The sequence below is a fragment of the Pinus tabuliformis genome, chromosome J, assembly GCF_031772625.1.
Source record: "Pinus tabuliformis cultivar Carrire ecotype Pingquan chromosome J, CPIR1, whole genome shotgun sequence".
In the NCBI taxonomy this organism is placed as follows: domain Eukaryota; kingdom Viridiplantae; phylum Streptophyta; class Pinopsida; order Pinales; family Pinaceae; genus Pinus; species Pinus tabuliformis.
This window is the reverse complement of record NC_142295.1, coordinates 1,472,524,125-1,472,596,213: the sequence shown is the minus strand read 5'-3', so window position 1 is coordinate 1,472,596,213 and position 72,089 is coordinate 1,472,524,125. Positions and strand designations below refer to the sequence as shown.

At 38.1% G+C, this 72,089-nt stretch overlaps 1 long non-coding RNA gene and 1 other non-coding gene across 2 annotated transcripts; both read left to right on the top strand.

Annotated features, from left to right (window-relative positions):
* Positions 1-56,123: 56,123 nt before the first annotated feature.
* Positions 56,124-56,884, top strand: LOC149232934 (uncharacterized). The gene is made up of 2 exons (XR_016247586.1): positions 56,124-56,246; positions 56,402-56,884. It is a non-coding gene; the product is annotated as an uncharacterized LOC149232934 (long non-coding RNA).
* On the top strand, positions 56,353-56,474 carry LOC149232935 (small nucleolar RNA snoR111). The gene has a single exon (XR_016248509.1). It is a non-coding gene; the product is annotated as a small nucleolar RNA snoR111 (small nucleolar RNA).
* Positions 56,885-72,089: the final 15,205 nt, after the last annotated feature.

The following is a 72,089-nucleotide window of genomic DNA, read 5'->3' as shown; positions in this document are numbered from 1 at the left end:
GTTGTTGCCAAGGATTCCAATTTGGTGGGGGTTGAAAATTCATAGAGTTGTTAAACCCTTCATTTGGTTGCCCCTGCCAAGGTCTCCTTGCGACAAAACAGAGAGATTCGAGTGTATTTGGATCTTCTTGAAAGACAGCTTTGAGCCCAGGGATTGAAGGACAATCCTTGGTCTCATGATTCTCTGAACAAATTACACATGTCTCTACAACTTTTGCATCCAAGGGACATTCCCTTAGAGCATGTTTCTTTCTACACTTTGGGTAAAAGATGGCCAAAGCCTCAGCTTCTGCTTTCTGCTTATTGTGAATCTTAAGGGTGTCTAGTTGTTCACTAAGACTCCCTAAGATGTCAGTTTTAAATTCATCAAGCATATTGCCAATCTCAGCCCTACTTACTGATCCAGTTGCAGATTTGTTTGCTCTGATGAGAGAAGGATCTCTAGGCCCTTTTTGAGTTTTAGATTTCCCCCTTGAGAGATGGACACATAGTTCTGCTATATCATTGAGTGAAAGTTGAGATATATCTCCCTTCCCCATCATGTTCAAAATATCTATCCATTCATCTCTAATGGCTTTCAATAGAAGGGCTTTTAAGGTCTCCTCATCTAAGTTGTTCATTTTTTCTCTTTTCAAGTTGTATTGAAATCTTTCAAGCAAATCTTCCAAATTTTCATCTTCTTTTTGCATCATTTTGAATACCTCATCCATGTGATTGGTGGGCATACAATAGTACAGGTACCTATCCAAAAATGTTTGTTTCATATCATTCCAAGACCTAATGGATTGAGTGAGTAATCCCATGAACCGCTTCAAGGCTGCTCCTTTCAATGTTGAAGGGAACAGTTTGAGTTTTTGAGAGTCTTCCAGATAATCATAAGTTCGACAAACGACTTCAAACTCAAATAGAAATGTTTCAGGGTCCTCATTCCTCATCCCATGGAAGTTTGGGAGGACAGATGGTGAGATGTTTTTCATGGTGGCCCGGGAGTCCTCATCGACTATAGGAAATCCGAATGAGTTATCTCCATCCCTATTTCCCCCAATGTTACCTCGATCTCCTCCATTGTTTCCTCCTCCTCCTCCTCCTCTACCTCTACCTCTACCAAATCCAGGTGCTCCTTCTTCTGTCATGGTAGTCTCCCTGGAGACTTCAGAGTTTTCTGGTTCCTCTACTAAGGGTGAACGAGAAGGAATTTCTCCCTCTTCTTCATATGATTCTACTTCTTCAATTACAATTTGTCCTCCTATGGAAGGAAGAAAAGGGTCCCTTTCTGATTCAGATTCGATAGATAGTGTGGGAGAGTCAACTATTGCCTTTTGAATTCCAGGAATCCTAGGGCTTGGAGTGTAAGTTGGAGAAGATGGAGGTGTCTCTTGTCTATTCCTTGAAGTAGATGGACTTGTAAAAATCGAACTCTTGGCTCTAGCTAAAAACCTTCCCCTAGAATCTCTTGCTCTATGCATGTCATTTTTTATTTTCCTTCAAGTCGGGGTAATAATTCTCTTTCTGATCTTCCAGGTCACTCTAGGTGCAAGAAGAGAGCATACTCAAGAAACTATTAAACCAATAACTTTCTCTTTTCTGATCCTCCAGATCACATTAAGTGCAAGAGGAGAGCATACTTTGAGAGGTTATTAATTTTCCTTCCTTGAAATTTTCTTGTTTTTTTTTTTTAAGAATTGGCTACCTAATTTCACTTCCCCGGCAACGGCGCCAAAATGTTTGGTCAATTTAGTGATGTCTAAATTGCAACTTTTAAATGTCAACCCGGGGCTCGTAAGCTGATGAAGTGAGGTGTACTATATGTACTTAGATAAACTTTTCTAAGTCTTTTGTCGTTTTTATCTTTTTAGTTTGTTTTTGATTGTATCTTTCCTAATGTGATGTGATGGAGATGTAATAAAGCGAGTGAATGTGGGTGATTGTGATGATTTCTAAGTGATTTCTTGAAACTTAAAGAGTATTCTAAAAGAAAACTTGAACAATAACTGAAATAAAATCAAAGCTTAAAATCAAATAAAGGACTAATGGCATCGGCCCAGTATCTCTGCTGCTGATGAAAATGAAAATGAAATCTATATTAACTCAATTAAAAGCAAGAACAACTACTTTACTCTACTTGATACTATTTTAACTCTTCATTTAAATCTAATCAATGTGAAATTTAAGTGAGACAAATCACACTATTTTAACCTTTTCTTAATCATGTGAGAACAAATATGAATAGGTCAGTAATGTGAGTCTTAAAGCAAAATAAACCAAGCTGCACTAAGTGATATTTTGGCTCCAATAAAGTTAGTTGATTATAGAAAAAGAACCATCAATAAATGAACAACTTGATAACTACTGAGCAGAAAGTAAAGTGCAAGTTAAAGAAATGATACTAATGAAAATCAAATTGCAGAAAAATAAAGGTCAGCAGCCTAGACAAGATGATCACACATGCCACTAGTTATGAAAAGAAAAGAAAGAAAATTGTCTCAGGCACGCCTAAGAAACCTGCATAACACACTGATCAGTCATGAACATAAAAGTGCAGAAATGTAAATCAGCAGAAATCAAAGTTTATGTATAGCTAATATACATGTTGAAAAGAAATAAAAATGCAGCAATTAAAAGACATCTGTACAGCTATTATACATGAAACAAGAAAAAGAAATGCTGGAAATTAAAAGTTACTGTACAGGGCTTCAGCAAACAGGGGCCCTCTGCCTACTTCAGCCGATTCAATGAGCAAATATACGCTTAGATGTAAAACAGTCTTCTCATGTATTAAACATCAAAATGTCAAGTACAGTGGGGAGTTCAAACAAAATGATTACAACAGCGACTAACTATTCAGCGTTCAAAGACGCTTTATTTATAACATAGGAAAGCAAACTAACTTAACGAAAACTAAGCTATTCAAGCAACTGTGTAAAAACACGTAATCTTGTTGCGTCCTCGAATTTAGGCAACGGTCGTTGTGGGCATTCAATCTGTTGTTGGATTCATGTTTCCCACTATCTTCGTGGCTGAGGAAGATGCCACCTGTTCTTCACGTGCTCCAAAACAGAACACGCAGAGTCGTGCCACCGCCAATGACTTCTGTTGACTGTATTTGCCTCCTCGTTGACCACGGGTTTTTATGACCGGTTTGGGTGAGCTGGAAGGACACACACCATGTCCTTGGTTCCACGAACTTGCCCATGTGGCTCTTCTTCCTGGAGGACACCTTGAACATATCATTTAATAAAACAGCTGCGGAATGCGGGGTTGGCTGCAGAAACCGGGATCAGCTGCGGAAACCCTGTGTGAGCTGCGGAAACGCAGCACTTTGAACCAAAATTCTAAACCAACAACAGTCATTAGCATAATTAGCAAACCATGTAAAAAGTCCTAAAATACAATGATTTGAGCAATTTGATGGATGAAATGAGTGGGAAAAGGAGGAAATGAATGGGAAAAGAAGGTTGAGAGGGTGTGTAAGGAGATACAGGTTCAAGGCTCTACAAAGAAGTGGAAACATTATATGATGGGAAGGGAGATAGTAATCCACACAAATCACCAGCCACTATAGTACTTGCAAGCCCAAAGTAAGCTACAACAGACAAGGCATTACAAGTGGATGGGGTTTCTACAACAGTTTCATTTAGCGATTAAGTACAAGAAGGGAAACACAAACAATTTGTTCGACATGCTTTCAAGGCTACCCACATCAAATATCACAATGTTGGGAACTCTGATGCACATGGATTCATTCACCCATAATGCATACAGAGAGGCATATTTAGAGGATGAGGACTTCGAGGAGGTGTTTTAATAGTTGCAAAGTCAGAGTCATATGCATGATGGCAACAACACTGTTGACTATCATCTCCAAGATGGGTTACTCTACAGGTTGGATAGGTTGTGTTTTCATAAGGTGAGATATTGTGGAAAATTAGAAAGGCTCACACCTCCAAAGTTGCGAGGCAATTTGGTGTAGGGAAGACCATGGCCAACTTGCAGAGGTATGTGTATTGGACCAAGATACAAGAGCAGGTAGCTAGGTTCATAAGGGGATGCATGTTTTTTTGTACTAGCAAGCCTAGCAACAAGAAATGGGGTCTACATCGTCCCTTACTTATATCCATTCGTCCTCTGGAAATAATTTCCATGGATTTTATGGGAGGTTTACTAACAACCAGGAATGGACATGACTACCTATTCGTGGTATTTGACAGACTCAACGAAATGTGTGTTATGATGCCCTATAAAAGGACCATCAATGGGCAAGAAGAAACAAACTTGCTCTTTGGATAGGTATGGGTGCACTTTGGGATACTAAGGAGCATCATTTTAGACAGGGACACAAGATTTCTCTCTGAATTTTGGACTACATTGTGGGAGAAAATGGACACAAATTTGAATAGATCTAACATTCCATACACAAACATATGGACAGACAAAAGTAGTCAATAGCGCTTTGGTGCACCTTTTGAGGCGATACAACCACAAGCATCTCGAGACATGGTGTTGAGCTTCAAAATTACTCTTTCCATAGCAACCCTTTTCACTCTTTTTCCCTGTTTCTCCATGAGAAAGATGCATTCTCATCACCAATGACTGGTATATACTATCTTAAGGAGGGATTTAGTGATTTACATATTATGCTTTTATGTTTTGTTGTTTGAATAAGTTTTTGTATATTAGCTACGGAACACAACCTATTCTACAGCTAATCGGTTGTTCCGTAGCTACCTTCATGCTTTAACAGGTTCCAGGTGTCAAAAGGAGAAACTAACTACATGGGTAGCTTGGAAATCATTGTGACATGGACCCTGTCCTATTCACCTAGTCTAGGTTGACAAGGAAGTTGGTATAAGACTACAGTGAATGGAGAAGTCAAATGCAGAGACTGAAGGTAACAGGACTTTATTTCGTGGATAACTAACACGTTTCACAGTGATGGGAAGCATTATCTGAAACAACTACCTGAACCTACGGACTCCAACAGCCACCTGTGCAACTGAATCCAACAGCCACCATCTTGGATTTATGTCTCCAGCAGCCAAGGAAGAAATTCCACATACCTGTCTTCTACGTGTTTTGGCTGTAGCATATTTTTCTCCACAAACAGTTGTATGGTTTTCTTATAAATACCTGTGTAAAGAACCGAGGAAGTTAGTAGTGATAGTGATAGTTTTATTGTGAAATCAAATTCTGAACTCTGTAATTTCTGGGCATTTTGTGTCCCTGTTTTTAATATGAAGACCGCATGTTTTATGAGAATTTGAAGGAGTTTCCTTGAAGTTGATTGAGCAAGCATAGCCTAATCAGTTGCAGAGGGACCCTGCACTGAAAAAGGTTTCATTTCATTTTATTTATTTTCTTCCTACTAACTGTAAATTCATCATTTCCTTTCACAATGTTTATAACCATTTTCTTGCTAACAATGTCTATAATGCAGTTTCCATAATTTTCTTGTTAACAGTGTTCATAATTTAGAGTAGCTCCCATTTGCCTAATCTCTTTTTATCAGTAGTTATAAGATGAAGTTCAGTAATGTAATCTAGTTTTCTTCATTCATTGTTTTACTAGTCTTTAAATTCTCAATTAAATTGATCAGTGCCATTTACTGTCTTTGCCATTTTTATTTTTAAGTTTACTAATTCATGGTGTGAATGAATGTCTCTAAAAAACCCTTCAAGTTGATCATTCATCCTAAACTAAGTGGTTGAGCATTTCATTTATGCAATGAGTCTTTGCTGCATCTCTGTATTTTCTTTTTGTTAGATTAATGAAGTACAAAATTTCTCAAATGTCATCCCAAGGAGACTTTGTCCCAAAATTGAGAGGCAAAGTAACTAAGTATTTCATTCAGTTTTATTTCTGTAATTAGTTAGGCATCGGTTACAAATTTCACTTTCAGTTCTTAAATCATGATTTGGAAATAATGGTAAAACAGGAATAGAAACTCTGCTTTCATTTCTTACTTAAGCTTTGCTTCCAAATCTGTTTCAGCTCTGTTTTTATCTCTTTCTTGAAAGCTCTGTTTCATTTTTAGATTTTGAGTAATCCTTACATAAGTTAGACTCAAGTTTTCGATAATTACATTATAAATCATTAGGTATTAAAAGACCAAACCCCCCCCCCCCAAAACAACATAAAACATAAAAACAACGAAGTAAGAAGGGTTATCTAGCACAAACAATGCACTACACTTCATCAATTTATGACACCCAGATTGATAATTTATGTAGAGCAATTTAGGACACTAAATTGACCAAACATTTTGGCGCCATTGCCGAGGAAGTGTAACTAGGTAGCCTTATCCCTTACATTCAAAAAAAAAAATTGACATGCATAGAGAAAGAGACTCTAGGGGTAGATTTATAGCTAGGGGCAGAAGTTCAATTCCTACAACACCACCTACTCCACCAAGAACAAGAAAAGATACACCTCCATCCCAAACTCATACTCCCAGCCATAGAATTCCTGAAATTCCAAGGGTAGAAAGCCAATCAATAGAATCGCCTACTTCATCTACCAGGGCAGTCTTAGGAGAGAAAAATTTTGAATCTCCAACAACAGGAATAGCCTTTTTCACCTCCATAGGAGAGCACATTGTAGTTGAGGAATTAGGAACACCTGGTGAGGAAGAAGAAGTAGAACCTCTCTCCCATATTCCATTAATAGAAGAACCAGAGGAGGAGGAAGTAACCTTGCAGGTTGAGCTCTATACTGACTCTGAAGAAACTATAATGGCAGAAGAAGAACGAGATGGAGAATTCTCACTGTTTGGAGGAGGGGGTAGAGGGAGAGGTAGAGGAAATAATGGAGGAGGTAAGGGAAATAATGGAGAAGATAGAGGAAATAATGGAGGAGGCAGAGGAAATAGGGAAATAGATAATTCTTTTGGATTCCCTATAGTGGATGAGGAAACAAATGCCACAATGAAAGACATCTCACCTTCTGTCCTCCCAAACTTCCATGGGTTGAAAAGTGAGGATCCTGAAACATTCTTATTTGAGTTTGAAGTCTTGTGCGGAACCTATGACTATCTAGAAGACTCTCAAAAACTCAAATTGTTTCCTTCAACACTAAAAGGAGCTGCTTTGAAATGGTTCATGGGGTTAGTTACTCAATCCATTAAAACATGGAATGACATGAAAAAACATTTTTGGATAGGTACTTGGATTATTGCATGCCTACCAATCACAAAGATGAAGTGTTCAAAATCATGCAAAGAGAAGATGAAAACTTAGAAGATTTGATTGAGAGGTTCAACTATAATTTGAAAAGAGCAAAGATGAATGATTTAGATGAAGAAACCTTGAAAGCTCTTTTATTAAAATCCATTACAGACGAGTGGATAGATATCCTTAACATGATGGGGAAGGGAGATATTTTTCAACTCCCATTGAATGATAGAGGAGAATTGTGTGTTCATCTCTCAAGAGGGAAATCTAAAACAGGGAAAGGGTCAAGAGATCCTTCTATTGTTAGAGCAAACAAATCTGCAACGAGATCTGTAAGCAGGGAAGAAATTGGTAATATTCTTGATGAATTTAAAACTGAAATTCTAGGGAGCCTTAGTGAGCAATTAGACACCCTTAAAATACAAAACAAGAAGAAAACAGAGGCTAATGCTTTAGCGATTTTTTGTCCAAAATGCAAAAGAAAAAAAAAACATGCTCTAACGGAATGCCCTTTAGATGCAAAAATTGTAGAAACTTGTATGATTTGCTCAGAAAGTCATGAGACCAAGGGTTGTCCTTCAATCCCAGGTCTTAAGGATGTCTTTCAAGAGGAAACAGTCCCAAATTCTGCAGAACCTATTTGTTTTGTTGCTAATAGACCTTGGCAGGGGCCACAAAATCAGGGATTTAACAATCAAATGTATCTTCAACCCCCACCAAACTGGAATCCTTGGCAGCAACCTTGGCCTCAACCTCAACCTCAACCTCAACCTCAATCCCAACAGTGGACACAAGGAATACAAAATCCTTATGGGAGATTTTCTCAATATTACCAATATCCTCCATCATATCAGAATTATCCTCCCCCGCACATTTCACAACAAAATTTGTAGCCACGACTTCAAAATCAAAACCCTCAGCTTTCATTACCATTTCCGCTACAACCTCCACAACAAAACCAAAATCCTCAACTCTTGCTGCCATTTCCGTAGAAACCAAATCAGCTAACTGCCCAACCATTTCCAAACCCCAACAATAAAAACCCTCAGAATGCTTACATGGTAGAAGTACAACAATTTCCAACTTACATGATTACACCCCTAGATCTTAATGATGTTCAACTAAGATCTGGAAGGATATTAGAAAAGGAAAGACCTTCTGTAGTTCACGAACAGGACAATTCTAAGGGAGATTCTCTAAAGGTCAATAAAAATTTTGAGGGAACATCTCCCCAAAACCAAAACATCGAAAAAAAAAAAAAAACAAAAAGAATCAGTGAACACCACTCCTATCATTGAGCAACAAGCATCTACTTCTACACCTCCTTTTCCTGAAAGACTACAAATTGATAGAGGGGTAGAAAAACAGATCTTGTTGCCCAACTATGATTTCCTAGATGAATTGAAGAATGTCTGTCTCAAAATTCCTTTGCTACAAGCCATTAGAGAAATTCCATTTCTAGCTAAAACAATAAAGGAGTTGAGCATAAAAAAATCAGGAAGAAAAGCAAAACAAACAAAAAGAATTCACCTGGTAGGAAAAATAACAGACATAATGATGGGAAAATTTTCCATACAAAAATAAGTGGATCCAGGAAGTCCAATTGTGAAAACACATATCAATGGAGTTGAAATTCCAAATACATTGATTGACTTAGGGGAAGCAATAAACATCATGATCAAACAAACTATGGAGCAGCTCAAGCTTCCTAATCTTCTTTACACACCTACCTTACTACAACTAGCAGATAGATTAGTAACTAAACCAGATGGTGTGCTAGAAGATATTTCATTATCCTTAAATTCTTGGGAATATCTTGTTGGTTTCATGATCTTAACTCCCAAGAATAATCTAGGAGGACATCCACTCATATTAGGAAGACCTTGGCTGGCCACAACTGATGCTTTTATTAGCTATAGATATGGTGACATGCATATTTCTGATGGTAATTCAACAAAGAAATTTACTCTATATCCTCCAGCAAAAGCAATCACAGAAATAGATGATAAAGAATGGATTTATGATGAAGATGATATGCAGCCTCTCTTTACTATTTCAGGAATTAGTGAAGATAGTCAAATTTTAAACACATTGGAAAATTTTGAATCATCTTCAGAATATGACCATGAGCAATTTCAAGAAAAATTTAATGTTGAATATTTTTCATCTAGGCAAATGTCTCTCTATTCTATGGAAGAGTTTGGTAGCTTTACAATTGAAATATTTCCAAGTAGGACATTGAACATAAACAAAAATTTGGAGAAACTACAACAAGAAGAGCTAATCAAAACATTACAAAAACATGTTGTTGCATTTGCATGGGAATACATCGACATGAAAGGCATTGATCCTAAGACTTGTATCCATCACATCTACATTGAGGAAAATAGTAGACCTATCAGACAACCTCAGAGAAGGATGAATCCAAATATTAGGGAGATTGTGAAAGAAGAGTTCCAAAAATTACTAAATGTAAACTTCATTTACCCAATTTCAGATAGCCAATGGGTTTCTCCTTTGGTAATTGTGCCTAAAAAAATGGTAAATGGAGGGTGTGCATTGACTATCGAGAACTGAATAAAGCAACACTTAAAGGTCATTTTCCCTTGCCTTTTATAGATCAAGTGTTAGATACATTAGCAGGTAAAAAGTATTTCTCATTCTTGGATGGTTTTAGTGGTTATAATCAAATTCAGGTAGCACCTGAAGATCAGAATAAGACCACATTTACTTGTCCATGGGGAACTTATGCCTACCGAGTACTTCCTTTTGGGTTATGTAATGCACCTGCAACATTCCAAAGAGTAGTACTAGGAATTTTTTCTGATCTAATACATGATTGTGTAGAGGTATATATGGATGATTTTACAGTCTATGGGAATACATTTGAAGAAGCTTTGGAAAATTTGGATAAAGTTCTTAAAAGGTGTAAATAAACAAAGTTTTCTTTAAGCCATGAAAAATGTTTTATGATGTTTATAAAAGGCATTGTTTTAGGACATCACATTTCAGGAGATGGGATTAAAGTTGAAGTCATCTCTAAATTATCAATTCCAAATTGCCAAAAGGATGTTAGAAGTTTTCTGGGATTTATAGGGTACTATAGAAGGTTTATAGAAAACTTCACTAAAATAGCATCTCCACTCTTCAAATTGCTTACCAAAGATTGTGAATTCAATTGGAATTCTGATTGCCAGTTGGCATTTGGAACCTTGAAAGCAAAATTTTTTGAAGCACCCATTTTAAGAGGTCCAAATTGGAAACTCCCTTTCCATATTTCCACAGATGCTTCAGATACAGCTCTGGGAGCTGTACTGGGGCAAAAATATTTGATTCCTTATGCCATTTACTATACAAGTAAGAATCTGACTCCCACTGAGTCGAATTATATTGTGACTGAAAAGGAATTTTTAGTTGTTTTTCATGCAATTAACAAGTTCAGACACCATATAAGAGGCGATGAAACCTTTGTTCATACAGATGACTCTGCAATTAGATATTTGATGAATAAACCTATTACTAATGGCAGAGTTACAATATGGCTTTTACTTTTGCAAGAATTCAACATTGTTGTGTTAGATAGACTTGGAAAACAAAACACAGTTGTTGATTTCTTGTCTAGGATTCAGAATGTCAAGGAAGATTCTCCGCTTGAAGATAAGTTTCCTTATGGATATCTTTTTGCAGTAACTACTCAAACTCCTTGGTTTGCAGATGTTGCTAACTACTTGGTCACAGGGAAGTTACCTTCACATTTGTTTCCTAGAGAAAAAAAGAAAAATTATTCAAGAAAGTGCAAGATATTCATGGATCACTAACGAATTGTATAAAACAGGGCCAGATCTTATGATCAGAAGGTGTGTCAGGGAAGATGAGATGCCCGAGATTCTTAAGGCATGTCATGATGAGCCGTGTGGTGGACACTTTGTTGACAAGAGGACAGCCTATAAAATCCTTTCATTAGGATATTATTGGCCAACTATCTTCAAAGATGCTAAAGAATATGTCAGGAGATGTGACAGCTGCTAAAGGGTAGGGAAACCTGCTCCCTTAAATGAAATGCCATTGTAAATTCAGGTACTTATCGAACCCTTTGAAAAGTGGGCCTTAGATTTTATTCGACCAATTAATCCTCCATCTAAGCAAAAAAAGTATATATTGGTATCCACTGATTATGTCACTAAAGGGGTGGAAGCCAAAGCATTACCTTTTGCTAATGAAAAATTTGTAGTTAATTTTCTTTTTGAGGACGTCTTCACTCATTTTGGTGTTCCAAGAGAAATTGTGACAGATTAGGGATCTCAATTCACATCTAACCTGGTGGAAAGACTTGTGGAATGATACAAGATCAAGCATAGGAAATCTACTCCCTATCATCCACAAGCAAATGGTCAAGTGGAATCTAAAAATAAAGTGATTGAAGGAATCCTCACCAAGACTGTGCATCTACGTAAAAGAGATTAGGCAAAAAGGCTTCTTGAAGCCTTATGGGCCTATAGATATACATGGAGAAACACAACGGGACATACACCCTATGAACTTGTTTATGGGAAACAAGTCTTGTTCACTATAGAGTTCCAAATTAGAACTTTCAAGATTGAAGTCCAATTGGGACTAGATTTATCAGAGGCACAAAAGCATAGGCCGGAGCAATTAAATGAACTTGATGAAATCATGCAAGATGCAGTTCAAAGCACTGGTACTCAAACAATCCTCCACAACTGCACTTGCTACACTTGTTAACTGTCAAGATGACGATGTGACCTACCTATCTACGACTCTCTAAACCCTAACTGTCTATTTATTACATGCCAACTCTTAAGTTTTTCTCTCATATTCACACGGCCATTTCATATACACAGTCATTCTATTTTCATATACATAGTCATTCTGTTTCCATATCCACAGTCATTCTGTTTCCATATACCCAGTTACTCCATTTCCATACACACAGTCATTCTACTTCCTAAATAGCACTCGTTCCATACACAGTAAAGAGTAATTTTGAGATCAGTAAATTTGACAGAGTAGAGATCATGGGACTCATCGTCAGGGCAGAGCCCGTAGGGGAAAAATTCATGGAAGGATATCCCCAACTTAAGGAGATGCTGCAAAAGACTGGATGGCTCAAGTTCATTGAAATTTTTTATGGATATCATAAGGAGATCACGAAATCTTTCACTAGATCCTTTGATGGTACAAAAGTGGAGATTGGGGACATCAAGTTTGCAATAACAGAATTCTACATAGCAGAGGCTGCAAAACTACCAAGACTTGGTGAGAGGTGGTTCAAAAACAAATAATTCCACAGTGAATCATGGAAGGTATTCCTCAAAAACCCAGGTATGGATGTCACTATGTTTAGGAAAGGAATCCCTATTTCAGCACTCAAAAATAAATGGAGATGCATGCTTTTGATATTGCAAAAATTCATTACCTGTGAGGGAAGATTTAGATGTATGTATGTTTATCATATATGTTTATTGATGAACTTTCTAAACAATGGGGACATCAACCTCCCTTTCTTCCTCCTAAATAGTCTAAGGAGAATGGCTTCAAATGTACATAAGAAAATAGAACTTTTGGAAACAACCATGTATCACCACGGATTGGTCAAAATCCTGGTTGAATATCATCTCAAGAAAATAGGGGACACTTGGGAAAACTTTCTGATAAGAAACCATTTCCAAGAGACACCAGAATCTCCTCAAAAAGATAGTGTCAGAAAGAGTAGGAGAAAGAAGACCAATCTCACCATTCAAAGCAACCCTGAACCTTCAGCACAAAAAAATGATTCAAAAGAACCAATATCTGAAAAATTAACAGAGATCAGAAAGCAAATCAAGCAGAGGAAGTAGATAAAATAGAGAGTTGGTGGAATTACTGAAAATGCATCTGAAACTCCATTACAACCAGATGATGAACAACTAATCTCTGAAAAATTGATAGAGATTAAGAGACAAATCAAGGGGAAGGAAAAGATAGGAAAAGAGAAAAAGGGTGCAAAGGAGAAAAACATAAAACCCCTTAGAAGAAGCTCTAGGCTCAAAGGAATGGTAAAGAAGGTGTCATCAAAGGAAACAGAGTTCATCAACCTAGAAGGAGAAACCCCAGCATCATCTCCTGAAAATATTCCACTTACATACCGTCCTAAAAACTCTCATAGACATTATTTTGAAGGCAGCCCCCGTAGAGGATCCCCAGGCATAGATCCAATTCAACAACAAATTTATGATTACATAGGATCATTGGAAAAGAAAAATGCCTTAAAGGATCCAGGTTCCTCATCCAATCTAGAACAACTTGTCAATCCACAAGAACCTCTGACTGACACACTCAAACAGGAAATCTATGAGTTGGAGATATTGAACAGGCACATTAAGAAAGAAAATGAAGCCCTAAAGGAACAAAGCAAATTGGATAAGGCCATTCATGACAATACCATACTGCACCTAGGCCTATGGTACAAGAAAAATAGGAAGTTAAAGAGGAAGAATAGGAACTTGAACAAGACAGTGATCAACCTCAAATACAGACTTCTCATGAAGAAACCAAGGATGGCCGTCATTTCAAAGAAAAGAAAGAGAAGAAAGTTAGATGTATTGGCAAAGGTATCTGAGCAAATGCAATAAGGAAAAAGTTCACAGTTTTGGTAAATATTGCATGGGGACATGCAATGATTTTGCAGTGGGGGTATGTTGAGCTTCAAAATTACTCTTTCCATAGCAACCCTTTTCACTCTTTTTCCCTGATTCTCCATGATAAAGGTGCATTCTCATCACCAATGATCAGTATATACTATCTTAAGGAGGACATTTAGTGATTTACATATTATGCTTTTATGTTTTGCTATTTGAATAATTTTTTGTATATTAGCTACGAAACACAACCAATTTTGCAGCTAATCAGTTGTTCCGTAGCTACCTTCATGCTTTAACAAGTTCCAGGTGTCATAAGGAGAAACTAACTACATGGGCATCTTGGAAACCATTGTGACATGGACCCTGTCCTATTCACCTAGCCCAGGTCGACAAGGAAGTTGGTATAAGACTACGATCAATGGAGAAGTCAAACACAAAGACCGAAGGTCATGGGACTCCGTTTCGTGGATAACTAACACGTTCCACAGTGATGGGAAGCATTATCCGAAACAACTACCTGAACCTATGGACTCCAACAGCCACCTGTGCAACGGAATCCAATAGCCACCATCTTGGATTTATGTCTCTAGCAGCCAAGGAAAAAATTCTGCGTACCTGTCTTCTACGTGTTTTGACTATAGCATATTTTTCTCCACAAACAATTGTATGGTTTTCATATAAATACCTATGTAAAGAACCGAGGAAGTTAGGAGTGATAGTGATAGTTTTATTGTGAAATCAAATTCTGAACTCTATAATTTCTGGGCATTTTGTGTCCCTATTTTTAATATGAAGACTGCAAGTTTTATGAGAATTTGAAGGGGTTTCCTTGAAGTTGGTTGAGAAAGCGTAGCCTAATCAGTTGCAGAGGGCCCCTGCACTGAAAAAGGTTTCATTTCATTTTATTTCTTTTCTTCCTGCTAACTGTAAATTCATCATTTCCTTTCATAGTGTTTATAACCATTTTCTTGCTAACAATGTCTATAATGTAGTTTCCATCATTTTCTTGTTAACAGTGTTCATAATTTAGAGTAGCTTCCATTTGCCTGATCTCTTTTTAATTTTTATCAGTAGTTAGAAGATGAAGTTCAGTAATGTAATCGATTTTTCTTCATTCATTGTTTTACTAGTCTTTAAATTCTCAATTAGACTTATTAGTGCCATTTACTGTCTTTGCCATTTTTATTTTTAAGTTTACTAACTCATGGTGTGAATGAACGTCTCTAAAAAACCCTTCAAGTTGATCATTCATCCTAAACTAAGTGGTTAAGCATTTCATTTATGCAATGAGTCTTTGATGCATCTCTGTATTTGCTTTCTGTTAGATTAATGAAGTACAAAATTTCTCAAATGTCATCCCAAGGAGACTTTCTCCCAAAATTGAGAGACAGAGTAACTAAGTATTTCATTTAGTTTTATTTCTGTAATTAGTTATGCATCAGTTACAAATTTCACTTTTAGTTCTTAAATCATGATTTGGAAATAATGGTAAAACAGGAATAGAAACTCTGTTTTCATTTCTTGCTTAAACTTTGCTTCCAAGTCTGTCTCAGCTCTATTTTTATCTCTTTCGTAAAAGCTCTGTTTCATTTTTAGATTTTGAGTAGTCCTTACATAAGTTAGACTCAAGTTTTCGATAATTACATTATAAATCATTAGGTATTAAAAGACCAAAAACCCCCCCAGAACAACATAAAACATAAAAACAACGAAGTAAGAAGGGTTATCTTGCACAAACAGTGCACTACACTTCATCAATTTACGACACCCGGATTGATAATTTACGTAGAGCAATTTAGGACACTAAATTTACCAAACACATGGGACGAAAATTTGGTTTATATACAAGATTCTTACAACATAACAGTCCACACTTCTATAGAAAAGTCCCCATTCGAAACTTGTTTTGGATATTTGTTGCCTTCACCTTTGGATATCGCATATGGGAAATAAGGAGGAGTGAGGGAAGATATTACAGGGGATGCCTTGAGGGTGGAAAAATTTATAGAGAAGATCAGGCAGATCCATATACAGGTATAAGAGACACTGTGTAAGTAACAAGAGAAATATAAGTTCAGGCATGATTGCATAGAATAGAGAAATTGTTCAAGGTGGGAGACATAGTATGGCTACAATTGAACAAAGAGAGGGTACATGGGCCTGGTAAGAAAATCAAGGCTATGAGGTATGGTCCCTTCAAGATACTAGAAAAGGTGGGTGATAATGCTTATCGATTCAATTTTCCCCATCTATGTGCATTTACTCAATTGTGAATGTAGATAATATGAAACTCTATGAGCCTTCCACGCTAGATAAGGAAGAAGCATAGGTCCTACCTTTTGTAGAGGACTTATCATAGGATTCTTAGGCAAAGTTGACAGAAGATAAAATTTTGCAGAAGAGGTCTAGAACTACAAGACAGGGGCAACATGACCTTTGGTAGATTGGGTTGAAAGGACAACTTCCAGGCAAAGCTAAATGGTACACCAGAGAAAAGGTGGAGGAAAAAAATCCTCACCTCATTCAATAAAAGATTTTGGGGACTAAAAGCCTCCAAAAATGGGGAGGTGTGATCCATATTGGATAATTATATTGGTTTTCATCCATATTGATGCTTTCAAAGTTGAAAAAATGGAGGAATCAACTCTCAGGACCATTTTTACCAGCGGGACCCAGTTTGGCGAATTAGGGTCTAAAACCTTCCGGGAGCATTTTTTAGGCACAAACAACATTCAGAGAAAGAGAGCAGAGCGGCCTCACCTTCCAGCAGGTTTTTTTTTTTCTCTCAAAAGGGTTTCACAAGTCATATCTTGTGTCAAATGTGTTTGTGTGTGTGTGAGCTTTTATTTCATTGTTCTCTGTTTTTTTTCATACTTGTTTAATTTGCATACATGCACTATTAACAGTGAATCTACATATCTAGAAATCCAATAAAATTGTAATAGTGTAGAATTTCATATTTTAAATATAATTCAATCAAACATGTTGTGACAAACTGTCCAATGGAATATCCATGAAAATTTATAGATCGTACCAGTAGAAGTATGGTATGCTCTATTGTAAGAGTGTTGTATATATACCATATTTTTGTCCCTAATCTTCAAATGCTTTTGATTGTAACCCCTCAAACTATGCTTCAAAGTCCTATTGACTACTTTTATCTACCCATATTTCTCTGAATGTTGCATACCTCTTTAACTCTGTGCCCATATTTTCCCACAATGTATTCCAAAACACACTAAGAAATATTATGTCCTTGTTTGAAATGATGCTCCTTGGTATCCCAAAGTGCACCCAAACATGTCCAAAGAATAACTTCATTGCTTCTTGCCCACTGATGTTCTTTTTACAAGGCAGTAGAAGACACATCTTTCTGAACCTATCAACTACCACAAATAGGTAGTCATGTCCCTTCTTAGTTGTTGGTAAAGCTCCCACAAATTCCATGGACATGTTTTCCCGGGGACGTGTGGGTATAAGGAAAGGATGATATAGACCATGTTTTCTATTACTAGGTTTTCTTGTACAACAAATCATTCATCCTCTTATGAACCTAGCTACCTATTCTTGCATCTTGGGCCAATACACATACCTCTTCAAGTTGGCAATTGTCCTCCTTGCACCAAAGTGCCATGTAACCTTAGAGGTGTGAGCCTCCATAATTAGTTGCAGTGGCTTACTTTTAAGGACACATAACTTCTCCAACCTATAGAGTAACCCGTCTTGGATATGGTAGTAAATTATGTTATCACCATCATGCACATTAATCTGGCTCTGAAACTATTGAAAACACCTCCTTAAAGTCCTCACCCTTTGAATATGCCTCTCTATATGCATCATGGGTGAATGGTTGTACGTGCATCAAAGTTCCCAAAGCTATGATCTTTGATGTCGTTTGCCTTAAACGCATGTCAGTCAACTAGTTTTTTTTTCCCGTCTTATACTTGATCAGGAAATAAAATTGTTGTAAAAACCTCAACTACTTGTAATGCCTAGTTTGCTATAGCTTACTCTAGGCATGTAGATACTAAATTGGTTGGTGGTCTGTGTGGGTTACCATTTCATTTCCCATCAAATAGTGTTTCAATTTCCTCACAGGTTACACTAGGGCATGGAGCTCCTTGTTATAGGTAGGGTGTTTAATAACTTCCCCATGAAATAGTTTAGAATGGTAGTATATAGGTCGTCCTCCCTGCATCAATACTGCTCCCATATCATACCCACTTGGATTTGTCTCCACTTCAGAGGGATTTTGCAAGTTCAATAATGCCAAAAATTGTACTTGATTCATCTTCTTCTTTAACTCCTTGAATCCCTTTGTTGACAATTTCCCAACTGGAAACTCTACTACTCGTTATGGCATGGAGTGGTGCTGCTACTACTATAATTGAGGCTATGAATTTCCTTAGGTATTTTGTTTCCGCAAAGAAACTCCTAACCTCAAAAAAAATAGTAGGAACCACCCACTCATGATGGCCTCCATCTTGGTAGTATCTATCTTCAACTCTCCTCCACCTATCGCATACCCTAGATACACCAAACATGGTTGTGCAAACTCACACTTCTTGAGATTTTTCAGTAGTCAGTTCTTCTTTAATGTCTCTAACATTTGCATAAAATGTGGGATGTTCTCCTCCCAGGTTGCATTGTATATTAGTATATAATCCAAGTAGACAATAACGAATAATTCTATAAAAGGGCACAATATATCATTCATTAACCTCATAAATATAGCTAGTGCATTGCATAGGCAAAACGAAATGACTGACCACTCATATCAACCTTGCCTAGCTTTGAAGGCAGTCTTCCAAGTATCTTCTTCTTTGACTTGAACCCGACAATATTCATACTTTAAGTCCATTTTGGTGAAGTATTTGGCTTATTGCAACTAATACAACATATCCTCTATCCTGGGAAAGGGGTACATGTTCTTGAGCATAATTTCGTTTAGAACCCTATAATCAATACACATCCACCAAGTCTCACCCTTATTTGGCAAAATGATGATGGGTGACCCAGATGGTGAGGTACTTGGTCAAATGATACCTTGTTCTAGTAACTGCTACAACTATTTTATCACCTCACTTGCTTCTATAGTAAATTGGTTGTACGACCTAATGTTTCGCAATGGGGAGTCTGGTAATAGTTGTATCTCATGCTCCACTTCCCTCTTGGTTGGTATCCCTTTAGGCTCCTGGAACACATCCCTATATGCATGTAGCAACTCTTCCAGTTATTGTTTCTATTTCTTAGTACACCCCTCTAGCAATGACGTTGCTCTCACTAACTCTTCTACAGGCTTACTTTATCTTTAAAAAAATAAGACATACTTCTTGCTAGCACTGATCAGTTTCTTGGCTTGGTTGGCACTTACCAGTAAAATTTTCAACTTACCCTTGCTAATTTTTCTTAGGGATATATTTTTCTTTACTTTAGATAATTGAATTTCATCATTTACACGTCCAATTCACCCCATAACATTACAACATCATTACAACATATGAAATTATGTAGAAATATCAATATCATCGACAATCCAACAGAACATAAAGGAACAATAGAAGAAAAGAATTCACACATAGAGACATCAAGATTATTCGGAGACCAGGGCAAAACCCCACAAAGGGGAAAACGCTTTCAAATTCTTCTCCTTATTAGATTGTCATAAAATGTTCAGCAAAGAGAGAGTACAATAATCCATTTCTTCATCCACAAGACTATCCAACAAAATTAACCGAATCATATCCTATATATCAATCCAACAATAATACTAGTCAAAACCATGATTCATAGGTCTGTGTTCAACTGATGAAATATGGGATTAACTATTAAAATGAAACCCTAGGTTCTAGTAGCATGAAGGGAGATATAAGTGTGTGGTTGGAACTTTACAGCCACACGCAGGAGCTTGCGTGTGTGCAGTTGCAACCAAAATTTTCCTATGGAAACCATGTGACTGCGAATTAAAAACCCTAATCACACGTGTGAGCTTCCAACCATGCAATTTTGGACCTATGCAAACTAATTTCACGTGAAAAAACTTTAGACCTTTTGCGAGCCGAACCAACGAAGAGAGAATAAGAAAATGCTTGAACATGATCTCCAAATGAGCATTACTTGACTTGAATTTATAACTATCCAAGGGTGTCCAATTTCTCTTTTGGGCAGCTTGTCCTTTTGAGCATGTGGGTTTCCATAATAAAATTATATTTTTCCTCAACCAAATTCATTTCTTCCAAGGGCTAGAAGGGGTCTTCCTTGATGAGGAAGATTATCCAATTGATGGAATTTTCCCCTGAGCTGCCAAATTAACACTCCCTCTCAGCTAGGGATAAATTACCGAATGCAAAATATGTCCCATCACAAGTGTCTCATCATCCTCAAATGTCGTCCTTGCTCATCTTTACTCATCCCTGCTCATATATGCTCATCCTTGCTAATCTCTGCTTGTCTTCTACTCATATGATCAACACTCTCGAATCTAAAAAGAAGAAGAATTTGACATCGGAGGGGAACTTAAGCTACCGCCCTCAATAACATCAGATATCTTATCTCAATTTGGAACAAAATCAAGGAGCCTTTCTCAACCTGGAACCACATCAGGGAGCTCATCTCAACCCAAAATCCACTGACAATGAGGAAGGCCCTATGGGACACTCTCACCTCATGTCTATGAAAGTGGGGAAGGTCCTATGAGACACTCTAAACCTAAGTCATCTCATAGGGGAGCATACATCTTCCACCTTATGTCGAGTAATAGGAGAGATACAATATCGCATCCATCATATTGCCTATTGATCTTCCTAATAATGACCCTCAAGAGTCACGTAGTAGAACACCTATATATAATAACCCAGCGTGGGTGAGATACCCAACTTACCAAAGGTAAGGATCACACACCCCCAAGCCCTCTCAACACGTTGGCCAGATGGGGAGTGACAATCCCAACAATCTTGGCTCGTGGATATGATGCCAACTGGGGTATACTTTGCTATCCTATGGGTGACATATAGTGGTGATACCCTATTGTCTAGAGATCCCTCAACCTCAGGAGCTCTACGACTCAATTCCTCACCCTTGGAGCTGAGATAAGGGGGGAGAGCTAGCTCAATGTCCTCGATCAACCCAGACCCTTACTCAGGAGGGTCACATCCATTAAACGATGTTGCTCTTAGTATATTAAAAACATATCAATGTGATCGTGACTAGTATTGACTCAAACAAGTCATTGAAGAGTTCAATCATGCTACTTTATGTAGTTCTTTTGAGCAACATTCCTCTGTTTTCCTATTCATACATGTCATAAAAGGATACCTTATTCATCTTTCCTCTTACATAGGCAGCAACCACAAGCCTAAGTTTGTGTCATGCAACAACACTGTCTCAATCTATATACATATACCAATCCCAATTATATGTACCAGATTCTTTGTCAATCATATCCAATTCTTGTTGTCGTAATATATCACTGCCATATCCAAAACCTGCTAAAATAGCTCTCTAAAGAGATTTCTCAACCAAATTGTCTTGCAGATGATCATGCTAGCAACAATGTACTCAACCTCGATCGTGCTTAAACCTACAAACTTCTATTTCCTGTTAATCCAAGATGTCATGGCAGATCCCAAACTAAAGAAAAACCCAAGTGTTCTCATTTTATCAATAAAATTTCTAGCCCAATCAACATTAGTGTATCCATCAAAGCATACATCTTGAGCAAAATGTCCCAAACCAAGATTGATCATCCCATGTAGATTATTTCAAAACATGCTTAGTGGCAACTCAATTTGTGCTTAAGGTGTTTACTGCAAAGCATATACCAGACAAATGTTCTCAAGGAACAACAATGCCTCAATAAATTATCGGTACTCAGAGGATTCTACCAAGTTAGGTCAAACAACATTTCTGCATAATTCAATTCCATCGAGGTGTCCAAGGATTTGCATTCCATATTTCCAAATATTTCCACTAGCTTCATATCATGTTTCCCTTTCTAAACTTCTAATCCCAGAAAGTAATGCATCATGCCAAGATCCTTCATTTATAACTTTGAGTCCAACTCCCTCTTAATTTGGTTATCAAAGGCTCATTATCTGTCAAGAATATTTCTTCAATGTATAAAACCAAAATTAAAGCATACCTTGGACTACTTTTTAAGTAGAGGTTCAAATCAGTGCGACTTCTAAGCTTTACTAGGTAGCTTGATAATGCGGACATACCAGGATCAAGGTGCTTGGTTCAAACCACACAATGCTTTTTGTAAACATGACACTGACCAAACCAATATACCCAACTTCAAACAAATCAATATTATGTAATCAAGTCAACCAAGTCCGCATTTCAAGCCTTAAATGCCAAAACTAATATAAAAGCCATCATTGTTAAACTTTTCAATCCAAGTCTACTTTAAATGCCAAACCAATTTAATATCAAAGTTATAGAAAATATCATTGTCAAACTCTTCAATCTAAGTAGAGTTTAGACAAAAGTACAATATTACAACCTTATTTATTTTTATGTCAACAAATTTCATTTACCAAGTAATATTGGTTCAGACTTCATCAAGTCATCCACACGATCATGATATGAATATTTTTTGTCACTAAATGTAAATGCATATATAAATTTTTGCCATCCATTCATTGTGAAATCTCTGTAATAACCATAATAGAAATTACTACATACAACCGGTTGAGTCCTTGTTGTTAAGTGACTCGTTGATCAGGAGGTCACAGGGTCAATTCTCCTCAACGCCCTTGGGGTTAGGCCCTGATATTCTGGCTTTCGGGATTTGATTCCCTTCGGGGTTGATCTACCAAGGTTTTAATATGTGAAAAAAAATTTAAAAAATTACTACATAATAAGGAGTAATCCTTTGTTGACATGCTAGCTCTAATGATCTAATCAGGATAAATAACATACTAATATGTAGACCCCTACAAACGTAAGATGAGTTAAGACATTCACTTTCTCTGCAACATAAATATCTATGCATAGGATAGTAATAATGTCAATTATGAAATTATCCTCAAGATTCTATTAGCGATGATTTTTCCACCCTACAATACAATTAAGAGTAAATTCCAAAAGGGTAGGTCACTTCATCATGAGAACAAATATCATCCTTTTAAAGATGGAGTTGAGTATATTGTTAGAGCACATCGCAAGAAGATTTAGTGTTGGTCAAATGAAAATGCTTGTAAATGCCAGTAATAATTTTGTGTTGTTGATGATTAAAGTTAAAGATATTGTTGACTCTGAAGCTTTCATAGGATGTGATTCTAAACTCAAGCATGAATTGGTTGAAGTTGTTAACACTTATGATAAGATGTTTCAGGAACCTGAAGGGTTACCTCCAAAAAGAGGAATCCAACATGAGATTCAATTGCAGCAGGATGCACCACTTTTGAATATTGGCATGTATAGAATGTCAGTTTTGGAGAATGCAAAAATTTTGAAGCAAATTCAAGCGCTGCTTGACAAAGGGGTCATTAGACCTACTACATCTCCTTGTGGTTCTCCTATTGTTTTGGTTCTGAATAAAGATGGTACATCGTGCATGTGTGTGGATTTCCGAGCTTTGAAATAGATCACGGTAAAGAATCACTATCCTCTTCCTCGTATTAATGATTTTCTAGAGGAGTTGAAGGAAATTGTTTATTTTACTAAGTTAGATTTGAGAAGCTCCTATCGTCAGATAAGGAATATTGAAGATGATATTTGAAAACTACTTTCAAGACGAAACAAGGTTTGTTCAAATGGTTAGTTATGTCGTTTGGTATTTGCAATGCACCTGCCACATTCATGAGAGTTATGAATGATGTATTGCGACCATTCCTTGATGATTTTTTCATAGTCTAGTTAGATGATATTCTGATTTTTAGTAAAAACTCGTGAAGAGCATGTGAAGCAAGTTATAGATGTCTTGAAAAAGGAAAAGTTGTATTTGAAGATGTCTAAATGTGAATTTAGGAAAACCTCTTTGGTTTATTTGGGTCATATTGTAGGAGGGGGTGAATTGAAGATTGATCCCTCCAAAGTTGATGTTATTTTGAATTGGCCTAAACCCAACAATGTAACAGAAGTTAGGAGATTTTTGGGAGCAACCCAATATTGGAGAAAAATTATCGCTAACTTCTCATTCATTGCAGCACCATTACATGCTTTGACAAGTGTGAAGCAGGTCTTTTAGTGGGGAGGCAAGCAACAGAAATCCTTCGACACTTTGAAAGAGAAAATCAATACAACACCAGTTCTAGCACTTCCAAATCTTAAGCAACCATTTGAAATTCAAACCGATGCAAGCAAATATGTTATGGGAGCAGTTTTGATGCAACATGGTAAGCCAATATGTTATCATTCTTAAACCTTCACCAATGCAATAATTAACTATCCAACTTATGATAAAGAGTTGTATGCTTTGGTACAAAGCGTGAAGAAATGGAAGCATTATTTGATGGGTAAAGAAATGATTATTCATATTGACCATCAACCTTTGCAATATTTACAATCGCAAACCAAGCTACAACAAGCTAGACATTTCAGATGGATGGGATTCCTACAACAATTTCATTTGGTAATCTGGTATAAGATAAATATATACAACAAAGTTTCTGATATGTTATTAAGGCTTGTTTTTAATGCATATGTTATTCTTAAGCATAACTCAATCATGCATGAAAGTTATATTAAACAATATGCTCAAGATGAAGATTTTAAAGATGTTTATGCAACTTTGATTCAAGGAAATCATGTTGAAGAGTTGGATTATCATGTTCATAACAAGTTGTTATATCATCTTGGCAAGTTATGTGTTCCATAGGGTGAAAGAGTCAATGTCATAAGGGAAGCCCACACTTCTCTTATTGCTGGTCACTTTGGTGTAGGAAAAACAATTTCGCAAATACAAAGGTATTGTTTTTTTTTTTTTTTTTCTCGGTAAAAACTAATTCTATTAAGAGAAAATATGGTACAATATGACATTACAGCCAAGAGAAGCAAGAGAACGGGCAGCCGGAAAGGAATGACGATCCACCTCGGCCCCTGAGAGAAACTGGGAAGAGAACATTGCTAAACAAGAAGTAACAAGAGGAACAGAGAAACAGGCGCAGAAACAGAGGATTCTACCCAACGTGGGTAGGATCAACTATTCGACATTTTTTCCCTTTCTTTTTACCAACTTTGACCCAATCAAGATGACTCTGCTGAACTGGCATGATTTGCAAACTAAGCTGGGCTGACGGAGAGGACTCCTTGTCTGAATCCGAGGGAGAGGACTCATGAGTTCTTTTCTGTGAGTTTGGAGGGACCAAAGAATCCTCACAACCAGTCGAAGGCGGATCCTGTGCCTGCTTTGTTTCCATTCCTTCTGCATCCCCTGCCTCTTCATCTGAGCTGGAATCCAAATCATCCATAGGAGGAGGATCATGAGGCTTCCAACTTTTGGATTTCGGCTTAGGATTGGCTTTCTTCTTCTGGGCAGGCCGCGAGGGACAAGAGTTCTGAAGGTGCCCTATGTTATGGCAATTTCAGCAGCGAAAGGCTGTGTTCTCGTAGTCTAGGGACTGGGTCCAATGGAAGTCTCCAATTTTGAGATTAATCTGATCCGGTAGACCTTTGCTCATGTCTATTTCTGCACAAATTCTGGCGAAGGTGTATATGCCTTTTCCCCCCCTAGAGGTGTCTGTTGCTAGAAAGCGGCCTAGAGAGTCGCCGATTCCTTGGAATACAGCAAAGTGCCATAGATGCGCCGGGAGGTTAGGAAGTCTGACCCAGATGGGGAGCTTTGTGATGATCGCTGAAGAAGGATCGAAATCTGGGAACCAAGGGGTGAGGAATAGTCCTGCTGAGCCCCAAAACCATGGGCCTTCAGTTAATGCTTTTTGGTAATCTTCGTTGAAAGCAAAAACTACAATGAAGAAACCCTTTGAGCAAAGAAGAACCTTGCAGTTGTTGGTCCAATGTGAGTGGATCCATTGGTAGAGATCCGTTGTGCGAGGCCATAGTCCATTGAACCTGCAAATAATGCCATGCTCTGCATATTTTTGGATTTGATCATCCAGCGAAGGATGCGTTATTTCAATGGAGGGGGTTTCCTCCAGCTTGTCCACCAAGAACAGTTTAGGAGCCTGAGCTGGTGGAGCAACTTTCTTGGGCTTCTGAGCATGGACTGCATCCTTGTAAGAAAAATCCGCAGCTGAAGATGACTGTACCACAGCTCCCCCTCTCAAACGAAGGGTAAGAATGATGGAGGCATTTCTTCTAATGTTGTAAAAAGAAAGGGGATGCAGATCCTCAAGATGTTTACCTTCGTAGAGGAGTCGTTGAGAAGCGGAGGGAATCCCCAGCCTAAATTCCAGAGATTGCTTGAGGTTCTGCACTAGATCTGAAGCGCTTACCCATTGTAGCAGAGTTTTTCCAGAAAGGAGCCTGATCTGGATCTGGAACGAGGCTGAGAGATCCGGCTGCTGCTTTCCATCGCTTATCATCTCCATAGAAGAGCGGGCTGTCTCGATTTCTTGCTCCGGAGCTGCTGAGTTGGCATAGGCCGGGAGCATACTAGGGTATGTCTTCGTGATTGGCTTCCTTCCAGCTACCTGCATTTGGATAAGGATCTTCATTGCCTCCGCAGCTTGCCCAGTCTGTGCAGATCCTGAAATCACTGCCTCCTCGCCATGCCCATTCTGCATGAACCCCGAAATCATTGCGTTCCACGAAGCCATTTTCTTGACATCTCGTTCAGGCATTTCGTCAAGCAGTTCGCATGCAATCTTAACCCTTCCACATTTTATGTGCAAATCCAGAAGGGCATTCGCCACAGCCTCAATGCGACCTTTGGGGAAAGAAGCGAGGAGACGGGGTCCGTGGCCAAGCCTGGAAATGAAATCAAACGCCCGAATCTCATATTCCGGATCGAAAACCACATTCGCGCTTTCTTCTTCGTGGATTCGAACGAGTACCTTCCTGGGCTTCTCGTCCTCTCTGTTCTTCCAAACGTACCGGAAAATCTCATTCTTCCTGCCCCCGCTGAGAGGCGCGGTTTCCATCTCGTTTGCGCCGAGGGATTGCAGAGCCATGTCCGTTGTTGTATCGACCATCGCCGATAAGAATTTATCAAATACAAAGGTATTGTTATTGGCCTCACATGAATGAAATTGTTTCAAGGTATGTAAAAATATGGTCTATGTGTGCTACTAGCAAGCCAAGCAATAGGATCTTGGGTTTGTACACTCTACTTCCTATCCATTCTCGTCCTTGGGGAAGTATTTCTATGGATTTTGTTGGGGGACTATTAATGTATAGGAAAGGTCATGATTATTTACTTATAGTGGATCATTTTAGCAAAATGTGTGTTGATGCCATGTAAGAAACAAGTTACAGTTGAACAAATGCAAAGATGTTCTTCCAAAATGTATGGGTTCATTTTGGGCTACCTACTTCGATTATTTCTGATCGAGATTCTCGATTTATCGAGAATCTTTTGTTAAGTTTATGGGAACTCATGGACACTAAGTTGAAGAAAAGCACAACATTTCATCCACAAATCGATAGTGAGACAAAAGTAGTAAATAGAATAATAGTGCATCTCCTTCGAGGATATTGTGGTAAGCATCCTAATCTTTGGGATGAGCATTTGCATTACATCCACAATGCCTACAGTCATGCCAAGCATTCATCTACACAATTATCTCCATTTGAAGCTTAAATCGTATACTACCAAAGCCCTTAAATCCAATGGTTACTCCACATCCTAGATCAATAAGGCCTTTCATTCCACTCTCCACCCCTAACCTAAAAACCATTCCAACAACCCTCCCTTAACTAAGGTAACGTTACCCTACATTGAAGGAGTTCCTGATCATATATCCAAAATTCTCTCTAAAAAGAATAACAAGACCTTTTTCAAGCCCTAGAAAATCCTCAGCCAACTCTTTAGATCGACCAAGGACACAAATGACCCTATGCTAGGCCCTAGATTCTATGAAATCCCTTGATCCTATGGTATGTCTTACATAGGACAAACTAGTAAATCCTTCAAATCTAGATTCAAAGAGCATATGGTTGACAACTACCATAATCGCATTACCAAAGCCGGCATTTCCGAACATTCCCATAATACTAAACATCTTATTAGTTTTGATAAAACCTAATATTAACCTTTGCCCTTTTCCATGTCAACCATGTCATCAGTGAAGCCCCTGAAATTGAAAATCACCCTAAAAAATTTAACCGGGAGGATGGTTATCAATTAAGCCAATCGTGGAAATCCACTATTCACTCCCTGTCCTCTAAGCCCCGTTCCCTAATATCAATTCTAACTCCTTTTTACCCCCGTCGCCCCCTCTCCTCCCTCCTTTCTTTCTTTATTTCCTATCCTTCTTCTTCCCTGTAATTTAATATTCATTTTAATTTGATTTTCTTTAAGTTCTTTAAAAATAAATAAATAAATAAATTTCTATTTCCTTTAATTTTTTTAATTTTAAGTATTATTCCTTTAAATCTTTAGTTCCATTTAATAGTTCATAATGAATGGTTAAATTCCCTTAAATCAAGTATCATTAATCTTTGATTTTAACCTAATTAGACCAATCCTTTTTTTGGAATTATAATATTGATTAATCCTAAATTCTTTTTTAATAAATTAAATATATCCTTTAATAGTCATATTCTAATATTCTCTCCAATAATGACTTTTTAAATTAATTTTCACAAACCTTAATTTTCTTTTTTTTTTTTTCTTTTTTTCATGTGTGGTTCATGGATACCAGTGGTCACTGGGTAGCTGCTACATCCACGGTTCAACACTAGGGTGGACCCCACCTGAAGGGGATCGCACCCCTCGGCCTATTTACTGCCCTGACCCCAAGAGCTTTCGAGAATTGACCCTGTGACCTCCCCATTGGCGAGGCACTGATTTGACCGATTGAGCTAACTCTTGGAGCTTCATAAACCTTAATTTAATAATCTTTACATTTTATTTTTATTTTTAGAGAATTCTTTATTCCTAGATATTCCTAATAAATTTTTCGATCTTCTCTCTTCCATTATTCATTTTTATCCCTTAATTTTATTAATTTGTAATAAAATAATAAATGTAAGATTTTATTAAATTATCTTTCGTTATATTTTAATAATTAAAAATAAAATTATTAATACTCTTTTTGAATATATTTTAATATTTAATTTAATTTAGTTTTATCTTTATATTTCCTCCTTTGAAATCGTCCTTTTCTGTTTCCATTCGGTTATAGTTTAATAATTAAATCAATTAATTCTTTCTTCAAATAATTTATATTTCTATATCTTTAGATCTCTTCTAACGCTTTTAATTTAATTTTTAATAATTTATTCAAAATTTTCTTTTGATAATTTATTCAATTTTTTATTTAATAATTAATAATTTTTAATCTTTTATTTAATTATTTTTACTTTTTTATCATGTAAACCTTTCATTTTCTAATGGCTATATTTTATCGCCATTCTCTATTTAAATGGTTTAGCACTCTTCATATTATTAGTTAAGCTTCAAGTCCCTAAAGATGAGTGAAGGGTTCACCCGAAACATTGGGTAAATTCGTGATAGCAACACACAGTTCTCTAGAAGCATTCATCAATAACAATTTATAGAATGTGGAAATATACATGCTCAAATGTACTTATTTACAATGCAATTCAATAAGAATTGTTTGCAAGTTATAATTCATGATTCTAGAGTTGAATTGATATGTTGTTAAAGATTGATTTTGCAGTCTACACATCAAATGGAGTATAAATGCAACACCTTGAACAACAAAAATGGAACAAAACTTACTAGCACCAAAATAATTCAAGAAGGTTGTGTCCCCTTTAATCACATGCACAAAATTATCTGGAATAAAACCACAAGATCCTTCATAACATATCCTCCAATATCCAAATCCACAAAGCAATACAATGACTCTAATAGTTGTGCACTTGGACAACATTTAAGCAACATGCATGCACCATTCAATAATTAACCACCTAAGATGTTTTTTTTTGTCGATCAAAAGAGAAGAATTATATTATCAATAATGAAAACCAGAGTACAAAATTAACTTCACGCCCCATAGCTTCACGAAGAACAGAGATGAGAGTGAGGGGTGTCAGAGAAAGCATCAAATATAAATGTACACCCATTATTTCGAATAGGCTCACCGGACTTACACAATAAAAGGACGAAAAAAAGACAGAGAATGTGAGAGCATCATGTCGCAGAGGGTGGTGAGGGGGAAGTCTAGGAGGAATTGTTTGGTAGTCGTCTCGCTCATGCATATGAAAGTCGGTATGCTCTACTCAGGCCTCCAAATCGTGCAAGCGGTCATTGAGGCATCTATGGTTCTGTAGAATGCTCTTGAACTGTTCGAGAGTCTCATTGACCCATCTATGGTTCAGTTGAATGCTCTCGCACTGCTCGAGAGTCTCATTGAGGCATCTATGGTTCTGTCGAATGCTCTCGAACTGCTTGAGAGTCTCATTGAGGCTGAATTAAATGTCATTCATGTAGGCCACTAATTCATTCATGTATTCATAACGGTGCACCCTTATGATGTCCAAGTTTTCTTGGACGCCTCTCAGTTGTTCAACAATTGTTTCCAGCGCAGCTGGAGCCTCCACTCTTCCTAGAGAACACCCGTGAGCATGAGAAACCTCACCCGCCATTTCTCCACCGACAACATCTTCAAAAGTCGAACTCGAGTCACTGGCTTGGCGCCCAACAAGGTCATGTTTCCCACCTCTGCAGCAGGGACGACCACGCTGGCAAGGCATGGCTGGCGGCACCCAAAGGTCGCTTACCAAAATGACCGAGGATGACTCTACTTCCTAGAAGGAATCAGCCACCAACACACGCTCGAGCAGGCACAAACACTTCCACAACCCCCACACTACGACTTTACAATTATTTCCAAACCAATCTTCCCATCGAGCCTTTTCTACTAGCACCCTTCCAAGACCCCTGGTCGACCTTGCTTCTCCATTCATCCACAACCTGAACAGGGGAAGTTCGTTAGCAATTCTCAACACAAAAGCACACATCAGCACGCCCAATACCACAATAGTCACAACCAGGTACCAGTTAACGAGGTACTTGGAGGTCGCCCATCAATCGGTTGCGCCACCACTGGGGTGAATTTTTCCTAAGGGACATAACTAAAACTGAAACCACCACAAACCCTGACTATCCTCAGGAAAATTGTCTTCAGAATGAGAATAATACCACAAACCAAGCCACCCTCTCCAAAGGACAAGTGTCAGAGTCACATTACTAGCCACCACTAGAATCAAAGAGAAAGACCAAAACCAAAAGCATCATATTGCGTGTAGACGACCAAGTACCCACCATCTCGGAGCAACCCTCCTTTGACAACACCCAAGGTTCCACCACATACTACCGAACTTACAACACCATAGAGGAAAGATACCCCCAAATGAACCATGTTGCCATATGAAAGCACACAATGTTGGTCAAGGTTGTCATTGATGTCAATATGGCATTGTTTGTAATGGAAAATTCTTGTGATTTGTGATGTTTCCCTAAGATGCACATTGATCATAATTCCCTAGTGATGAAAGTTCTTATGAAGATGCCATAACCTCATGTATATTATGATATCCTTGATGAAGGACTTGATGACATAGTTGGAGAACATATGATGACATACATTATCGTGTGACTTTAATCTTTTTATATTAAACCAAAGTTAAATCGGGCCTTCGAATAATAATCCATTGTCGGAGTAATAAACTTTGGAAACCTTTTAACCAAATTTCCAACACATATAACCAAAGTTCCAACACATATAATATAACACAACACTATAATAAAACCCTATCAGAGAAATATCGTACTGACGTTTTTATTGTGTCACCACTCAAAACCTCTGATCTCCTATATGCATTAACCTTTGATTTGCTCTGACTTCTGATATGGGGACGCAACTTGATTTGATAACGATTTAATTATCAAATCACATCTGCCACTTTATCGAAACTTTTAAAATGGCACCTCTGATAAGACCTAATCTCTAATTGTCAATATGGTTGCGGACCCGATTGGCTTTATCATAATGTTTTAATATAATACCGCGTTCGTTGTGTCAGAACTTTCCTATATCATAAGTTTCGCACGTTGTGTCATGTTAAAGCTTCTGATACCCAAACCTCTGATACCCATCCACGTCATGTCGACCTCCATCCATTAGCCACATCCCCTCATTTCTAAATCAAATCCATATAAATAAGAGTTCGAACTTCATTTCTCCCTCATCAATTTCAGTCAAGGAGATACAAAGATATATCACAGTTCACGCCTCATGAACTAGGGACACCAAGGAAGATTTTTGAAGATTTGTTTGGGTGAAAAATATAGAGTTGATACACTTGAACTTGTAGTTGTGACAAGAGCTATAACACAAAACCTACGACAAGGGCTATACCTACAAAAACAAAAACAAAAAACGAACTAGTGTGAAGGGTTGTAGCTCAGATTTGTTGTTGGACAGGTTCCCAAGCAGTGGAACAAGCCTCAAACCTGTGAAATGATTAATTCTCGAACCTGTATGACCTCAGACCAGTGAAGTAAGGTTTCAAAACAGTGAATTAAAGTTTCAGAACGAGGCTCCATATTTCAGAACTGTGTGATTCAGATACTCCTGTGACAGCAAGTGTACATCTGTGATAGCAATACATCATTGGAGACCGAGTAAGGTTACATCTGTCATCATTTGAAGGGAGCTGAAGATGACACCAACATTGAAGTGTTTGTGAGTTTTTCTTGGAAGTAAGCATATCACAAACCTCTGAAGCAGTCACTATTGAAGCAGTCACCTCGACATTGTGAATAGACCTCGGCATTGTGAACAAACTTGTGAACATACCTCGGAAGCAGTCACCTGTGGAGGGATCAAATTTGTCCTATAGCTACATATATGTGAAGGAGGAGATAGCTACAACACCGAGGACAACAACTCAGATATATTCCAACACCTTGAGGTTTCAATGATTCACTATTGGAATAACTCTGGTGGCATCATCAAGGCATATGTAGTCAGTGTTGGAGGCCTAAAATTTTGAAGAACCATGGACATTCACTCCAATACTTTGAAAGCAGTTTTGAAGCCTAGGCTATAGGAGCAGTTTTGGGACAAACTAAAGGAAACCTTGAAGAAGACTTGAAGTGGACAAATCTTGTTGTTAGAGAAGGACCTTGAAGACTACCCTAGAACCTTGGAACCTTGATTAAAGGAGCAGGCATTTGGAGCACCTTTTGAAGTACTCTTGGAGAAGTCTATTGAAGACACTTAGAAGATCTCTTGAATCCATTTTGAAGACACTATTGGAGACATGATGTTGTGCTGAAGCCCTCATGAAGTAACTTTGGAGATCTTTGTTTTGGGTAATATGAAGAGTAGTGGTGACACCTTCTGAGAAGACAAGGTTGTCATTGATGAAGTGATTTAGAGGAGGCATTGTTGAAGATAGACAAGGCTCGTTGAAGAAGATATTGGGAGTCGTGAAGAATCATCCAACTTATCCTGATGAATTGAAGCTGAGGGTTGGAGCCTCATAGAGACAAGGTTGGTGCCTTGGAAGATAGGGTTGGAGCCCTAGAGGATAGCAGTCCTCAAGAGACTAGGTTGGAGCATGCACCAGAGATAGGTTTGGAGCCCTAGAGGTTGGTGCCTCAAACTGACAAGGTTGGAGACTTGGGATGCCCAAGTTGGTGCTTGCCATAATACAAGTTGGAGCCTAGGAGATTGAAGATTAGTGTCTTCATCTAGGGTTGGAGCCCTCCACAAATATTGTACTTGATTTATTGAGATTAATAAAAGTATTTATTCTTATTGTTCATTTTGTGTTCTAATTATAAGTGATATAACTGGTAAAAATAAAAATTGAAAAGAAATATTGATTCACCCCCCCTAGTATTTCCAACACACAAGCCCTTCTAAGAAGCCACTAAGCCAATATATAATTGCTCCACAGAAATCCAACTACCCCATGGACCTGGAAATATTTCATGGTCCTCAATGCTCCAATCCGCCACCCTACACTCTAAGTTCATTGCCTGAGATACCACATTCATTGCACAATATAACTAACATAGGCGAGTATGGAAAGTTTAGTCACTCGCCATCCCGTCGCGTCACTAAATACACCATCTATTGCTCACCTACCGCGTGCCTCGTGGAACGTTACCCGAGATGATCTATTCAGATGTTTGATCACACCCATCGAGGGAACCACCTAAGATGTTGTAGCAATCCTTTCTATCAAATTAGTTGCTTCATGCACAATTGCAAAGTTCCCAGTATTTTTTCATCAACACTAATTATGAACTCCTCCTCAAGGGCCACTACTATCTCTATCGTATCAAGAGAGTCAATACCAGATCAAATAATTTAAGTTCAAGAGTAAATGGTTTATCATTTGATAATGTTAATTGAATCTTTACAATGTAAGATACTTTGCTAAGATACTTTGGCTTGGTGAAAGCACCAGACATGCATTGCAAACATTGAAATGATGGAAAAGCAAATATTTCTTGTCTAAATGTTGTCTTTAGTCCATATAACAATTCTCTTTTTGAGTTTGAGAATGAGTCTTATCAGTGGTCAATAGAATCACCTAACTCAGATTTAAGGTAATCCCACATGAAAGGGGAATACCTTGGCACCAAATAACTAAAGTTATAAGGTTGTACTATACCTTCATTACAGGAATGCAACTCAAAATTTAATATCATAACATGCTCTTGGTTTATAACGTATATTTTGTATCTTATTGATTTTTTCAAGAAAATTTCCCGATAAGTGGAACCTACAATTGTCACTACACTGGAATTAGAATCAATTATGAATTGTCCATGTCAAAATGCTCAGTATGTGTATCTGCAAAATTGTTTTTTCCAATAGAAACCCTAACAAATCATGTCCCCTTATAAAGGTGAATGCTTGAAACTACATTGGTTTAACCACAACTAAAACCTTATCAGCATAATTACCTGAGATATGGACAAAGCATGTGTGCCTCAAGTTGGATTTTGGGCATATGCTTTTCGGGTTATAGATCCACACATTAAATACAACAACCATGAAACAACAGAAATTTTCAGGTTGAGTTGTTGGATATAATATAATGAGACAAAAATTCAACTATGATTTGATGAAGAGAGCAGGTAGAGGAAGACAATAATCCATGAATGACGAATCATTAATTAGATACAAAGCCTTTCACAATACTTGAAATGTGCTAAGTTAGATTGATAAATTTTGGGTTTCATAAAATCCAAGAATGTAATTAAGTGGTATAACATCTTGCATTTCACACATTGCCACCTTCATAGCATGTCATCTGCAAATATCACATGTGACAAGATAAAACTCATGGAACTACCTTGTCTTTGAATTTTGGAAACTTCTAATATAGGAAAGAAGAAATAAGTAGGATGATATTTGTAATAAACTCTCCATAATGCAGACAAGTCCACCAATTTCAATTCTCTACTTGCAAAATATTCCCGCAAATGGGGAGCCTTCTATGAATTATTCAAAATAATATTTTTCTAATCATCCTATCTCTCTAGATATGTAGTCGATGTTGTGACTATTACTCATTTTAAGAAAAGATAGGAAAAGTACATAAATAAAAGATATCAACTTGTTGTGGATGGGGTGCAGAGTTGACAGACTATGGAAAGCACCCTGTCACTACTAAACCCATGAAGCTCAATGATTACAATAATACATGGCTATATCATGGGCCAAAATCAACACACAAAATAGGCTCAATATGGTAAGTAATAGTCTGGACTAAGAGGCATAGTAAGGAAATGGTCAGATGTCATGTTAGTGGTGTGCAACAAGGAAATTGATAGGCACATGGTGAAATGGTCAAGGGTGGAAGTTCTAATAAGAAGAAAGGGAAAATTTGATATATAAAGGGATAGGTCTGAACAATTAGAGCTTTGATAATGTTGTTAACACCCCCATGAAAATAAACAATGGATTATATAAGTGTACATTGCTTTATTACTCAAATGGTACACATATTAATACATTTATTATGATCGTTGGATTCAACTTCCAAGGTCTCTTGGGCTTCGTATGATGGTTCACATTCCTCCACACTAACCCTAACAGATTAGGTGTCCAACACTTCAAATACCACTCCACATACATCAAGGTGAGTTACATCTAGTTCTCCTTCATTAATTAAATCAAGAATGATCACACAACTAATTTTGCACTATTTGGTTACCTTTATTTTTGCATCTTTATTTACCCATCCCGATGAATATGGGCTTGGATGATCACAAAACTCCAATCCCAATTTGTTGACTAGCTCTGTTGCAATGAAATTTCCCTGTGACCCTGAGTTGAAAATATCATCAATCTTTGTCTTATTGACTTGTATCTTTATATGGAAGAGTTAGGTCTTTTCATTCTCTTCCTGTTGTTGAAGGCTACTTAGATTCACCTCTGTTTGCATAGATTACAAATGATCTTCTCATCCGCATCCAAGTTGCTTTCAACCTGGTTAATCAGTGGCCATGAGGTTCTTCCTATTTGCATATTTATTTCTATTCTTTAGGTGAAGCTCTGGATGAAACTTCCAACACTTCTCCTTTATATTATTGTCAATCTTATATTGGTTGTAGTGGTTGTTGGGATCTTTGAACTTATGTGTTGTGGCTATAATATTTTTATCTTTCCCCCTTTTCACTTCTTCCTCCCCTCCTTAGAATCATCCTGGTGCCTGTAATGCTTCAACCCACTTGTTTTCCCCTTCGTTTGGCTTGTGTCCTCCATGTATTGTACCTATACACAAATCTCATCCATCTATCTAGGTTTGAACAACATCACTTGTGTTATATACCTAGGGGGGATAATATGGGGTACCAAGGGAGGTACCCAAGGTAATAATGTAATAATGGGATGGGCCATAGTAATAAATAAGGTGGTTAACCCATGTCATGTAAGGGACCACAAGTAGTTAATAATAATGTAATGGGCCCATGGTATTAGTTGATGGTATGAGGGAACCATGGTAATGACCCATGGTATTGTATGTATGAGGCCTATATAGAGGCTAGAGACTCCACATGGAGAGATATGAAGTGAAGGATTATTGTATGAACAGGCATATGGCTTGTGGAGTGTTCTTCTTCCTTAAGGAGTGAATGTATGGTGTTGCCCTACCTTAAGGGTTTGATAATAAAGAAGCATTTATATCTATTTCTATCTTGTTCATTCTTGGGTTTATTTCTATTATCATAATATCTTTGGATCAGATCTACAACAAGTGGTATCAGAGCACTTTCTTGGGCAAACCGTGGAGATTTTTTTTTTTTTTTTTTTTTTTTTTGCAAGGTTTCGGGGGCGGCGAGTTTGCAGATCAGATTTGTAAGTTTTGGTGCAAGATCTGTAAATTCTAATTGCAGATCTGGATTCTATGTGAAAAGATACCCGATTTCAAAAAAAAAAAATCGGTTGAATCGGAGTCCGGATGAAGGAGATATCGCTGATCTAAAAATCAGTGGGGTTGCAGACAATTTTTAGGGCAGCGAGTTTTGCGGCACAGATCTAGAATTCCTAGTGCAAGATCTACAAGATCTAATTGTAGATCTGGAATCTTTGTGAAAAAACACATGATTTCAAACAAAAAAAAAATCAGTCGAATCGGAGTCCGGATGAGGGAGATATCGTTGATTTAAAATCAACTCTTTTTGCAGAAATTTTGGGTGACGCCGGGAGAGTAGCAGCGCAGATCTGAAATTCTAGTGTCTGAATCAGGATTTCTATCACATGGGAAGATGCAGAATGGTTGTTCCATTTCAAAAAACAGGTTATAATAGGGATTCTGAGCAATATTGACGGATCTATTACATGGGCAGATGCAGAATGGTCATTCCATTTCCGAAAACAGGTCATAATAAAGATTCTGAGCAATATTGACTAAACTATGACCACTTTAAATTTTCGCCAAGTGAGGAATTTTTCTCAAACCCTCTTCATGGAGACACTATATTTTACAGGGAAAGATGATGGTCCTACTATTGAAGAATTCATACAAAGATCCAAGTCTACACATGGGAAATATTGGAGGATTCCAATAATATGTAATATGAGAGATGAGGCTAAAAATTGGTGGTTATCACTTGACCACCAGCAGGTGACCAAACTTTCAGATGCAGAATATGAAAAAGTCCTTCTGGACAAATGGTCTCGGGCTAGAAAAAAGGAGAATAAGACACATAAAGGGTTAATTGCTACGGGTGTCTCCTTATTGCAGGTTCATGGATTCATTCAGAAAGAGAAGATCATTGTTTCTATCCATCCTAGTTGTAAACATAATTTTATCAGTGTTAATTTGGCAAAAAAATTGCAAGTCCCAGCAAAACAAATTGAACATACACAGGTTGATGATAAGGATGTTCAAATTTATAAGGATTTGAAGCTTTCTTTGGATAAATATGTGTTGCATGGTGATTTTTATGCTTCAGAGATGGATAATATGGATGTTGTTTTGGGATATCCTTGGATGGAATCCGTGGGTACTATCAATATTAATGTGCAGAAGAAATTCCTGAAGCTATGGTATAAAAAGAAGAAAATTACATTACAGGATATTTCCATCCATAAACAGGTAGAGCACATGGAGGCTGAAGCAGAAGATGTTCAAGGGATTGACATATCAGATGATGAGCCTTTGATGATCGACAATCAAACACAAACAGAGGCTACAGAAGAAAAGGTTACAGGTGATGATACATCAGAGGAGGGCTCAGTGGTTGAAGTCATATTGAAAAAGAAGACACCACAACAGGCACCACAGCAGGGTGAAGTAAAGAAACAGCCATCGTGGGTTAAAACTTCAACATATCATCACCCACATCACCCAACGAGACAACCATCAAGATGGAAACCAAGTCGTCACATGACGGATCGCGAGGAGAGAAGATCCACCCACTGCACATCAACACAGAACAGCTGCCACGGTCAACTTCCATCTCAAGCGAGCGAGGCACCAGCGAGATCGAGGGTTCACCTTTCTCTTGGATGGCTAGATGCACGTGCATGGTATCAGTGGACTACTCTTTTGAGTAGATCTTATTATTTGTGTTCTTCCCATGTTTCGGGGACGAAACATGCTTAGGGGGTGGAATGTTATATACCTAGGGGGGATAATATGGGGTACCAAGGGAGGTACCCAAGGTAATAATGTAATAATGGGATGGGCCATAGTAATAAATAAGGTGGTTAACCCATGTCATGTAAGGGACCACAAGTAGTTAATAATAATGTAATGGGCCCATGGTATTAGTTGATGGTATGAGGGAACCATGGTAATGACCCATGGTATTGTATGTATGAGGCCTATATAGAGGCTAGAGACTCCACATGGAGAGATATGAAGTGAAGGATTATTGTATGAACAGACATATGGCTTGTGGAGTGTTCTCCTTCCTTAAGGAGTGAATGTATGGTGTTGCCCTACCTTAAGGGTTTGATAATAAAGAAACATTTATATCTATTTCTATCTTGTTCATTCTTGGGTTTATTTCTATTATCATAATATCTTTGGATCAGATCTACAACAAATTGCTTCCACAAAAGGTTTTGTAGACCCCCTATATACTCGAGGAGTATTTTTAGGATATTTTGGGAGATACCCAACATTATGGCCGTGTTTCTAAATTCTTTGGTGTACTCCTATACACTCTACCCTTTCTTCTTCTTGATGTAATTTCATTGGATCCATTAGTCCTCTACATAAACAATAGGGTAAAACTATGAATTTATGAGGGTTTTGAAATCCTCCCACTTAGTCACTAGAGGATCTCCCTCCAACCTCAAGGTCTTTGTGTGGATTTCCCACCAATATAGGGCACAACCCTCTACTTTTAGTTGAGCAAATGAAATCTTCTATTCTTCCTCCATATGACGAACACTAAAATAAACTCCTAATTTTTGTAACTAAAGATTTGTCTTCAGAGCATCAATCTCACCTTGATACGGCTTGATGTTGACCTTCAATTTCATTTTGAATTAGGACTATGGACGGTTCATGGCACTCTAACTAGGTTGTTCATTTTTCAGGTTCTTTCTTAAATTCCCTCTTTGGTTCTTCTCGATCTACCAATTTCCCCTCTGATATGACCCCCACATTAGGACCTCCAACTTCTCCTAATAACCCGGGCTTATTGGTCAAGGCGGCCATGAGGAGGCTCAAAGTATGGTTTATATTTGTGAATTGTGCTTCTAATTGTGCAACCTCTCCTTTGCGAGATCATGAAGGTTATTCACAAATTCGTCGACCATGACTGGGGTTTTGTGACTTTCATATTAACCGATTAGGATCCCTTTCAATTTTCCACAATATACCCAAAGAAACCTGTTATGATACTAATATTATGTATAAATTGTCGTGGATATTCCACTAGATAGTTCGTTATAATAGATGACATAAAAATATGCTTAAAATCCAAAATCTACATTATGAGGGTTTATTTCTCCTTAGATTTATGGATATGTAAATCATTGTTTATTTCATGTGCATGCCAGTTATAAGTATGCAAAAAAATAGATAACAAGGAAATAAAACTCACAAATCATAACTTAGCACAAGATATAACATGAGAAACCCTTTCAGGAGAAAACCAGGCTAGAAGGTGCTATGCTCTCTTTCTTTAAATGGAAAATGGATGCAAGTAACAAGAACTGAGGCCTGTGGCCCATGGGTTGCTACATTGCATAGATCCTCTTTGTGTTCTCTCTCCTATCCACTCTCAGCTACATTTCTCATATATGGAACAAAATGCACTTGAATAGAACATAACCCATTTTTCTCTTAGTGGTCTCGTTATAACATAGTTCAATAGCCTACTAGTGGTTAGGTATGACTCCCTCAGTTGCTAAATAAAGTTACAATATGGACTCTTCTATAGTATTCTTCATCGTGATCAAATGGCTAGCCCCTTTTCCATGAATAATGATGGTTGACATGGCATCATTTCGAATTATGGTGGTCAAAACAAGCATGTCAACAGTCTTCCAAGTGGCATAAATTTTGCATACAGACTCTAATTGAGGCAATTCTTTTGTTGTTGGAAATGTATCTATGTGTAGAATAGCGCAACAAGGTAAAATGGTTTGATTGTCAAAGTTTTGCCGCACAAAAATGTCATTTTATGGATCAAACTGCTCTGAGAAGGTTTCAAGCCCTAATTTTCCAAATTAGCTCCCACTGATTAAAATGGTCATGTGAGTTGATTCCTCCACTTTTTTCACGCTAAAATTTTCAAGGTAGCTGAAAAAAATATAATGATTTAATATGGATCACTAGGCTACATTATTTTTAATTTTGATGGTTGTCTCCTTGGACTAGGCAAATTTTATGCCTCTAATAAGTTTAGAAAAAATGTCCCCTTCTCGCATTGGACAATTGATGAGCTTCTTAACATGTGATGGCTTCTCTTTGGAGATTTTAACATGGTGCAATTTTAAGATAACAAGGGATAGTGCAACCAATCTTTTTAACCTCTAGTGAGAAAGAAACCTGAATGGATCTTAAATCCTACCATGGGTTGTATGATCCCAATCAAAACAACAAGAAATAATTTTAGGAGCATTGGTTTAGATGGACTAACTTTAGCAATGGTGCTAATGAATTTTATCAGTTGCTAGATAAAGCTCTTATATATGAACACAATTCATTATATTTTGATGTGAATGGTGAATGATCAATGCACATGGTTTCCATGGCCACACCTCTAACTATCAACTACTTTGGTTCTCTCTTTTTTGGGGTGCACAAAATATACAACTACCAAGAATTTGTTGCATCCTGAATGTGCCCCATCTCCAAAGTCCTCATTACCCTGTATGTATTCACACTATGTGGAATTTGGTCCTTCAATCGTATGGATTCGCACATTAGGTTAGATCCTTTAGTGGAAAGATGCCATTTTGTGCATTATGGCCTTTCATAGGGCTTACCACTATCTAATAGACAAAATTAGTAGGAAACATAACAAGGTCATGCATAAAGGACTACAAGGGATGTAAAAGGAGCTTCTTTAGTACCCTTATGATGAAGACAAGTAAATGTATGTGATGAATTTATGGCATCTCCTTTGGGTGGATGATTTCCACCAAGCAAAAGGTGCCTAAAGCCAATTCATGGCTTCATTATATCAAAATAAATGATTGACCAATTAAAGCTCTCTTCAATGCTTTAGCCCCATAATAGGCGAGGTGAGTGAATGCATCATGATGTTTAAAATGAATCATGACCATATTATACACATCGAAGGCATTGAAGCTAATATTGTTGAGCACTCTAGAATGATATTTTAGGTGCAACCTCCTAATGAAGAATGACATGCAACTATTTAGAAGTGCCTCAAGCTTACTCCTCACAAAGTTTTTGAAGATTGATGAGCTCATGATGTGTTGTAGTCCCTTAATGAAATGAAAGTAACTTTGCTTGAGATGGAGGATGGAAAAGCCCCTAGATTAGATGGATGTCCATGGGGAATTTTACAAAGCCACCTAATATTTTGTGGGGTCAAACCTTCTTTCATCTTAATCCTTGGGGCCATGTTTTTTTTAAGGGTGGTTCACGGACACTGGGTGGCCGCTACATCCATGGGAAAAATCCAGGCAGATCAACCCGAAGGGATCTACCCATCGGCCAAACAAGCAAGGCCTAACCCCAAGGGCGTCGAGGAGATTTGACCCCGTGACCTCCCAACTGGCGAGGTACTTAGCAACAAGAACTCGACCAACTAAGCTAACCCTTGGGGATCCTTGGGGCCATGTTAAATCAAGGTCTCATCAAACTCATCTTGAATGTTGGTGACTTGAATCTCATTATGAATTAGAGACTTATTACCCTACTTAACGTATCCTACAAAATTATGACCAAGAAATTTCTTTTGAGGATTAAGCACTCATCGTTGAAGACTAATTATACTTGAAGAAACAATATTCATCAAAAGGTGTCAAATTTTTTACAACATCATATCATATGGGTATGGAGTGAGCTAGATCATTTTACTCTGATGCATTTTTCATTGGAATTGACTTTGAGAAACTCGTGATTGGGCCAAGTGGCTTTTTGTTTTGGCCACGCTAAAAGCATTTGGATTTCGTGCTTACTTTATTCACATTATGGAAGCTCTTTTCATTAATCCCTTTGCTTGTCACTTTATTATTCATGGTCAAGTTGAAGTGGTTGACATGTTTCACTCTATAGAAAACACCATTTATTGGCCCCAAAACTTAATATACTAGTCTTACAAGCTTTGGGACATTTATCCAATGAAAAAGTTATTTTCGATATGGAGTGAAAATTCCTATATTAGAGATCGATGCTAGCTAGCTAGTCAACATATGATTTTTTCATAATTTGTTTTTGACCATTCTTGAGGATTATACCTTTTGGGTCAACACTATGGACTATATTCATACTTTTTTCTTGGATTTGGGCTTGAATATTCAATTGGCCAAGCCAAAATGTTATCAATAAAGCCAAAGGTTGATGTGTGGCTAGCTCTTTGAACAAACTTGGACCTGTATTTAGTAAGGGAAAATTTTAAAGTTCTTAGGTATCCCTTTCACATTTTGAACCTCCTTTACGGACATCCAGGAGCTTGTATTCCACTCGGTTGAAAAGAAGATCAATAAATGAATCACTATGCCATTGCCACTATTGCCAAGTTTTAGATCTACACAAATATCCTAAAAATGACTCATGTACTACTCTTCTTGTTGGGTGTCATCACTTGCGGCATGTTCCCAATTAGAAAAATCCCTTCACTCCTTTCTTGAGGTTGACATAGATCAAAGCAAGGGTTTTCGTCGAGTTAGTTGGGAGCTTTACTATACTCAAAGAAAATATGGGAGCTTATTCATTATTAAACTTAACTCTAATCCCAAGCCTTATGTGCTAAATAGATCACCATCACTGAGGATTGAAAGGTCCTTCTCAAGTTTTGGATTACCAAAGGTGTCCATGACAGGGATATTATAACAAACCTAACCCCTTAATGAATGATTAAGGATGTGGGGTATTTAGACCCACCCTCCAAGGTTACTTTATGGGTATGGGATTATCAAAATTCCTCTACCTTCAACCACCTTAAAACTTATTTTAGAGGCCACCATCATCTTCTTTTCATCAATATATTTACAATGATATAATTTCATTCAAAGTTGAGCTATAGATCCGAAGTTATGCCCATTTGAAAATCTATCCTCTAAATTCTATGACTACCACATGGCAGTGATTTTTCCCATGTTTTCCCACCATGCAACACCATTTTATGTCAAATCATCATGTCAACATGCCCCCTCAACCTCCCATGGCAACATGCCACGTTAGATTTTGCCATGCCAACACACTATGTGAAAATTGTATTGGGTTTTATCGGTATTAGAAGGATGCTTCAAAAGCTAGTGTCTCAACCTCTTCATACCTGATAGTTGATATCCTGAAACTCGGAAGGCCAATAGTGAGAGGTACTACTAGTCAACAACTTAATCACCTGATTATAGCTGTCATCTATTGGGAAATAATTTTTGTTAGCTGATAGATGTATCTATACCTATCAATATCGAGGTTTCACAGTAAGAGTCATTTGATGCATTACTGACACCTAACACTTGATACTCTGACAGTCCGATTGTCAAATATTGTAACCCACTTTTCCATCAATTGACATTCTATGCACTAGACATAACAATAACTTAGCTCATGACTATTCACCTGATCCGATTAATGGATGCCAACTGATGGGAATATTTTTGTTAACTGATGGACTTGTCAGGATTTGTTAATATCAGGGAATTAGTGATAGAGGTTATTCGTTGTATAATCCTAATGCTTGACTCCCGATATCTTGATAGCCCTCTACTCATCCTTCTAGACTTAAACACCTTATGACTAGTGCTTAGTCAGGTCCCCCAGTCGAACCATATGACTGGGAGTTGAGGATAAGGAACCCCAAACCCCAAATTTTCAAAACTTCCACTAAACAACCTCGAAATGCTAAGGAGCATCCCTGAATTTCTAAATCTCCCACTAAGTTCTTAGGCTAGTCTCAGAGGACTGATACTGACTCTGACAAGGCAAAATACTTGCCCAAAGACTTCTAAAAGCTCAAAAGTATTCTTCAACATATGAGGGCATCCTAAACACTATCTTACATGACTTCTCCATGACAAAAACATATAAGACGATCAATAAATAAACAACTTCTCAAGGAAGCCAAGGAGATGGCCAATGGTCAAATCCACAACTTCACCCAACTAAATGAGTCTCTTTTCACTCCTTTCAAGATGAATTCTTTAGAATTTAATTTTAACACTTGCACTTAAAGGTTAGTATTCTGGCTCATATCTTGAGAAAACAGGTCCTCTTAACTATTAACAATAAATCATTCAGATACATATAAGCACATGTGTGTGTGTATAGTAATAATAATAATAAATTTAGATAGCCCAAGGACTCTATCAACTTTATAACATATTTAAGGATTTACACTTCAGAGCTATCTCAACGAGGGCTTTTACCACGCCGCTTTCAAGGTGTTCAATCTAGGAAAGCCTCTAAATATTCTCAATGATTCCCAATAGGGATACAACAAAATTGTTCAATCTTCCAGCTGGCCTAGTAAAGTGAGACACACAAACTGTTGTGTTGTATCCCTACTGGGAATGAGAATACTTGTAGGTTTTCTTGAAATTGAGACCTTGAAAGGGGTGTGATAAAATCCTTAGTTGAGATAGCTATGAAGTGTATATCAAAACCATTATAGGTAAACATAATTTAAGGAATGCTTCTACATAGAAAGTTCTTTCTTATAAATATCCATAACTAGTAATCAAGCGCATTTAAAAGAATATTTCTAGCTCATTATTCATACATTCTCGATAACACAACATGACAACATTCATGGAGCTTTACAAAAATAACACCCTTTCATTAAAGAAGAATATAGACATTTATACAAGTCTCTTTAAGTTCTGTTGGAGTACTGTCAAAGGATCTTAGCTCGAATGGTTTGGTGAACAATTTGTTTCCCTGACTGCGTGGGTTGAAGTATTTGGAGACATGTTGTAACTGGCTTGTTAGTGGCGTTTATGAAAATGTGTACCTGGTGTATTAGTGGCAACCAATGTTTTGAAGTTATCAATTCTACAACATTCTCATTACTGCTAATTTTGTACTACTAAGGAAGTGAGAGCTACTCTCCACCCAACCATAAGCTTAGTTACATTGCAGTCTTTCTTGTAGCTAACCATCCCCAAGTCAGATCTGATGCCTTGAGAGGAAGTCTCACTCAAGGTTTACCAAGATTCAAATAAAGGTAAGGAACATGAAGGATAATTTGTTTCATGGACAGGGATTTAGTGTGCTACCTTTCAATCACTAAGACAAGGCTTATTATATTTCATAGTATGGCCTCACTAGACGTGCATAACATGAAAGGAGCCTTCACCAAGTCAGTATTCTCTTAGTGCTTCCCTTCCCTTGGGTTTTTTATGTCTCCATTACACGAAAGGAGCCCTTCACTAAGCCAATAGTCCCTCAATGCTTCCCTTCCTTAGTGATTTTTGTGCAAATATTCAACAAGCTATTTTAGTAATTTTAGGTGGCCCTCTAGCTCAGGTTGAAGGCCTCCACAACTTATGGGATGTTACTACTCATAAGGATTTTTCTCACCTCCTACACAGAGTTGTGGTTTTAGAACCCTTGTGTAGGTTTAGTTCACTCCACAGTACTCAAGTTCATACACGATGGTATTTCCTTGTCCACAACCATTCTATGTTGCTCTTTGATCTTTCTACTCATCCACACACACTCTGCAACTTTCTATTTGTCTACTATGTTCTCTTCTTTGCTCTCACACCCACACTATTGCTTCCCTCTATTCACACACACCTCTAGTCACGAGAATTCAAGTCCTTTTCCTTGGGCCACATGGTCAATCCAAACTCTCCATAATGGGTATGTAGCCCATACCCTAGAACATTTCAATAACAATTTCCACCCCACTTTTCTCATAACTATTGGCAGTTGGGTAGTTTAACTACCAAAGAAGAAATTAGAACAATTAATTTAGGGTCAGATATATATCTTCCCCAAATCCCCCTTGCAACTTTTCTCTAAAGCAAGCTTCCTTCTTAACCATTGGGATCCATATTGGCTACTCTATTCCTTAACTTTAATATATTAAATAAATATGAAAACTATACATCAATTGAAAATTGACAAAATATCTAAGCTGGTCATCCCAAAAATATCAGTCTTAATTACATATTACAAAATTTGGGGATAAAAAGGGGTGATACAAACACAAGTTGGGAGACGCTTCCCTTGGGGACTTTACTAGTCACCCTTGTTGTAGCTAGAATACAAGATTTTTTTTTCTTTAGAGCATTTGGAAGACTTGAGAAGCCATTGAGACATTTTTGGCTTGGAAGGAGCCAACTCTTCGAATGTTTTTTCATTCAACTTCCATTGTGTTTGATGATATCTACTTCTTTGTGTAGATGGAAAGCCCCTTTTTGAATTTCCTTGGTTCTTGGCTCATAAGTTGTATTGAAAATAGATTTACATGGCAAATGATTTGGTCATTGCTTATAATTGAACTTGGATTCCTTACTCAAACTTGAAGCTTACATTCCACCTAGTCAACTTAAATTAAATTGCGATGGAGCAACATAGTGATCTGAATTTAAACAGGAACGCAACAAATTACAGATATAACCATAAACACATAGATGCAATAGAAATACAACTTCATTTCATTAATATCAAAGAACTGAAATATGCTTACATACAAAATGGAAATAGACTAGCTCGAGTGATGGTAGCTTATCTCTGAGAAGAGATGTGGCAACTACATACTTCTAAACTATGTTACAATGAGGCTTGAAGGTCTATTTATTATTGAGAGACAATGGAAAACCCCAAAACATCCCAAAACTTAACCCTGGGAGATGAAACACCAAACTATGGGTCCCGTTGGGGTAAATTGGTACATAAACTTCCTAGGGTCGTAACTTTGGCATGCGATCTCCGTTTGACGCACATAATACCTCATTAGAAAGATCTATCCGAGGATTACAATTGATGATAGTGAATATTGCGCTAAAAACCCATATTCACAAGTGGTGATTTTCCAAAAAAAACGTCATTTAGGGCCTCAAAACTACTCCGGAAGTTCAGGACCCAAAACAACTGCCAAAAATAGTAATAAGTGCTACAATTAAGGAAACTGAAAAACTAAAAGAAATAATGATGGGGGTCCAAGTGGAATAGGCGTGTGGCCACCAATATCCACTTGGATCACTCCTCCTCCCTTAGGAAGCAATGGTCCCCATTGCGTTGAGTTCCTCCATGAGATGAGGAAACTTCTGTTGAACTTGATCCCTGGTGAGCCACTTGCCCTAGTGAAGGAGTTGGCCTACTTTGACAACTTGATATAGTTGTATCCTTTGTTGTCAAGTGTTCTTGAGCTGTTTTTCCATGATTCGATCAGTCGTGGCTTGTTCCATGTAGTGTGGGTTTAACTCTGTTGGTGTGAGTTGTTCTGCAATGTCGGATGTATCCAACAATGGTGAAAAGTAGGGTCGAAGGCGGTCCACATTGAACACTGGGTGCTGACCAAGGATGGTGGAATACTAAGTTCGAAGGCATTGTCACCTACCACCTTGGTGATGGCATATGGCCCATATCTGAGCGGGTGAAGCTTGTTGTGGGTCCCATCAAGGCGCTCCTTCTGCAAATGTAGCCAAACTTTGTCGCCCACCTGGAACTTGTGTGGCACCCGATGTTGATCATGTCGCTGCTTGTACTTAGCATTGTCTCTGTCCAATATGTCATGAACCTATTGGCGGATGTGTTGAATGTGCTCAATGAAGTTGTTTGTGTTGTCGGCTTCAGACTGGACATGAGTCGAATCTGCCTAAGTAGCTGCAAATGATATTGCCACATCAATGAGACACAGTGGTTGGAATCCTAAGCCCACCTGAAAAGGGATGTGGCTAGTCGAGCTGTGGAGAGCCCAGTTATGGCTCTGCTGGACATAGGGGAGGCTCTCATCCCATGTGTGTGGATGCTTTGAGTTGTACATGTGCATAATGTGTACGATCATCTTATTGACGACCTCTGTCTAGCCATCAATTTGGGGATGGAAAGATGTGGACTTAGTGAGCTTGGTGTTCAACATCAACTGGAGACTGGACCAAAATGTATTGAGGAACTTGTTGTCCCGATCTGAGATGATATACTGTGGGATCCCAAAGTGTACCCGCACTCGTTCAAAGAAGAGTTTAGCAATGACTTTTGTTGTGATATTCTTCTTGCAGGCCGCTATAATGGCCATCTTCGTGAATCTGTCGATGGCCACAAAAATACAGTCATTGCTATGCTTAGTAGAAGGAAGGCCCGACATGTAATCCGTGGAAATGGATTCCCAAGGTCGACTAGGGGTAGGTAGTAGAGTATAGAGGCCTTGCTTCTTGATGGTTGGTTTGGTAATGGCGTAGGCAATGCAAGATCTGATGTACTTCCCGACATCCTGTCGAAGATTCGGCCAATAGAAATACTTTTGCAGTACTACCACTGTTTTCTTGACCCGAAATTCCCAAAGACCCGACTGTAGTGCGCTTCCCAAATCATCTTGGCACGCTCGCTTGTAAGAACACAAAGGTGTCCCAGGTGGCATAACAATGCATCCTGGAGGTGAAAATCTAGAACTTGCTAACCCTTCAAGGGCGTCTGGTATGTGTGGTCGAATTCTGGGTCGCTTTTGTAGAGAAGTGGCCAATCAGAAGTCTCGTGCCCACAAGAGTTGAGCACAGTGGTTAATGCCATGATCGGTGGTTAGCCGAGGCAATCTGCAACATTATTGGTGCTTCCCTTCTTGTACTTTATTTTCAAATGGAATTGTTGCAAGTATGTGCACCACTTCTGATGACGATCATTTTGCAACTTCTCTTGTGTCTTTATGAACTGCAAGGTTTGGTGGTCTGTGTGGATGACCATTTCCTTCCCCAAAATGTAATGCTTCCATTGTCGGCATGCCTACATAATGGAATACATCTCTTTGTCATAAGTGGGATACTTCCGGACTGTGTCTGAAAGTGTCTCACTGTGATATGCCACTGGATGCCCCTGTTGAGTAAGGACTTCCCCAATAGCATAGTCAGAGGCACCTGTCTCGATCTCAAATGGTTGTTGCAAGTTTGGCAATGTGAGCACTAGTGCATAACAGAGGTGATGTTTCAACTCTGCGAATGCCTTTTGTTGAGATTCAGACCAAAATAATTTTGCTTTCACTCCTCCCTTGGTGACTTGACTTAAGGGCCAAGTGATATGAGAGAACCCCAACACGAACCTGCGGTAGAAATTGGCAAGACCCATAAAGTTGTGGAGCTCTATCAGAGTGGTTGGGGCTGGCCAATCCCAAATGACTTGGATCTTCATTGGATCCACATGCACCCCCTGTTCATTAATAATGTATTCCATATACTGAACCTAGGTCATGCCAAAAGTGCATTTCTCCAAATTAGCACACAACTTGTGTTGTCGCAGTGTTTGGAAAACCTGTTGGATGTGGTGGAGGTGCTCTTCCCAACTCTGGCAACAAATTACAGATATAACCATAAACACTGAGATGCAACAGAAATACAACTTCATTTCATTAATATCAAAGAACTGAAATATGCTTACATACAAAATGGAAATAAACTAGCTCAGGTGATGGTAGTTTATCTCTAAGAAGAGATGTGGCGACTACATGCCTCTGAACTGTGTTACAATGAGGCTTGAAGGCCTATTTATTATTGAGAAACAATGGAAAACCCCAAAACATCCAAAAACCTAACCCTAGGAGATGAAACACCAAACTATGGGCCCCGTTGGGGTAAATTGGTACATCAACTTCCCAGGGTCGTAACTTTGGCATACAATCTCCATTTGACACACACGATACCTCATTAGAAAGATCCATTTGAGGACTACAATTGGTAACATCAAATATTAGGTTGAAAACTCATAATTTCCCCCGATGATTTTCCAAAAAAGTGTCGTTTAGGGCCTCAAAACTGCTCTGAAAGTTCAGGATCCGAAAAACTGCTAAAAATAGTAAGCTATGCTACAATTAAGGAAACTGAAAAATTGGAAGAAACAATGGTGGGGGTCCAAGTGGAATAGACGACTGACCACCAATATCCACCTGGATCACATAGTTTGATTTTTGACCACAATACTCTAAAGCTTAACCTCCCCACATCAAGAGCATGGTGGAGAGAATGGAAGTGGTGGAAGGTCATGATTTTTACAAAATACTAGTTGACCATAGGTTATAAGTGTCTCTGTTCAAAGCCATCCCTAGGAGGTTGGCTATATAAGTTGTAGAGGTTGATGTCTAAACAAAAAATGTGTGTTTTTAGGCTTTGCAATATCTAAAACCTATTTTAGAACCTAAATAAGTATTGTTTCCTTGGTGCCTTGTGTTTAGTGGGCTCCTCTTAGATAAAAGATTAACTTACATGGGAATTCATAGCTAATGATGTCCTCGCTGCGAATGGCCTAAGACAACCATGGATGTTTTTTGGTTCTACCTATTATCCAAGTTTTATTTGGGCATAAGAAGAATCATTATGCCAATAATAGCTCTATGCATCTTTATCCTAATGCATGACCTTACTTGGTGATCCACTGCTTTGCGCTCTAGATTTTCATTTTGCTTGGTTGCTTATTAGGGTTGAATTTTTATTTTGAATACGAAAAAAGAGGAATGATGGTATATTTAATTATGTTGACTTCTCTTGGTAAATTTGATTTGTGCCAACCAATCCTTGCAGATTGAGGTGCAATCCTACAAGGCGCACTTGGAGGTGGAGCATTAACACAACTTTTTGACTATTGGCATGGGCCCTCCTACACTATGACTTGTGTGCCTTCTAGCCCAGAGATTGCTCCTATCCATGCACTTTCTCATCTTACTTCCACAAGCTCTTCAATGGGAAAATATATGCACTTATTTGGTAGATCGGTTTGGGAGTTCCATGAGCGTGTGAGTAACTTCTCCATTAGCTTACCTCAACACATGGATAAAGCCATCCTAACCTTAGTTCTTGCAATCTCATAGCGGCCTAGACCCTGAGAGGGAATTGATATATGAGATGTTGTGTAGCACATGGAGGCTAACTTGCCACTCATTGGATGGGACGTAATGTCAAATGATCATTGACAACCCCCCTCATTGTTGGTGTTAATGTCTAATGCTATTATTTTATGATGTTATGGTTCTTCTTTTCCAAATGTTATGCATTTTGATACTCCATGGTATATTGGCATAAACCAATGTGTCTCTCAATGATGATGTGTTTCTGCTTGTGAATGTTGCTCAGGTGGTCCTCTCTCTCTTTTTTTGTAAATATTGATATCATTAATAGTCAAAGGAAGTTTTGTTTCCAAAAGGAACTCCATAAGTGTAAAACTTCATTACAAAAACAATCATGGAAAAATTAGAATCACTTTAGTTTTCTTGGATCCACATGCTAGGGCATTGTAAGGATCCTATCAATAAACCCTATTTATAGTGTATGATGACTTTGTAGTTAGATATACTTAATTACAGTGCATCTCCTCCCAAATCGTGGTCACCACACCCAAGGTTAAAATTATCTAAGTCATAACCAACCAACTAAAAGCAATTTTACCTCTTACTCCACAAGGAAGAAGGTGGTTTCTACCCTTCATTGTACTTCCACCTACTACCCTAAAGTCTATTAAACAATTCATCCTTTATAATTAATCCACTTAAAGTGTAATATCTAGTGGAACACCTAATTATAATTTAGTGTCATACCCAAGGATATCATCAATAATTAATTCACAAAGTTTGATAACTTTCATATATACTAACACAACTATATAAACTAAAAAGTTGCTAAAGGCCTATATGCATCAATCCATATGAAACCGCGCATCTCAGCGGAGGCATGAAGAAGGAGATTTTCCGGAACAGTTGGAAGAACAGAGAGGACGAGAAGCCCAGGAAGGCACTCGTTCGAATCCACGAAGAAGAGAGCGCGAATGTGGCTTTCGATCTGGAATATGAGATTCGGGCGTTTGTTTTCATTTCCAGGCTTGGCCACGGACCCCGTCTCCTCGCTTCCTTCCCCAAAGGTCGCATTGAGGCTGTGGCGAATGCCCTTCTGGATTTGTTCATAAAATGTGGAAGGGTTAAGATTGCATGCGAACTGCTTGACGAAATGCCTGAACGAGATGTCAAGAAAATGGCTTCGTGGAACGCAATGATTTCGGGGTTCATGTAGAATGGGCATGGCAAGGAGGCAGTGATTTCAGGATCTACACAAAATGGGCAAGCTGCGGAGGCAATGAAGATCTTTATCCAAATGCAGGGAGCTGGAAGGAAGCCAGTCACGAAGACATACCCCAATATGCTCCCGGCCTATACCAACTTAGTAGCTCCGGAGCAAGAAATCGAGACAACCCGCTTTTCTATGGAGAAGATAAGCGATGGAAAGCAGCAGTCGGATCTCTCAGCCTCGTTCCAGATCCAGATCAGGCTCCTTTCTGGAAAAACTCTGCTACAATGGGTAAGCGCTTCAGATCTAGTGCAGAACCTCAAGCAAGCTCTGGAATTTAGGCTGGGGATTCCCTCCGCTTCTCAACGACTCCTCTGCGAAGGTAAACATATTGAGGATCTGTATCCCCTTTCTTTTTACAGCATTAGAAGAAATGCCTCCATCATTCTTACCCTCCGTTTGAGAGGGGGAGCTATGGGACAGTCATCTTCAGCTATGGCTTTTTCTTACAAGGATGCGGTCCATGCTCAGAAGCCCAAGAAAGCTGCTCCACCAGCTCAGGCTCCTAAACCGTTCTTGGTGGACAAGCTGGAGGAAACCCCCTCCATTGAAATAGCGCATCCTTCGCTGGATGATCAAATCCAAAAATATGCAGAGCATGGCATTATTTGCAGGTTCAATGGACTATGGCCTCGCACAGCGGATCTCTACCAATGGATCCACTCGCACTGGACCAACAACTGCAAGGTTCTTCTTTGCTCAAAGGGTTTCTTCATTGTAGTTTTTGCTTTCAGCGAAGATTACCAAAAAGCATTAACTGAAGGCCCATGGTTTTGGGGCTCAGCAGAACTATTCCTCACCCCTTGGTTCCCAGATTTCGATCCTTCTTCAGCGATCATCACAAAGCTTCCCATCTGGGTCAGACTTCCTAACCTCCCGGCGCATCTATGGCACTTTGCAGTATTCCAAGGAATCGGCGACTCTCTAGGCCGCTTTCTAACAACAGACACCTCTAGGGGGGAAAAAGGCATATACACCTTCGCCATAATTTGTGCAGAAATAGACATGAGCAAAGGTCTACCGGATCAGATTAATCTCAAAATTGGAGACTTCCATTGGACCTAGTCCCTAGACTACGAGAACACAGCCTTTCGATGCCGAAATTGCCATAACACAGGGCACCTTCAGAACTCTTGTCCATCGCGGCCTGCCCAGAAGAAGAAAGCCAATCCTAAGTCGAAATCCAAAAGTTGGAAGCCTCATGATCCTCCTCCTATGGATGATTTGGATTCCAGCTCAGATGAAGAGGCAGGGGATGCAAAAGGAATGGAAACAAAGCAGGCTCAGGATCCGCCATCGACTGGTTGTGAGGATTCTTCGGTCCCTCCAAACTCACAGAAAAGAATTCATGAGTCCTCTCCCTCGGATTCAGACAAGGAGTCCTCTCCGTCAGCCCAACTTAGTTTGCAAATCATGCCAGTTCAGCAGAGTCATCTTGATTGGGTCAAAGTTGGTAAAAAGAAAGGGAAAAAATGCCGAATAGTTGATCCTACCCACGTTGGGTAGAATCCTCTGTTGTTTCTCTGTTCCTCTTGTTACTTCTTGTTTAGCAATGTTATCTTCCTAGTTTCTCTCAGGGGCCCAGGTGGATCGTCTTTCCTTTCCGGCTGCCCGTTCTCTTGCTTCTCTTGGCTGTAATGTCATATTGTACCATATTTTTCTTAATAGAATTAGTTTTTACCGAGAAAAAAAAACAATTATTGGATTGAGAGGTGTAAGGGTTAGGTGTAATGTAAGAAATATTATATGTCAATATTATCAATATGGACTAATGCCATGACTTATCAATACCACATACCCAAAAACCATAACTCATTTCAAAATCAAAATATTTTAGAAATATTTCATTTTATAACATTTTTAAAATTAAATCTAAAAACAAAAGAGTATTAGAGAGATGTTGTAATATCTTGTAATTATTTTGACTTACTCAAAATAAAATAAAAATAAAATTAAAATATTTATAGTTATAATTATTAACTTCTCAAATTATATAAAATAAAATTAGAAAAAAATAAACTAAAAAACATTAATTAATTAATTAACAATAAAACCAACCTATATCCATTTTTATTTAATATATATCAATATAAGAGGGATCAAATCTCTTTTTATTCTACTATTTCATATCCAGAATCTAGACCTATGAGATCCATGGGACCTCACCTCGCCACACGAAACTCCAGCAGCTAAATCGTCTCAGACCCTGGGAGACAGACTAGGTCCTCCAGACTTCAGTAGTGCACAAACTCCCCTAGACAACGAGTTAGTGGAGAGTCTGTACCTCCCACTGACCCTTCATTAGGCCAACAAACTTTGTGGAATTTTTTTCAATGCTCTTCTCAGATGTTAGATGGGTCAATCCTCTTCGTCATGGCATTCCATACATTGTATCTTTTATGGGTCTAATTCTCTTCGTAAGGGCATTCCATACATTATATCTTTTATGGGTTTGATCGTCAAGGCATTCCATACATTGTATCTTTATGGGTTTGATTCTCTTCGTTAGGGCATTCCATACATTGTACGTTTTATGTTCATGCATTGTATTTTTTATAAGAAATCATTTGGTTCTCACACATTTTATGGACATCATTGTACTCAAGAGTCCCTTTGACCTACTTTGTAGTCATGAATTGAACATAAATATAATTATCTTATCTTATCTAAAAACATATTTGTGTCTAAAAAAATCATCCCTATATACACTTGGTGCATCCAAAATTAAATAAATTTTAATAATTAAATTAAATTTCTTAAAAACCTTTTTCCAAAACAATAAAAATGAAAAATAAAAATTGTTATTTCATTTTATAATAAAAAAATAAAAGGTAATTATTTCCCTTCATTCTCCGACTAAAAAAAAAGAAAAAGAATCTATCCTTAGGGTTTGTATCTATCCTTAGGGTTTGGAAGTGAGGGCGTCTATTTATTCTCCAACGACAGGGTTTTATTATCAAATGGCTTTTTGAGCTACTTTTCATTGCTGTATCTGGCAAACTGGTATGTTCGGATGCATTATGGTAGAATAAGTTGCTAGATCTAGATCTGTTTATGTATTTTATTTTTTCTTTCTATTATCCTGTAGAAGCTTTTCTCTGTTTGAATTTAGAGCAGGATGCCCAGTAACCCATTCTGGCATTTCTGGCATCAAACAGAGTACATTAAGGTCGAGATATCGTTTCAGTCGCCTTAATACAGATGGGCGATTCGATTGTTGCTCGACAACATCTAATATCAGGTTTTGCTTGGTATATTTCGTTAGAGAAAAAGGGCTTTGTTAATCAGTTGATGGTATTCTAGATTTTGGGGGTTAAATAGTTCTCCTTTAGTGCTTTGCATGGTGACCTATGTGTTGTGAAGTTCGCGCTTTGTAGCGCATTGATGGAAACAACTTTGAATTTTTGGAATATTTGTCTCATTTTCTTGGTGCTTTAAAGTTTTGGGGTGCTTCACAGATAAATGGTAACAGTTGCATCGTTTGTGCTGTGCACTATTAAGTTTTGGGCCCTGTTAGTTTCTGTGCATTTTAAATTAAAAAGCTTGCTATGGAGGTGCCAAGTTTGAACTATTCCTTCAAGCCACCAAGTGTATTAAATTTTATGATAGTTACAATATGATAACTTTGGGCTTACTTGGTCGTTTGAAGGGTTTAGTGCTCCTCTTCCTTGGAATATATGAAACGTAGGAATCTGGGTATTTGCAACGCTTCAGATTAGGTCTTACCTGTATGTTGGAGGGGTAAAGAGCTATGCGGATGTAATACAGTATTGTCTGTGACTGAGTATTTTTCTGCTATTGTTGTGAAGTGTTTCTGGAAAAACCTTATTTTCCCATTCACGACTGAATATCTGAACATTCCCTGGACTGAGTATTTGAGTAAAGACTGGTTCAGTTACCGACTACAAGTGGTTGGTAATCCAGTGAGACTATGTAGGAGGGGCTTAGTTGAATTAGAACTAGACATGCTTAAAATAATAATATGTTGACTGTGATTGAGTTGTTTTCTTGTATATTTGTGAAGCCTTTTTTGAGGAGCTTTATGTCCCTCTACCCTGGAATGAATATGTGAATAATACGACAGTAGTTGTTATTTCAGTGAGATTCTCTAGAGTCTCTTAGTTGAGTTAGAACTAGATATTCCTAGTTCGATTTGAACTAGGCATTTCCTAGAACTTTGATGGAGTTATGAACTGAACCTTGCTCAGTCTCTATTAGCTTTCCTCGCTATCTGATTTCAATAGCAAAATAAATCTCAAGCTAAACTGAGAATCTGCTTACAGTAACAAAATAAATAACTATTGATGAACTGAGAATTTAAGATGACTTGTTTCGATTTAAAATTTGAAGCAGAGAAAGAGCATTGTTTCCTTATTTTTTGAAAGAATAGTCTGTCCTAACTGTCCGAAAGTCAAAATACATTATATATAATACACAACCCTCCTTAGAGATAACTCATGTCTCAGCTTCTCATATCTCAGCTTCTTGCTTCATAACAGTGTATTTTTTGACAACCAAAACCCCTGAGAATTTAAGAGGCATTAGATTTAAGAGGACTGAGAATAATATTTCGCAAGTATTATTCATTCCGAAGTTTGAAACAAACAGAGAGAACATTTTGTCCTTTTAAATACCAATCTGTCCTAAAGTCAAAATACATCTTTCAATGTATCGTGAATAACCCTCCTTAGAGATAACCTATATATCTCAACTTCTTGCTTCATAACAGTGCATTTTTTGACAACCAAAACCCCTGAGAACAGAGAGAACATTTTTTCCTTTTAAATACTAATCCGTCCTAAAGTCAAAATACATCTTTCAATATATTCTACTCCTTAGAATAACTCATCTCAGCTTCTTGCTTCCATGATAGTACAGTTTTTGACCATTCCCATAGGAATGATATCAATCAAGTGTTCCTATTCACGTTTTGGTTTCCGCGTCATTTTATTTGGAATAACAAATCTCGTTTCTCTTACACATTATCCCCACGAGTTAAGCGATTAGGAAGCCTTGATAAAGAAATGCTGGTTGGAATCCTTTGCTTAAGCGACAAGGTGGCCTTGATAGTGAATACGCTTGTTGGTCTTGAAATCATAAGGGACTCTCTACTTTGTTTTATTAGGCTTTCCTTATGAGAAGGCTAATTAATGATGCCTAAGCTTGTAATATTTTCAGACTCCAAAATTTATGACCATGAAGATGATTAGCGGGTGCCCCAATGCTCGTGGGTGAGAGAGCATGTGCAAAAGAGTGGGTGAGAGAGCATGTGCAAAAGAGTGCTGCATGGTTTTTGGAAATGATGTGAGAATTTGTATTGAAATATCCATATCATTCAAATAAGGGGATGTTGTAATGTTTGTTTTTTTAATATTTTGTCTTTATTGATTAGGAGTTAAGATGGATCTAGATTTGTGCAACAACAAGAAAAAACATGGGCTTGACTAAGTTTTACAATGTTTATAACTCTATACCTCTTGACAATAGAATTACATTAGTTGAAAAAGAAAACATTACAAACATCTATACCCTTACAAGGAGGATGGTCCAAGAAATGCTAGAACTTGGGATTTGTTTGGACAATGGAATGTGACAGTTGAAAAAGAAAACATTACGAACATTTATACCTTTACAAGGAGGATGGTCCAAGAAATTCAGAACATGCCAGAACTTGGGATTTGTTTGGATAATGGAATGTGTGAACTTAGATTTATTTGGTTGTTAGTGAGGTAAAGTGTCACTTGAAGGAGCATTGTGGTTTATTTTTTTGGGTCATTAGAACCCTCTTAGCAAGGTAAAGGCTCAAGACCCCTTTATAAAAATCATGGAACCCCATCTTGTTTCATAATGGTGAATGACAATGGAGAAAAACATTAAGCCCTCTTGGCTCAATCTCCATCCTCTTTGGATTCCTCAATTGGGGGGCCTTTGTTTTTGGAGAGGTGGTTTGGTGGATTCATCATTTTGGAATGAGCAAGGTTGGTTTCCCCGATAAAGATGGGTTGCTCTTCCCTTATAGCCTCTTTGATGCAGCGTGGCATTAGAGGAGTAGGAGGGCTTTTTGTCCCACTTTGTAATGGGGTTGAGCTTTGGAGACAAGGTTCTAGTTTTCAATCTTCAAAGGTGGTAGACAACATTCCTCCCACCCTTTCCTCGTTGGGCGATGTCAACCCTTTGTTGAATGTTATCTTTGGTAAGCACATTCAACCCATTGTTGAAGAGTATTTATTACTTCAAATTATAGGTTTAAATTCTATTGAATTTGGGCAAAATAAGGAGCCAATCTCTGAGACATCTGTGCCTATTGATGCATGCCATACACATTCTCCCCCTTAGTAGCACCCATTGCCCTCCCAAACCATTGCCTTCCTCCTCTCGCATTAACTCCACACTAATGGATGGGGGTCAAATTAAATTGTTCTTTTTTCTTGAGCTCATTTTGCAACTGCCTAGCTCTACTTACCAACCTTACTCTTCCTGCAGCAACTCTACACTAATGGATGGGGTCATATTAAATGTTCTATTTGCTTGAGCTCTTTTTGCAACAATTGCCTAGCTTTGCTTGCCACTTTGACTCTTTGTATGTCACCAATTCTTGAGGATTTAGTTGGCCTTGTTGTAAGCTTTTGTCCTCCCTCACTTCGCCCCTCGTATAGTATTAAATGTTCTTTTTTCTTGAGCTCTTTTTGCAACACTTGCCTAGCTTTGCGTGCCACTTTGACTCTTTGTATGTCACCAATGCTTGAGGATTTAGTTGGCCTTTTTGCAAGTTTTTGTCCTCCCTCACTTTGCCCCCCTTATAGTGACTCCCTTCTCATCTCTGTAATTCTTGCCTTCCCATTCTCATAAGAATGAAAGACCCCTAAAATAAACCCATCTGCATCGTTTCAAAAAGTCAACTACTTAGAGAAAATCCCAACAAAAAAGATTTGGTAGGGTCTAGGAGACTTGTATTGGGAAACCTCATCCTTGTCATCTTCTAGTGCCCTTAGAGCGGAGCTACCCTCTGCCAAGGGTTTTCCATGATTTTAATGTCTCTGAACATTAGGGGGTTGGCAGGGCCCCCAATATGTCATGCCCTCTACTATCTGATTACTCCTCACCATTCAACGATTATTTGTCTCTAAGAAGCTATGGTCCTTAAGGAAAAGGCTAGGTATTTTTTGCACAAATCATTTCCAAATCAACTTCTCTCTATTTATGTAGAAATTTGGTAGTAGAATTGTAATTACTCGATAAATTTACTTTGAATCAAGAGACACAATTATACTCTTGATTTCTGGAAATTAATTCACAATTTAGAACATCATTCACATACATGCATCAATCACATGCACAAATTACATAGATTTACCTAGGGAAACCAATTTATAAAATGCCTTAAGCTTGCTTGCATTAATTAGATGAATAATGAATGTATTACACGTGTTTGCTTGCTTTGAGCTCAACTTGCAAGTGAATAATTGTTCTCCTTGCTCAATGAAAATATGATTTGGACTTAGTCAATTTTTATCTCCACTCTAACTCCTATTTCATTATGCTATGGCCCCTATTCTTTAGGAATTCCCTATTCTTTAGGAATTTGCAACACTTGTGCACACAAGACTAGTCTACCATTGATATTACAGTGCCTTGGAATCTCTACCACAAATGAACAATTTGAGTTCTTTGCATTCTTGAGCTATTTTTGGTTGATTGATCAATTAATTAATTAGATTATCACTAAGTTAGATAGATGTCCCATTGCATAAATGACCTCCAACTAGTTCTATAAACAATTAGAACTAGTTTAACTTAATACAATTGGAAATAACTAATGCCACTTGTTGCTCAAGGGGCCTAGCTCTCATATGGAATCTTATGGACGCAGACCTCAAACCCCCTATTGCTACAATGTTGGGATTATTATGGAAGGTAATCTCTGGGGTTTGGACCAACTTATCATCCTTGTCAATTGCTATGGTCCCTACAATAATAAAGAAGGTTTTTGGGTTCATTTCTACTAGAGTGGCCTTCTTTTTGACCACTCTCTCCTAATGGGTGATCTCAACTTCACTACCTTTGCTTGTGAGGTTTGGGGTGACAATGTGCGACTTGATTCCTTTGCCTTGGTCATATCACACATCCTTTAATACTCCAAACTTATTGATGTTTGCCCCATTCGTATCGCTGCTACTTGGAATAATGGAAGCACTGGTGTCCATGGCATAACTAAATGTTTTGTTTGCTTCTTGATCGCAAAGAACTTGGCAGCTTCTATGCATAAATACAGGGTTTGGGTGGTTTTTGATTCCATATATGATCAATGTTATTGTTGAGATCATATTTATGATATTGCTTGGTTGATATTGTTGGGTATTTTTTGCATGGGCTCATTGTACTCTCCACTAAACATTTTATGATTATCTAATAAAAGAATAATTGCAAAGGGTTTCCCCTTTTTGGGGTTTTCCCTTGGTCATTGACCAAATATTGTCTCTTGTTTCTTAGTTGTTTTTCATTTTGTATTTGTATGATTCTTTTATCTAGTGTTGCTCTATTTTCATTGGTTAATTGAAGAAGTGAAATTGTAATTTGGATGTTATTGGAAATTGTTGAAGTAATAGTTGTAACATAGAACAATTTTTTTATCAAAAATTAACATGGTATTAAAGCTTAGGTGAAGACAAACCCAAGAGACAGAAAAAGAAAATCCATCCTCTAGAAGTTGAACTTTGGTTTGGTAAAAATGTCTACCTCATGCTTCAAGGATAATGAAATTTTAGTTGATGCATCCAACTTTGTATCCATCCTCTAGAAGTTGAACTTTGGTTTGGTAAAAATGTCTACCTCCTGCTTCAAGGATAATGAAATTTTAGTTGATGCATCCAACTTTGTAGCTTGGAAGGTCAGGATCAATGTCACCTTAGATGAGTATGATGTCATGGAATATGTGGAAGGAAAGATTTCATCATCAATAGAAAATGCATCTCAAGCTACCAAGTCCAAGTACAAGAAAGGTGAGATTAAAGCTAAGAATATTATTATTGATTCTTTAAGAGATCATCTACTTGTTTATATTTCATCTTTGAAGACTTCCAAGGAAATGTAAGATAAGATTGTGGGCATATAAGAAGTGAACAATTTGAGCCACATTATTGATTTGAAAAATCAACTCAAAGAATATAAGATGCACAAAGGAAAAACTATACAATCATTCTTCATAAGAATCTTTGAAACTAGGGATCAATTATGGATTGCTCAAGAAATCATACCGGGCAAGGAATTAATGATGACTGCCTTTAGTGGTCTTCCTTCATCATGGGACATGTTCATTACTTCTATCAGCAATAGAGAAAGGGTCCCTACTTTTGATGAGTTACTTTCTCTATGCAATCAAAAGAAAAGATTGATGATCTAGGGGAAGAATTCAAAGGCAAAAATGAAGGAGAGCCCATTGCCTTCCTTACTCAAGGGAAGAAGAAAAACAAGAAGAAAGGAAAAGGAAAGCCATCTATTGCAAGAAGACCTACACAAGCCAAATGAGATTCCAAGGGCTAGTTGAACGCTACAATTGTCATCAGAAGGGTTAGTATGCTCGAGATTTCCTTAAGAAGAGAGATTCTCCAAGAACAAACTCTTCAAGGTCCTACAACAATAGCCATGGCTACAACAACAACAGGGCATATGATAGAAGAAATGATAGAAGAGATGGAAGAAGAAATGATAAAAGATTAAGAGACTCTCCCAATGATAGTGAAGCATATCATCCAAAAAAAAAGGTCAAGAAATTCTAGGTATGGAATCTACAAATTTGAATATATCCTTATTTTTGCTCTTTTTAGTTATTCTCCTTTGGATGCTTGGGATAGTTGGTTGTTTGATAGTGGGGTCTCTCATCATTTCTTTGGATATAAAGAAGTTCTCTCTAATTTGGTGGAGAGGGATTCAAGTTTGAAAATTATTCTTGGAGATAAATCCAGTCATCTAGTTAAAGGTTTTGGGTCCGTTAAATTTCATTTGGACTCTGTAATCTATTTTGCTTATCATGTGATATATGTGTCGGGGATGAAGAAGAATTTGGTATCTATATCCACTTTGGAAGACAAAGGGATTAGAGTTCCCTTCATTAAGGGAAAAGTACTTACTTGGCCAGTGGGGTCCCCTATGAGAGATGCATTCTCATTGGGATCTATATTCGAGGGACTTTATAGAGTCACTGGAAGACCTCTTCTAGCATTGGTCCACGATACTAATCATTAAAAGCGAGCTATGGCGCCGAAGACTGGCCCATCTACATTATGATACTCTTATGAAATTAAAGAATTTAGTCTTTGTGATCTCCAATGTTCAAGATGATGGAGCATACCCAGGGTGTTATAGTGGAAAGAAGACAAGGGGGCCATTCCTCTCTAGCGACAATAAGATGAAAGACATCCTCCATCTCATTCATTCTGATATATGTGGTTTGATGCTCGTACACTCACTTGTTGGCAATCTCTATTACATTACTTTCATCCACGATTTCTCAAGAAAGACTTGGATATATTACTTAAAGCATAAGGATGAGTCCTTGAATTTGTCCAAAGACTTCAAGGCATTGGTTGAAAATCAAACAGGGAAGAGAATTAAGATCTTCATGTCCAACAATGGGGGGAATAACATCTCAAATGAATTCATAGACTTTTGCAGGAAGGAGGGTATCAAGAAGGAGATGATTGTGCCATGTACTCCCCAACAAAATGGAGTAGCCGAAAGACAGAATCGGCCTATTGTAGATATTCCCATGCCATGCTACATCATCAAAAGCTGCCAAAGTTTCTTTGGGGAGAAGCTACTATTGTAAATGTATATGTTCAAAATAGGGTGCCTCATCAAGCATTGGATCAAGCATTGCACAACAAAACTCCCAAAGAAGCATTCACAAGTGTCAAAACCGATGCTGGTCATCTCTGTATATTTGGTTGCCTCGTATATTTTCATGTGTCGAAGGACAAAAGGAAAAAGTTGGAAGCCACGGGAAGAAAAAGTACGCTTGTTGGAAATTGTGAAGATTCTAAAGCATTTAGAATATATATTATTGATCAAAGGAAGGTTGAAATTAGCAGGGATGTAACATTTGATGAAGATGTTGCCCTTGGGAAAGCAAGGGATCTTCCTCTGCGTCTTCTGCCTAAAGAAGAATGATGATATGGATATTTTAGAAAGTCCTTCAGTGCCTCAATCCAAGAGAGACATTGTTGATGATCCCATGAAGTCTATGGAACCTTCAGATCCTCCTCCATGTGATCTCTCTACTAGGAAGAGGCCACTTTGGCTTTGTGACACATTACAGGATGCTAAGAGACACATTCTCGCAAGGTCTTTTAGAGAGAGCAAGAAGCCACACATTTACCAATGATATGTGGTGGCTATGAGCAATATGATTTAAGTTGAGCGTCACACCTCTAAAGAAGTCATGAAAGAACACGTTTGGACAAATTATATGGCCGAAGAATACAGATCAATTATAAAGAATGATGTATGGGATGTTGTGTCGAAGCTGAAGGGAAAATCTGTGGTGAATTCAAAATGGCTATTCAAGATCAAACATGGAGTCGATCGAAGTATTGAGAAATATAATGCAAAGTTCGTGGCCCAGGGATTCTCCCAAAAAGAGGGAGAAGATTACGATGATATATTTTTTCTTGTGGCTCGATATAACACCATTCGTTCGATAGTTTCCCTTGTTGCAAGTCAAGGATGGACCCTTCATCAAATGGACGTGAATAAAACATTCCTTCATGGAATGTTACAAGAATAATTTTGTGTTGAGTAGCCACAAGTATTTGAAATAAAGGATCAAAAGACACATGTTTGTAGGTTGAAGAAGGCATTGTATGGTTTGAAGCAAGCCCCCAAAGTATGGTACGACCACATAGATAGTTACTTGATGAAGTTGGGATTCACAAGGAGAAGTGTTGATTCAAACTTGTACTTTAAAGTGATCTAAGGTATGCCTCTCATTTTGGTATTATATGTTGATGACTTATTCTTGATAGGTGCACACCCTCTCATTCTTGAATGTAAGAGGGAGTTGGCTACTGAATTAGAGATGAAATCTCTGTTGGGTGTGTGTTATATTCTTTCCACGGCTAGCACCACGTGGGGGCGGCGGTGTTATGAAACCAACTCAAGAAAAGATAGAAAAGAAAGATCAACGCCTTAGAATTCATCCTCTTCGAGGGGGCAATCTCCTTTACATTACATAAATGAACAATTCTTGGATGATACAAATGACAAAACCTCCTTTCTATATATAGGAGTTTAAGGAGTCACAATATAATCCAGTCGACCTAACAATAATAATATAAAGCCACAAAAATAATAATAGAGAGATTCTATGGGGCACAGAAATAACAATATGTGGGTAATAGGGGCACAACAATATAAATAAAGAGTATAACTACAATAGTAATGGGGTAATCACTAGTATTATAGGGACCCAACATGCCCCTCTCCTTAAAAAAAGTGTTGTCCTCAACGCTTGAGCAGTTCTGGATACTTTTGCATAAAATTCTCATCCTCCCATGTGGAATCTTCAGCGGATAAGTTCTTCCACTTGATAAGATACTCTGAAATTGATCGATTTCGTAGCTGTCGAGTTCTTGTTTCTGTGACTGCTTCCGGTTCCAATATAATTTTTCCTTCCTCGTCAAGTTCTGGCAATATTGTTTGAACTGGGAGCTTGTCGCCTATAACCTTCTTTAAACATGAAACATGGAAAACTGGGTGCAATCGAGAAGCTGCAGGAAGCTCCAATTTGTATGCCATAGTACCAATCTTTTCCAACACCTTGTACGGACCATAATACTTTGGTGATAATTTATTATCCTTCTTAGCTTGCTTTAGGGACATTTGCTTATATGGTTGTAGCCGTAGGAATACCCAATCACCTACATCAAAACTTCTTTCACTGCGATGTTGATCTGCCTGTTGTTTCATTCTATTTTGTGCCAACACGAGGTTATCCTTTAAGAGTTGGAGGACTTGTTGTTGATGTTCGATGTGATGTTCCACTGCCTGAACCTTAGAATTTTCTCTTAAATATGATGTGATTGATGGTGGTTGATACCCATAAAGTGCCATAAATGGGGTCATTTTTGTTGCTGTATGGAAGGAAGTGTTATACCACCATTCAGCCAGAGGCAACCATTTGACCCATTGTGTCTGTTTATCAGATACAAAGCAACGAAGATATCCTTCCAAACATTTGTTTACTATCTCAGTTTGCCCATCAGATTGAGGATGATAAGATGAGCTATGAGCTAACTGAGTACCAAGACAAGAAAATAATTCTGTCCAAAAATTTCCAGTGAAAATGGGATCTCTGTCACTTACAATAATCTTTGGGTTTCCATGTAGCTTTTGAATTGTTTCCATAAATGCAGTAGAAACTGTACTGGCTTTAAATGGATGTGATAATGCACAAAAGTGTGCATACTTGGTAAGTCTGTCAACTACCACCATGATGACACTCTTTCCCTCAGACTTGGGTAAACCTGTGATAAAATCCATTGAAACCTCCTCCCAACGTTGGCTTGGAATGGATAAAGGTTGTAATAGACCCGGTGTCTTAATTGTTTCAACTTTATTTTGTTGGCAAACCAAACATTCCGCCACAAACTTTTGAATATCTGATTTAAGGCCATCCCAAAAAAATTCCTTCTTAACCCTGTGGTAAGTTTTTAAAAATCCTGAGTGCCCTCCTAAGGGAGAAGTGTGCAATTCCATAAGAATCTTTTGTTTTAGCTGGGAATTCTTACAGAGGTATAAGCGATCTTTGTACCATAACGAATCATTTTGCCAGCTAAATGTATCAGAAGTACTGGAATCTTGTTGTAGCTTTCGAATAAGTGCCCACACTTCTTCGTCATTCTTCCATTCCTCCTTTGCTTCATTTATCCAATCTGGTTGGATAATAGAAATGGCACACAACAATGCTTCCATATCCTCATCCTTTCTTGAGAGTGCATCTGCCACCACATTTTGCTTCCCTTTTTTGTAGATGATTTCAAAGTCATAACCCAACATCTTTGTGACCCACTTTTGTTGCTCTTCAGAGGATAATCTTTGTTCTAAAAAGTATTTAAGGCTATCATGATCCGTTTTTACCTTGAAGTGTCTTCCCATTAGGTAGGGTCGCCATTTCTTAAGTGCATGGAGTATTGCCAACATTTCCTTCTCATAAATAGCTTTGCTTAAAAACTTTCCCTTGATTGGACGACTTTCAAAAGCAATGGGTCTTTCATCTTGCATTAGAACAACACCAATTCCATTTCCTGAAGCATCACATTCCACAATAAAGGTTTTTGTGAAGTCCGGTGTAGCTAAGACTGGTGCTTGGCACATTGCCTCTTTAAGATGTTTAAAGGCCTTTGTTGCTTCCGGAGTCCATGAAAATGAATCTTTCTTCAATAATGTTGTTAGAGGTGCTGCTATTCTCCCATAATCTTAACAAACTTGCGATAATACCCTGTCAACCCAAGAAATCATTGCAGATGCTTTATGGATGTGGGGATTTTCCATACCTTAATGGCTTTAATTTTGCTAAGGTCTACCTTAACTCCTTCATGAGATACAATATGACCCAAATATTCCACCTCCTGGACTCTAAAGAAACATTTGGATCTTTTTGCATATAATTGTTTCTCCTCCACTAGTTGTAGCACCTTGTCTGTAGGAATTTACAGGGTAAGTTCCTCAGAAAGAATACCAAAAGGACACCGCTCACAACCAGATCTCAAATCAATACACCAGTATTTTTGACGTGGTTAAAACCCTCAAAGTGCAAGGAGGGAAACAGTCCACGGCCTGTCCCAACGTGGGTACTACAGGCAATTTATTAATCAAAGAATGAAAATTTACATAAGCTTCTCTCATGCACGGATTACCCGAACAATGACCCTCCATGCGCTTTAAATAGAACTCATGGACCAATCGGGTGTCAAGCCACGGATCAAGTGTCGGTAATACCGAGGTGAGAGTGAACCGTCGGATCACTACATATCGTGACCGTCGGATTGTAAGTTACAAAATGTACAACGGTAAAGAAACACACTTTACCTAACTCTAACCTAACTCTATACTAGACCAAGTTGAACTTAACTATATCCTATGTGTCGGAATATCCTAACATCCCCCCTTAAGAACAACTTGGGATAGGATTGAAGGATTTACAAATATGACACAATAGGAGAAGGAAGGAGGCACTAGAGCCTATCCCCCCTTAGTGACAACTTCCTGAACTCCAAGCATATATCGAAGTTTAGTGAACTTCGCCTCTGTGAGAGCCTTTGTGAAGATGTCTGCAACCTGATCATCTGTTGGACAATATTGCACTTCAAGAACATGGTCATGAATGAGCTTTCTGATGAAGTGCATGTGTAGTTCAATGTGTTTGCTGCGCTGATGCTGGACTGGATCTTTGCATAGCTGAATGGCACTTTGATTATCACACCAAAGTGTGGTTGGATGCTGCTGCTCAAAGCCAAACTCTGATAGGATCTGACGAAGCCACAAGGCTTCCTTACTAGCTTCCACGGCACCACGATACTCTGCTTCTGCTGACGAAAGAGAAATGGCAGCCTGTTTCTTACAAGCCCATGTAATAGGTCCTGAACCAAGAGTGAAGACATAACCGGCAGTAGACTTCCGATCATCAGGGTCACCAGCCCAATCAGAATCAGTGAAACCAACTAACAGAGGAGCTGCTTTGGCACTGTAATGAATCCCAAACTGTACTGTACCTCGAACATAACGAAGTATTCTTTTAGCTGCTTTCCAATGACTTTCACGGGGGTTTTGCATAAAACGAGCAACAAGGCCAACAGCAAAGGAAAGATCAGGACGAGTATGGGTTAAATACAAGAGTTTTCCGACAAGTTGACGGTATAAGGTAGCATCAACTTCAGGAGAAGTACAAGAGACTGAAAGTTTGACTCCAGACTGAAAGGGAGAAGGGGCTGGCTTACAGTCTTCCATGTGAAAATGACGAAGAATATCACAAGCATACTTGGACTGGGAAAGGAAAATACCCTCCTGGGATTGCAAGACTTGAAGACCGAGAAAATAGTGTAAGTGTCCTAAGTCTGTCATTTCAAATTTCTTTTTAAGGCTGGACTTCACATGGTTTATAAGGTTGGGATCACTACCAGTAAGAATAAGATCATCAACATAAAGAACAAGGATGATAAGAGAGTTGCCCACTTTCTTGGTGTAGACAGTATTGTCAGAATGACACCTAGAAAAGCCAGATTCTAAAAGAAAGCTATCCATTTTGGCATACCAAGCCCGAGGAGCTTGCTTGAGGCCATAAAGGGATTTCTTAAGTCGACAAACAAGGCTGGAGTCTGTTTGTATGAAGCCAATGGGTTGTTCCATATAGATTTCTTCCTGCAAGTCCCCATGCAAGAAGGCAGATTTAACATCCATCTGATGGACTTCCCATTTTAAAGAGGCAGCAAGGGAAAGAACAAGGCGGATAGAGTTCATTTTGGCAACAGGGGAGAAGGTTTCAGTGTAGTCAATGCCTTCAACCTGTGAAAAGCCCTTAGCAACGAGACGAGCTTTATGTTTATCAACTTTCCCATCTGGTCCATACTTGGTTCTGTAAACCCATTTACATCTAACAAGTTTGCGTCCCTTTGGTAGAGGAACAAGATCCCATGTATCATTTGTCATCAATGAATGATATTCTTCATTCATAGCTGCTTCCCAATGTGGATGGCCTGAAGCTTCTGCAAAAGTGTCAGGATCATGATTTACTGGAGCTTGAGCCAGTAAAGAAGAGGCTCTTTCAAACTGAGAACGTGTACGTCGCTGATCTGTAGGATCACCGGCAAGATCACCTGCTGCATCCCGAGTAGCACGGACCCATCTTGGAAGTTGAGGATCCTGAGAAGGTGGGGGAGGATTATCATCCTCGCTTTCATCATCTGAAGAAGAAATGTTTTCAAAAGTAGAAGAGATAGGAAGAGGTGGCACATCCGCCGGACTAGGCTCGCAGGCCGATTTATTTTCATCAAATTTTACATCTCTTCTAATGATAACATTTTTGGACTTAAATGGAATAAGTCTATAACCTTTTACATCTTCAGAATATCCAACAAAAGTACATTTCTCACTCTTAGGTTCTAAAGCTTTATGCTTTTCATCTGGAATATGGGCCCATGCTTCACTTCCAAACACACGAAAGTGACTTACATCTGGTTTAATGGAACTCCAAGCTTCTTCTGGAGTGATATTCTCTAGAACCTTAGTAGGAGTGCGATTGATTATATAATTTGCACAATTAATTGCTTCGGCCCAAAAACTAAGACTGAGTCCTTTAGATTGCAGCATACAATTAGCCATTTCCTTTAAGGTGCGATTTTTCCTTTCAGCTACACCATTTTGTTGTGGAGTGTATGGAACAGTATGTTGCATTTGAATTCCATTTTCGGTGCAAAAGTTGATGAATGTGTTTTTAACATATTCTCCACCATTATCAGTTCTTAGCTTAAGAATTTGATGTCCAGATTGTTTTTCAACAAAGGCTTTGAAGGCCAAAAAAGTGTTAAATACTTCGCTCTTGAGTTTTAAGAAGTATACCCAAGTGCGTCTGGAGAAATCATCAATGAAAGTTAAGAAGTACTTGCAGCCAGAGAATGAAGCAACAGGAAGAGGACCACATAAATCACTGTGCACAAGCTGTAAAGGGGCTGAGGCGTGCCAAGAGGCACGTTTGTCAAAACTGTCCCGATGATGTTTTCCGAGTACACATCCGGAACAAACACCATCTCTGCAAGATACCATAGGAAGACCTGTCACCATATTTTCTTTACATAGATGCTGAAGGGAGCGATAGTTTAAGTGACCAAATCGCTCATGCCAAAGTTTGCTCACTTCATCATTATGAGCAACAAATACTGAGGGAAGATTTGATGACCCAAAGTTGTGAAACTTATACAACCTTTTGGAATCATCAGCAAGACCAGTAGCTAGAATCTGTTTAGGATCTTTTAGATCCTTGATTACAACATCATGAGGTGAAAATTCAACAATTTTACCTTCACCTGAATGAGTTATCTGATAGACAGATAGAAGGTTGCAGGATAAGGTTGGAACACATAATACATCATTAAACTGACCATTGTCTAGATGAACAGTTCCAGTCCCTACAACATTAAGAGATCTATCATCACCAATATATATATTTTTGGTGTTACAATCATTTAAAGAAGAAAACATGGCTTGGTTTTTGGCCATGTGACAAGAGGCTCCAGAATCAATGAGCCACTCATGAGAATGAGAAGAAGAAGAAGATACATTTAATGCATAACCAGACTGAGATGATTGACAATGACATGCAGAAAGTGCCATTCCGGAAGTTGAAGTTGAAGTAGGCTCCACATGGATGTTATGTTTCTTCATTGCGGCTTCCAAGGCTTCCATCTTCTTAAAGCATTTAGATTCTAAGTGGCCATCTCGATTACAAAAGTTACAATGTCTATCAGTCTTCTTCCATTTGTTTTTATTGGTCTTATCATTTTGCTGAAATGATCTTTCATTTTGAGGCTGAGATGGTTTAGGACCATTCTTTTGAGGATATGACTTCTTAGGATTCTTTGAATTTGGTTGCTGCTGGGCGGCTAACGCTTTCGTGGAAGAGTTTCCAAGATTAAGAAGACCAAGGTGTAAGAGTTTTTCTTGTTCTCTTATTAAGGAATCACAAAAGGAGTCAAAGGAAGGGGCCTTGTAGTCTTGTCCTTGACAAATGAAAGCTTCCCTTGTAGAATGGAAAGTGGAAACAAATACAGAGTAGGCTGGTCCCAACTTAGTAAGGAT